The sequence below is a fragment of the Haliotis cracherodii genome, unplaced genomic scaffold, assembly GCF_022045235.1.
Source record: "Haliotis cracherodii isolate W230 unplaced genomic scaffold, xgHalCrac1.p SCAF_21, whole genome shotgun sequence".
Lineage (NCBI taxonomy): Eukaryota > Metazoa > Mollusca > Gastropoda > Lepetellida > Haliotidae > Haliotis > Haliotis cracherodii.
In genome coordinates, this window is record NW_027266277.1 from 6,370,360 (window position 1) to 6,442,448 (window position 72,089).

Below are 72,089 nucleotides of genomic sequence, written 5' to 3' on the forward strand. Positions count from 1 at the left end.
CTTGTGTTTTCTTTACTTGAACTAAAACTGATATTAAATATATTCTTTCAATTGTAATTAACAGCTCCTCTCTAAAGCAAAACTATGCATTGTTGTTTGTCGGTTATAGCATGTCGGATTCAAATGAATTCAAATAGATTCAACTTTCATTCAGTGTGTATGTTGAATGCAAAGATGGTGTAAAGGAAGACATTTGTTGTACATTTGAATGTAAATTAATGAAAGGATGGTTCGACGACATAGTTAACCTTATCATTTCAGAACCAGGCAAAACAAGAGCATGGACTTCTTGCATTAACATACAACATAGTTGTTCCTGGGGAGGTGTGTATTTATGTACAGCGCAAAAAATACAGACCACACTTCTAGATGGAAGGATTGGTGTACATGTGCAGCCTTAAGCAACACACACTATAGCTTCCTAGATGAGTACGTGTATACATATGTACAACAGTGTGTGTGTAATATTCGGCTGGTATATTCAAAGAAAGGGTCGCGTGGCAACATCTAGTTAATCCTATTTCTGTTACTCTAAACGGCATTACGTCATTGGACATTTGCCGCGTGTGACCTGCTGTGCAGTGAGCACCCCTTTAGGTAAAGTTCTAAAGAGCGGCCGTGCACATCATAAATCTCCCTTTCCAATATTTTTTTTATAAATTTATAAGCTCAAAATACAAACAGATTTAACCAGGGTTCTTTCTATGTCTTTGGTTAGAAAATATGTCTCAGCTTAACGGCACACAGTTGCTTAATTTCACATTTTAGAAATCTGGAACTCTAGTCACGAGCGTTTATTAAAGCGGATTTTCGAGATTAGCCACGCGCTAGAACAGCCGAAGGCAAGCTTGACTATTAGAATTAACCGTTGTTGAGGCTGGTGGAGCACAGAGACATGGCCAAAATATTCCAATTGACTTACATTAAGGTTTAACTCTTTAAGAAACTAAAGTTGACTTCTGTTTTAAAACAGAATATATTGAGCACAAGTCACATAGATACACCCAACATGAGACATGTATTAACAGGGTAGTGCACAGATTCATAATCCATGTCTTAGATAGACTTCCATCAGTGTTATTGGATACTGGAGTTGCTACGTTTGTTGAATAAATTAAATCATTGAAATGTATGGATGGTAATTAATTTTTTTATCATATGTCTTTTTGCAAGGAAATTCAAGGTGGGTGTGAAACTTAGGGGGTTAAATTCATTGATGTGCCAGCGGGCACTATTTCTCTCATTCTCGAGCTGTTCTAAGACCGTTCTAAGAATGTTGACTTAACAACAGCAGCATTATTCATTCACAACTCTAATAACGTAATCGCCTCAATAAACAAGCGAAAGTAAATTAGAGTACCTGGTCATCGAGCAAGCATGTCTCCGGACAAAAACACACGAAACTAGCGTCCCTATAGCCCTGTTTGTCCTGCTCGGCCAATCTGCGAAATGTTTATCCAGAGGCTGTGCGTATACACGAACCGGAACAATCCGCTGTCGTCAACTCGATACCCGTACAATCTAATATTGATGGACCTTGCCCGAGAACAAATCACTCAAACGAAATCTCCTGTTATATCCAGCCCATAATACTTTGATTCTCAGCCCCTCCCATTTTCCGCTGTGACTGGCATTCAAGTGCTAAGGAAATATATAAAAAGGCACATTGGACTTTGTTTTGTCTCTCCGACAAGCCGGTCGGTTCATTTGTAACGAGGGTGTAACGCATTAACATATATCATTGCCAAGACTACATAAATACTGAGGCTGCAAGACTAACGGAGACGATCTCTCAGACCAGTCATCATGGAGTGGGAACGATATTTTCGGGTCTCTTCTCTTTTGCTGCTTTCTTGGGCCATTGTCTCCTGTGCTCCTGTTGAAAAGAGTTCCGGCAAGGTGAGTTAATTGCTTCCAAATCAATATCCTCAACTCCTGTCGCTTACGTTCATTGCGCATCCCTGTCCTCACTGTCACTTGCTTTAATACTTCCTTTTGTCTGATACGGGGCGCTTAATGTGTTGCTTATTGTACGACCGGGGCGATTGAGGAATAATACATGACAAAAACTGTAGTTGTTATGCTTACAGTGATAATTAGTGTTACATATATCTAATGTGCAAAAACAACTGCTGGTGTGATAATGTTATACCGAATAAGACATAGCTGTATGACACAGGTATGAATAGTCATTCACGCTTTATTCTTTCTGGGTTTCGTATAACAGATGAAAACACAAGTGTCATATAATAACCGGGGGGATAGGAACAATACCACAACATTGCAGTACGTACTGTTCAAGCCATCCCGTATCTGTTCTACAGACAACCGTCCTTATTTGGTTTGACGGTGCTTTAAATAGTATCTCAGTTATATCACGGCGTATCATCTTGATGTGGGAGAAAAGCCCGAAGTATTGCTGGTTTTAGATGTGTACCACGTTGGTAAAACTCACGAGCACGGTTATGGTGCTGACAAACCTAGAAATATAATCAGGGCGAACCGAGATTCGATTTACGAACATAGTTTTCTGACACGACAAATTCTTCACAAAGAAATGCGGCACCTGAGGGGACTTGACCGTCCGTTGACCATACTCTCAAGATTGCTATTAACAACACCGTTACAAGTATGTACACGCTAATACATACGGAGATCCATGGACACTCTCATTCACTCATGTTTTTAAACACTATACGTCCCTATCATCATGACAAGTTAACCTGTGTAACAATATTTGATCATTGCCAAGTTGATTCGTTCTTTTTTCTCCGAGTATCCTCTTGAAGTCATAACGACCTTAAACATAGCCTGCACAACTTTTTAAAAGTACAATACAGTGTTCATCTCTGTGGCATTCACCTCTCCCTTGGCAGTATACAACTCAGCTTCCTGTAAACATATGTGTACGTTCAGAACCTGCACCTACATGTACAAGGTACAAACGCTTTGCGTAACTTTACCTGATTTGTAACATGTTCGCCATGAACAAGATCTCATTCAACCAAGCAGAGAGTATAATCATTTGTGAACACTTAAAGCAACTGAGCTCTACACCTCATAGATTAGCCATTATTATGTCATTCACAAGTGACAAATCGTAACAACCTCTTAACCATTTTTCCTTGTTACGGTGTAACACCACAGTACCTTCACAAACGATGTCTTATTTTTCCCATCATGAAGATATGGCTTTTCTTGTATCGAGAAACTGTTATGACTGACGAAAATGCTACACACGCAAGTTCATATACATATTTTAAACATTAAGTCCACGAGAACAACGTACCTGCACAGTGGTATCAATAGGCATGCATCTATAGCCGTGCGGACCTGATGGCACCAGGGAGAACAGATGGAACCTCACCACGATTAATACCACGACTAACGTTTAATTACGTTATCGTGGTCTGTCATGATTACCCCTGCTTCAGCAGTCCTCAATGGTGAATTAGTCAATATTTTTGAAATCATAATGGTCATAATCTTTATTTTCAATACATATTTAATACATGTATATGTGTGGTAATGTGCTGATATCGTAAGATTATTTAATTCTAAATATTCACCTAAAAATTCAACGACATTGAATGATGCGTTGTTACATTCAGAGTGCTATTAATCATAACAACACAGACCTCTCTCAGTTAGAGGAAATTTCATGCTTTAAGCTTTTTCTGAAATTGGTTTGTGTGAAACATATCATGTGCTTCACTGGTCGCTGACAGTGAGCATCAACCTGAAGTCAAAAGTCGGCAACCGTTAGCTGACAGTTATTTGAAAGCTAGTTATGTTTAATCAGCCAAACTATCATTATTAAATGAAAAATTAATCAAGACAGCAGTATTGCCTGGTTTAGAATAACATATTGAGCAATGTTACTTTTGGTGGAACAGTCATCACTGATGAACATGTTCATTAATGAAACCGTAGCCTCGACATACCTAGTTTATTCATTTTTCTTACGTACCAGATTGAAGCCCAAAAGTTGCACAAAGGATGTGTATTAAGTTCTAATCACAAAAAGGGATGTGAACATATTATGCCCTGCCAGTATACGCATGAAGGTAGTGTCATTACACAGTTGGGCCCAAACACAAGTCAAGGGAATAGTTCTCTCTCAGATGGTATGATGAATGATAAATGATACGTTTATGAAACCAACTGTCAATGTACTTATCTACACCGATCTTCAACTCACCGATTTAATATGACTTCTGAAATAAAGTTTGACGATTACAGCAAATGAAACGCACAGGAGAGTTGATCATTACGTAAATGAAATGCCCAGATGTGTTGACTGACAAATAAGTGAGTAGATCATCACTGTATCATCAACTCATAATTTTGTTGTAATTCTAATATGAAGTTAGCGATTATTGCAGTGTTTAACACAGAAAAATATAGCAAAAGAACTGCCCAGAAGCTGACAGTTGAAGCAAATAAAATATTAAGAACAGTTGATAATCACTGCAAATTAAATGCCCAGATGAGTTAATGATCACTGCAAATGCAATGCCGAGAAGTGCTAGCGATCACTGCAACTAAGCAAAAATGCATGATCATGACCGACCCCCAAGAGCAGGTGAACGAACACCAGATACTACAATTATCAGATGCTAAGACTTAATAATAAATATCATAAACTCACTTTATATTTTCACAACAAGAAACGTGTCAACGTGTTTTAGAGTGAGTGAGTGAGTTTACGCCGCTTTTAGCAATATTAAGCAATATCCAGGCGGCCAAAGTGTTTTAGAATTAAGCATGAAAGACAACAGTACATGCTCCAAAGCAACCCAGTTTTATCCTTATCCTTGCTGACTTGGTAACAGAAGTACTACGACGCAACCTGTAATGCCGATGTCATTTATTATGTCGTCCATAGTTCAGAAAGCAGTCATCACAGATGATGATGTTGATGCCAGTATTTGCCGAGGTGTTAATGTCAGGTATGAGTTTCTATTACAAACTGCAATACTACTGTATTTCCATAATGACTACCAATGTGCGTTTTATTCATGACTTGTATTTGCGTATTGTGTTTGCCAAGAAAGCAAAGGATAGCAACAAAAATACAAATCGACATTACCATTAGTGTCTCCTTGTTGCATGCTGCATACACTATTCCCGACAAACAATGCATTTGTGGGGAATATTTGACACTATGAATTATCTTCAGTGGCCATTGTCTATTAGGAGATTGATGCGGACCATGCCACGCAGTGTAAATGAGGTTTGACTTATCGTGGGGCATGATCCATTATTGGTCATGTCATCTCAAACGCTCATTTTTTCACTACCTACCTCTGTGTTCTTTTTGTTGTTGTTTACACCCTTACAATAAACCGCCAAAGTATTTTGTTGATTGTCATGTCACATATAGTCCTTCCTCTTTCTTATCAATCCATTACCATCACCCGATACCTCGTTGCTTTTCTGTAACCTCGGCTATTTTCGAATATCCGCAGCGTTAAAGAGAATAGAATGCAGTGTGACAATTTGACACTGACGAGACAGATAAAACGCACCTCCACCAAACAAGTGTTGTTTCATGTAACGAATAAGTGGACTATAATGCAGTACATGAAATACTCATGTATATTTGTAGTTTAAATATTTTACATAAACAATGTTACTCACATAACACAAAGCATCTATTTAGTGTTGTAACAGTGATCAGTTTGACCGCGTTTTACTACCAACTACACGTTTAATTGCATCGAACGCAAGGCGGTTTGTATGTTTGCGAGCATCAGGTGGAGAAATATGATATTGATGTGGCCTTAAAATAATATAAAATAAATATATTTCCCAGTAATCAATTCAGAAAAGAAGAGAAACAGAATATGATAATATTGAAACAAAGAATGTGAGAAAACTTTCGGAAAGAAGTAGGAATCCCCATAAGCGCCAATGGCTACCGCTTTCCTGTTGACAGATCTGTGAAGATTCCGGGTTAGAATTGGTCTTCAGCAACCCATGCTTGTCGTAAGAGGCGATTAACGGGATCGGGTGGTCAGGCTCGCAGACTTGGTTGATGCATCGTATCCCAATTGCGTGGATTGATGCTTATGATGTCAATCACCGGATTGTCTGGTCCAGACTCGATTATTTGCAGACCACAGTAAATAAAGCTTGACTATTGCTGAGTGCGGCGTTAAACAACAAACAAACAAATCCGTGTTGATATGTTTCTGTATGCATACGCGCGGATCGATGCTCATGATGTCAATTACTGGATTGTCTGGTCTAGACTCGATTATTTGCAGACCACCGTAAATATAGCTGGAATATTGCGGCGTTAAACAACAAACAAACAAATCCTTGTTGATATGTTTCTGTATGGATACGAATATCCTCTGGAATTAGCACAATCAAACTAAGGCAAGTTGGCCAAGACGTTTAACTTAACCGTCAAGTGTATTGATGATCTGATAGTGTTCAATGATTGTCTAATAGCTAACCCTCTACCACTAAGTTACTGAACTGAGCTAGAAATAAAAGAGACCAATGGAAGCGCATCATCGGTTTCATATTTAGATATATGCACAAAGATTCAAAGTGACACACAAATCTTCACTTTTCTGTACAACAAAAGGGGTTGACTTCACATTGCCAATATTCAGTCAACTTAATGTCGAACAATATTCCAGAGCAGCTCCAGCCTTTCACAACTTTAAAATGGATCATGCTCTTTTGACAGATTTCAAAGAGAGTCATACGACTCTTGCTCAAAACTTGTTTCATCAGGAGTACAACATTCATGGCCCCAGTAAAGCTTTCACAACGTCTTAGGGTAGGCATTTTGCGGACTTTTCTAAATTTGACATCACAGTGACTAAACTGATGTTCGATGCTATTCCTTATTTTCACTTGTACTATACGTTCCCGTACCCGCATGTTTCTTCAGGTGAATAATTGGTTTGCCTTTGCATGTGTCCGTGAAGGGTACAATTAGTAGGACTGGCTATTCCCCGTATTCCTTTACGCTAACACTTTGTAGCATCACCATATGATAACGATTTATGAACACATGACATAGTCGGAGTTGTCGCTTTTATTTCGATAATAGTTACTTCCCATGACATATTGTTGTGAATACATACAGTTAATATAATCGGCACACCATATGAATTGTATCCCTTATATAGCATACGTTTAAATATTTTTCTTGTATGTCTCCCTTCATATTTGGGTTCTGAGAATAAAACGAAAGCTTTAGTTCTGTGATTTCGAACATAAGTAAGGTCAATGTTTAGTCACTCGTGTTTCAAGCCTAGTTACACCTGCAGTTAAATGACAAGTGACAAAGCGCAAGCTAGTCTGCGGAGGATCCATCCAACGTTATAGGCCATAATCGGTATTTGATCAATGTTACGTCTCTCAGATCAAAATTATGTGCAAATGCTGGCAAATAGTTCCTTATTTTGACATTTCGTGGACAGGATGTAAATCTTTCGCTTCGTTACTTTTTACCACTGTCGCATGTCAGGTTGGACCTACTTTTTTTTACTTGTTCGTTATTTACACTTTATTATGCCAAACAAACACGTCACAAACTTCATGTTCGCCTTGCAATTTGATCTAAATAGATCTGCAACAGATATTCCCGTCGAGCTGTACCCAGGCAGGACCAATTATTTTACACTGGGTATATGACGACGATATGCATCCGCCAATCAGTATAATTTAATGTAACAAATTCAGTGTATCTGGACCTACGTAGAATAGTTTGTGGCACTGCTTCCGAAAGTGTTTTTCATGGGTGGACACGGTTGCATGATTAGACCGCTCGATCGGAACAATATTGATACCAATTCAGTGTGCATGATTTCTGATGTTTGGGCCAGAGCATCCGAGATATGAATAATAACATTCTGCATGCGAAGAAATGGTACTAATGCCCACGTTAGTGCGTATATATCAATATTATATTAGTGCGCAGCCGGATTTGCAACCGGTTTCGGTTAGATATGTATTTTACATATCCATACATATTTAATGTAGATAAAAAATAACAAAATATTCTTAGACGATTATTAGACGATGCTCGCGAACTGTCTGTGGTATATGACCGCGCTCTCTACTTGTTTCGTAGAAATGATGTCTAATGAGAACAAGTGTAGTTTTCTCTCCAGATGTTTCCATGTTACATCGATCTGACTTCACAGATGGGGATATAATACAGGAGATTATTATACGTTTCTCCCCTGTCTGATTGTAGGGCGTTCAAAAGACAACAATATTTATACTTATAATTTCGGCATCGGGTTTACGCTGGGTTGAACTAATCGCGTGTAAGTCAGTACTGATCAGAACGCAAAGTCGATGGGGAAAAAAACATAAACAAGAAAATACGTCAGTTCCTAGTCGTATATAGAAGCTTAACTGTGTGAATCATACGTCATATAAAAGGTACCCACCAGATCTGCAACTGAAGACTAGTTCCCCGGATTAGCCGTTGTGATGGGAAGTAGTCTTGGTTTTCACTTCGTTCTGGTCGATTTGCGATTGATAGGCGCCATGATATGACATTTCCATTGCCGGACCTATGAACGTGTATCGTTCATTGAAAATGTCTCCTGGCAAATCTTGTTAGTGTCTTTACAGTAATGGAATAAAGCAATGCGTCCTGTCAATTCTGGATTATGCGTCAGTAATGTGTTAACAGCGGTCTAATCCACCGGTCTAATCTCCTGCTTTGTGTCCTGGCATCTCAAAAATACCGAATAATGGCCAATAACAGCCTCAGACACCACCGACCGATTATCGTGTTAGAAAATTTGAGCTTGGCTCCTGCTAAATGACACTAATTCCAATTTAAAGCTACAACCAGTTAATGCTTCTCAACTATATGAATTGGGTTGTATATTATCGTCAGTGTCAAAAGATATTTTGGTACTCCATATAACGGATTATTCTGTATGAAGCTGACAAAAAGAAATTTGTAAACTCTCAGCTATTTTGCTAGTATTCAAACTCAAGATAGTATTTCATTTGTCACCGTGCATATAAGACACAGTTTCGTGATGAACAAAACACATGTACAATATATGTGATGATACGGTGTTCACGAGATCATGTCAAAGGTTGAAAAGCTTTCTCAAAACAATTCATAAAATGTATGTATTGTGAACCAAGCTTGATCCAATATAAATGAAGTGTTGTTCAAGGTGAGGTGCGGCGAAATGGGGTTTAACGTCGGGTCCAAGGTTATTGCACTTATATAGCGTGTGTGTGTGCGGCTGCTTCTACTGGTCCGGACAAATGCCGATTTTATAGTGCTAGCCCATGCCGCAGTTTCACGTGAATACTCAAATCAGACACAGTATACTCCGGTCTGAGCCGACCAGTCCCTGTATTAGCCCCTTAATGCCCAGCGCCAGGCAGGGTAGGAACAAGTACCATCTTTCAACATCTTTTGGTATGACGCGGCCGGGGATCGAACCCCCGACCTTCCGCTTTCCGGACGGATGCTCCACCACGAGACCACGGAGGTCGGTCACAGTGTGGTTCAAGGGATGGACGTTGTGTTGTTCAGAGTCTTTGTAGTGCAGCCAGTTATATGTTCACAAGAAAATGTTCAAGTTGCATTGTCAATTCAGTTATAATTAATTTACTGCATCTATCTCCAATGACGTGAGTCCAAGTTGTATAAATATGGATGTGTTGCCAATGTGAGACATTTACATAGTGTGATGAATGACAACCACTGGACGGCTTCTTTTGTCTGGAAAAGGCGCCTGTTCATTTCTGATGCTTTGATCATGCCAGTTTACGATTGAGGCCATCGCTGCTTTGTGTTGCTACACAAAGCGGGTAATAAAGAAGGAAGCTTTCATAGTCTTATTACTAGCCAATAAAGGGAAGAAAAGACAACCGCGTCTCACGCCTGATCTACGACATGAAAAATTCAAAATCCCTGAAGTGCTTAGACAGAATAAAACTTTGAGGAGTGTTTCCTCAAATGGTTGTGGTAATTGTGTGTTACCGTATAAACATGCGAGCCATTTTCTTCAAAGTGATGGAATATACATAGCTCCCTTGGGCTTCAGATAAAATCTGACTTGATCCCCAGGACAAGTTAGACGTAGCCACGCACATTACTGTATGGACTGGCAACGACGGTGGTGTTGATCATCAAACTAGCTGAATTTTGTTTAGTGCTTACGATACTAGTATAAAAAGTAGAAACCAATTTTTTTTCTCTAAATCGTTGCCCCTGTCAGTGACATTTAGTAATTTTTTAAAATAGAATACGGATATTCCATTCACATACACTTGATTGTGTGTCCTGAACTTACATTGGACAGGGATTCGCGAATGCTTTATGTTGTCATCTGGATTGCATTTAATGATCAGTAATTTCTTTGACATGGTTACATAACTTGGACATTACCAGACTTGGCGGGACATCAATCAAAACACAGCAAAAATAAAAAAGCTTTTAGATGATACATACCTTATCCATTACACAAGGGAATAGTTGCACCTCCAGATGGCATCTTCCATAATGCCTCATGATATATTGATTAAGAAGATCGTACATACTTTTCATATCACTGTTAATCCTGTGCTAACATTTTGTTTATGGCTGAAAGGCACGTTCATTATTGATAACACTGTAGCTATTGTGTCTTCTTGTTATTCTTAATGTGTCCGTCCAATAAACCTATTTACAATCAATCGAAAGTCTCAGATTCTTTTCAAATGAAGCTGAATTAAAAACACATGTTGTAGATGTGGTACGTGAGGAAAGATTGCGATATAGGTGTTTTTGGACAAATAACATACCCTTACATTGCAACGTAAGACAATGAAGACAAATATGATATCTTTTAAAGAGACCAATGAATAAATGCTTTTATTACTTGCCCGTGAAGAGATCACCCGTCTAATAAACATACAGGTGTATTACACATTGTCTCATACTGACTGGGGGCGGTCGGGTAGCCTAGTGGTTAAAGCGTTCGCTCGTCACGCCGAAGACCCGGGTTCGATTCCCGACATGGGTAAAATGTGTGAAGCCCATTTCTGGTGTCCCCCGCCGTGATATTGTTGGAATATTGCTAAAAGCGGCGTAAAACCATACTCACTCACTCACTCACTCATACTGACTGACTGACTGATATAGAAGATTTAACGTGCGCTTTCCGACTGTAGCGTATTTCGCACATGGGATTGTCTCATACCAAAACGCGTGCTTATGTACTGCTGGAACAAGTTTCACGAACAAATATTGAAAGTTCTCAACATCCCTTGGCTTATTCACCGACATTGTCTGTCGAGATTATAACTGTGAGGAGCTTATTCACACTCGGCGACCCCAGCAACCCTGTCACATGGGATTGTTTCGCCAGTGGATCTTGCAAAACATTCCACAAATTACGTCATGGGGTATTGCCACGTTATTGTAAACATTGTGGCACAGGGCGATCGTACTGTAGCGATAGTCGAAAGTCTATGTTAAAATATGTGAGTTACGATTACCTTAGCGCTACGATAACTTTGTGGAACAGACGCCTGAATTCTTAACGTGGGTCGTTATATGGGATTAAACTGATACGTGAATCTTTTGACATGTTTGAAGTATTTTTCTGTTAAAGTCAATTGGATTATAATGCGGATCGTGTAGGTGTCTGCCTGTTCATGATCACGCACGGCAGTGAAATTCTAAAAAGTTATAAATGGCAAGTAATAAATAAAATACTACAGGAGCTCACGAATAGTTCTGGTGTCTGACTCGCTTTTGCTCGTCAGATACCAGAACTGATCACTCGTTTAAAAAAATTGGTATTACACGGGAGCTCGTTTAGTATTCTATATATATTCAATTTGAAAGTTCCGTTACACGAATTGCCTTTTGATTTCTTTCTAAAAGGATTGTCAACATAATGTAAACACTCCCCCTTACACTTGCTCTGCCACCCATTACATACTGCACCTATAGTATTGTGTATTTTGAATACCTTATGTAGGTTTTATTGAAGGGTTGTTTCCAGCTATGAGTCCGGTGGACAGTCAATGCTGAAGATAAACCTTTCGCATTCTCCGTGAAATGATTATGTTTCTTTCTGAAGCAAGCATTGAGGTAACGTATGTATACACAACCATAAACACACGTTTTCATAAAACAATATCCATCCTATCTGCTAGTTTACACAGCACTGAGCACTGTCAAGACTAACTCTGAACGGATGTTTGGATCCTTGACAATGTTACTACGTCAAAGCTTTGCACTCAAGTAAAGATTGCCTGGCAATATTGTCTGAAGGGTTTGGCTGACTGTCCCATCAAGCTAACCAATTAAATCCAGAACCGTCCGCTGTGAGTGGAATGATGCGACAAGGGTTTCTCACGTGACACCGACGAGAGCGGATGTCCGTAGGCAATACAGGGCTTATTTTAGGCAATAGTCAAAATCTACAGATGCTGAGGCAAAGTTCCAAACGGAGTACACGCGGCATGAAATAATAGAATATGAGGCATCTACCATACTTGTTTTGTTGAGAAACTGACATTCGTTGACGGTTTTTATCAAGAATGTGTTATTAACATTTTTCAATGTGTTCCTTTTCAATGATGACAGAGCGATATGGTTGAGACATGTCTCTGTGCCGCAAATGCGACTGAAGCAACGGTTCATCAATGACTAACAGCACCACAAAACGACCTTGAATGGAAATTATTTTACCTACCTTGTTGAATTTACGTGAATTTAATAAAGTGATTAAAAATATTTAGTTTATTAACCATTGACCTTTCATATCAGATAATTAACGGATGGCAATAAACAATGAACGTTGCATGGTCCCCATTGACGGGAAAGTCATGGTTAAAATTTTCAATAATTCGAGTGTGGCCTGCCTGAAATATTGTTTTGCAATATGGTTACCATGGTGATTGTTATTGACAAGCGATGTAAATATCCTCAGAGTGGTTCTTGACATGGAGCCAGATGCTCCTCAATTAGATTAATTATGTCGACACTGAATTAACAAAGTCTGAAGGGTCATCCATTATCCTACAACATAATGCCAAAAGCAAACACGTTAAAGAAGACAGGAACGTCATAGAGCACGTTTGTTAATTCTGCATAGATAAAAGTGTGTTTCATTTGGACCTTGTCAGGTATGACTAGAAACAAACCCAGACAAACACCACAGCTAAAACGACAAGAATACATACGTGATAATAGTTTTCAAGCTTATGTTAGCTTGAACTGTGTCCTTCGTTGAAGACCTGTGTGAGTTGCTAGCCTCGCTTTGATCAAACTTCCCTCCCAAGTATGTCTGCTGACTTTGATCAATCATCTCTGCACACTTCTTGTGTGAATGAAAAGATGAGATTACATGTCGAAATTTATCTTGTATGAATATGCACCAGTCTTATTTGTTCAGAACTTTTCACAGAGGAAAGGAAAGGGCCGTCAATTTGTAACAATGAATACAGTTCTAAATAAGTTGTATTCGTAAATGTTAATACAACTTATACAGTAGGTAAAGAGTTGGTGTTTGACACGCCGAACATGGTTTAACAGAAAAAGGTATTTACGATCAATGTATTCTGATATAATTACCAGGCGACTTTCCAACATCAAGCGACCTTTGCAACAATTGTTTGGGGTATTAATCACATATGCTGACAGTGAAACGATGCGTTCCAAACTAACGCTTACTCTTACAGTTTCAAAATAAATATTAATATTTTGGGACGAATATCGATTGCATTGCGTCAGTTTATACCAGCACATTACATAACGACAGCCTGTAAATAATCGCATCTGGAATAGACAGACTAATGATTGCGTTATAGCAGGAATCTATCGCTCACTGTCTCTCAGAATGCCCGCAGGGTCATTGTGTATTGATACATTCCTGTAGCTTGTCCATCCTATTCACAATACACGTTACTAGGTGTATTCATGTGCCAATGATGTGTGTAGGAGAGACGAATAACAGAATTAGATGACTGTTCCATTTTATTGTCAGCTCGGAAACACCCACTGTTTGCCCGTGTTGCCCTGTGTGTACCATTGACAGTAGTGCTAGCACGTGGTTCCCTGTATGTACTATTGACACTAGTGCTAGCACGTGGTTCCCTGTATGTACTATTGACACTAGTGCTAGCACGTGGTTCCCTGTATGTACTATTGACACTAGTGCTAGCACGTGGTTCCCTGTATGTACTATTGACACTAGTGCTAGCACGTGGTTCCCTGTATGTACCATTGACACTAGTGCTAGCACGTGGTTCCCTGTATGTACTATTGACAGTAGTGCTAGCACGTGGTTCCCTGTATGTACTATTGACACTAGTGCTAGCACGTGGTTCCCTGTATGTACTATTGACACTAGTGCTAGCACGTGCATACTTGTCATTAGCTGTGGACGCTTTATGACGGACCCAGAGCGCTCGGAGGAAACACATTCGTTAACAAATGACATCCAACAACTGAGACGCCTTAAAACAGAGTAGTTCTCTGATAACCATTAATGTGCTAAAATCAGTATTACATGATTGGAGACTGACAGCTCACCATCTGCTATAGTTAACTGGTAAACTGTTTGTACAATGGCGCTGGTCCCCTGACCCTCTGTGTACATCATGGCGTTGAACATTCGGAAATCACGTGAATGAATGTTATATTACTTGTTAAATAATCGATATGGTTCAAGTCGTATATATTGTAAAATGTTATGTGTTATGTCGACTTTCTTTACAGTTTACTGATATCACACTGACAATTTCCCCCACAACACGCATTGTGAAATGTACACCTTACACCGCCTTTACTGCTGTGAAATGTCCGATTGCTTCTTGTTCTCGACACATAAGGAAACAATGTGGAGTGTTGGTGTAATCGACGGGAAATGTATCAGTGTCACTGACGGTAAACCCGCGGCCCACAGCGTATCTCAAAGTATTTACATTTCTGGCTATGACGCTAAAAGCATTTGTACAGTTCTGGTGTTGCATTGACCAATTCGGTTATTTTGTATGTGTTGTTCTGTGCTGTTGTAGAATCTACCAGAACTCCAGGACAATGAATCATTTATGCTATGAGTGCTGACAATTTGTGATGTCACTTCGATTTTGCTAACGTGTGGCGTGGTGTCACTTAATACAAGTGAAGCGTTAGTTATCAAGGAAATCGTATTCGTGTCTTGTACTGTCTACACCTGTGTAGTTTCAGTTGCTGAAATATTAATGCCCTAACGTCGCATAAATCTTCGCTGCAAGGTTTACACAAACACAAATCATGATCGCAATAGGTGTATGTGCACGAATGTTAACGCAATTTGTTAATTTCCTATATGTAAATGATTCATAGGGATGGGGTCATGGCACCATATCTGCATGCTGTGTGTACGAATTCTCAAATAAACAGGGTAGTAAATCCCTTTCTGCGCTGGAACTCTTTGCTACCATAACTTCGATCAGAGTTCGACACCAACGAGAGGCCCTAGAATAGGCGTCTGATCATATCTTTAACATGGGAGAGCAGGCTCAGTGTGAAAGACCGTGATAGTGGCGACACTTCCGAAATAAATCTATGGTTGCCAATTTTTATTAACAAACTGAAGATACAAACCAAGGGATAATCGAGTATATATGCACCGTTTTAAGCATTGATTTTAATTTCTTTTAGAAATGCAAAGAAATATGTATATGCGTGACATCTGTACCGACAGACCAGCATATCTACATTTACAGTCTAATAAACATCACTCGTGTTGCAATACGTGTATTTTAGTGACGGAAAGTAAGGCATTTAAGACAAAGTTTATAATAACTAAACTTATCCGAGTTTGTAATACCCCAATGCAATACCCCAATGCTGTGAGTGGATAAGTGGTTTTATCTGCAGAGCGATCTTGTGGTGGTAAAGGTATGTTCAAACACACTTCACACAGCACGCTATGTGGACATGCATCTTGAAATATAAAACTCATTCCTGTAATAAATGCCATGTGAAAATACTTGTGTTTGGATTGCAGGGAATATGCGGATTATCAAATACAAACCAAAACTGATTTCGTGTCCTTAATCGACGCGTACGTCAGTTAAACCAAGAAGTGTTTACACAACCTCAACACGTGCGGTAGGCAGGAGCGATACATGCTATTCACAAATACGAAAACACGCTACCGTTTACATTTGCATTACGCTACTCGCCACTGATTCATCATGCCCCTTGATAGCATTACAACACAGCAAGGTACACTAATTGGTAATCCACATCAATTACGGAGTGAAAATACGTTATTATACATCTGTGTACGTATAATCAAATAACGATGCCTCCGTCTCCATTTGTAAACACGAAGCATGTAACTGATGATTCTGCTTATACACATGGTATTATATCTATATGTATCAACCATATCATTAATCGGTCGGTGTTGTACACGACCAGAAGTGATAATATCGGAATAATTGTGAATTAGTCACCAGGCGGTGGATATCACGTAGTCCGTCCACCACCACGGGTCAACAGAGATGTTGCTGATTCTGGGAACCAGTGTCGTTATAGTAATGGATCCCCCAAAACGGTTGACTATGCTGTTAGTTTAAACCAAATGCATGTAACGTTAAATACCGAGGCGAGACTCTCCATGCTGGGACAAAGATAGGACCCTAACACTGGCATCCCGTGCTAGGATAAACTAGTGTTATAGTTATTTGAATCCACTTCGAGATTACTCACAGATTGATGCTGATACTGTTGGTTATGCTGCCAATATCGGACTGGATGCCAGGAAAAGTAAATTGTGCATATTGAAAAATGGAGAGGTATGCCATATGGTGTAAGTTACCTATTGCAAACTGCCTAAATGACCTTGTGTAAATCATATAATCATTATTTAACTGCATCGTAACAGCATTAAACTGACATGATTCACGACGGCGTCTCAAGAACAGTAGCATATAGTCTGCTCGTTCATCATACGGAGGCAGGGGTTGCAGCTGCCAGTTTGGCGTCCCGCTCTGATGAGGTATTACACGGATAATGTGCAACAATAAATAACATGTTATTTCTTGGTTATTTTCATATCAAGAAACTAACGAGGTGAAGAACAGATTCACTCTTTTAGGTTGCGTGATCGTTTATGTTCCGTTTTCAATTAATAGTGGTCATTTACGAGCAATCGGGCAAATTGACAGCATGCTGGTATGTCTAAATTATTAATGGAGGGAGTCGTATTCGCCGTGAAATGTTCCTGGTAAGGATGTGAGCTGTTAGGTTCCTGCGTCAGATGATTGAAGTGTAATTAACGACTTGGGGGATAAAAGACAATGTGTAATTAACCATTATGACAGAATAATCTCCCACTAAGGTTACAGCAGGATCTGCATCAAACGGAGTTATTGTCTTTCATGACTTGCCTTAGAAGGCAACGTTAGACGTATATCGGAAGTTGGCTTTGAGCGAACTCATGTCCGAATAATCTCGCATGTATCTTTCAAAAGTCTGCACTTTGAATACACCGCTACCAGCCGCCCTCTGATATAGTGAGTACAGTCATTTTGTCTATAAACAATATCACTTTTATGAAAAGAATTACAATAACAGTTTCAGGGGGAGTTAGTGAAACTGCAGTGTATAAAACTATTTATAATATAATGAGCTACATCACTCACAAATGCACGGGTTTATTTTATTGAAATGTTTCAAGATGTGGATATCTCTAGTATACTTTAGCTTGTTTTACTGACAATTCACATATTTCACTTATCCAACTGAACCGAACTTTTGTGTTTGGTATCTCAGCCTGAACCTTTCAGAGTGCCACATAGAGAGCCACATATAGTGTCATATATAGTGCCACATATAGCGCCACAGATAGTGCCATATATAACGCCACATATAGTGCCACATATAGCGCCACATATAGTGCCACATATAGCGCCACATATGGCGCCACATATAGTGCCACATATAGCGCCACATATGGCGCCACATATAGTGCCACATATAGCGCCACATATAGTGCCAAATATAGCGCCACATATAGTGCCACATATAGTGACACATATAGCGCCATATATAGTTCCACATATAGTGCCACATACAGCGCCACATATAGTGCCAAATACAGCGCCACATATAGTGCCACATATAGCGCCACATATAGCCCCCTTGTGCAGACAGCTTCATTGATTCATGTGCCTTAAAGGAAACATGTGGCATTGAATGCTCTGTCTGTTATCGTAGTCTTTATCATTGATTAACTAGTCAGTCATTTGCAGTTGACACTGACTATTGATATGAGTAACTGGTACAACTGCTGTCCATTAGAAATTGCAAATGTATACCCTTGGGCAGAACTATGACAATGGGGTTCGTACTGTGGTCTTGTGATCAGCTGAACAGATAACGTTGATTGATAAGGATTGCATACATATTCAATATTTCAAGCATGTCTTTATGTGATCAGTAAAGGTGTGCGATTAGTAGTTTTATTGAGCATCGTTTGTCCGAACTCCCTTAGTGCGGAAATCCAGCCTTATGCCGTCTTCTGTCGGAGGAAAATACCTTACTGGATGACTCGTCAATCCGGAAAAAGTGTTTAGCCAAATGATTCAAATGTAAACGGTACCGTCAGTTTATTATTCACTGTATTTACAATCAAATTTAGGCTAGGCTTGGTATTTTGTTTGAGTGCGTGTTTGTGTGTATGTGAAGCGCAGGGACTGGAATGCACGACCAAGTGCACTTGACATGAACAGCTACGTCCTGTACACTGAACACACTTGAAGGTCAATAGTACATATTCTGTTTCGGGTACATAATCACACTATTGTCGGTTTTCAATATTCTAGAGGATATATTTGGTACACATTCATTGTAATCAATGGCTATGATATGAAATATACATACGCACCGTACGTAATGTGTCATTCTGGTTGATTAATATGATACATCCGATTTGTATTCGGCCCTTTTCTCATTCCGATCAGGCGTTTACTACTCGATTTGATCATGGATGTTAACCCAACATCCACACTCTACTTGATGTCTTCCACACCAAGGTTCACACTCTACTTGATGTCCATCACCCCAACACCTCCACTCTACTTGATGTCCATCACCCCAACATCCCCACTCTACTTGATGTCCTCCATCCCAACATCCACACTCTACTTGATGACCATCACACCAACATCCCCACTCTACTTGATGCCCTCCATCCCAACATCCCCACTCTACTTGATGTCCTCCATCCCAACATCCACACTCTACTTGATGTCCTCCAACCGAGAATCTACACTCTACTTGATGTCCTCCACCCCAACATCCACACTCTACTTGATGTTCTCCATCCAAACATCCACACTCTACTTGATGTTCTCCATCCAAACATCCACACTCTACTTGATGTTCTCCATCCAAACATCCACACTCTACTTGATGTTCCCCATCCAAACATCCACACTCTACATGATGTTCTCCATCCAAACATCCCCACTCTACATGATGTTCTCCATCCAAACATCCACACTCTACTTGATGTCCATCACCCCAACATCACCACTCTACTTGATGTCCTCCATCCCAACATCCACACTCTACTTGATGTCCATCACCTCAACACCTCCACTCTACTTGATGCCCTCCATCCCAACATCCCCACTCTACTTGATGTTCTCCATCCAAACATCCACACTCTACTTGATGTTCTCCATCCAAACATCCACACTCTACTTGATGTTCTCCATCCAAACATCCACACTCTACTTGATGTTCCCCATCCAAACATCCACACTCTACTTGATGTTCTCCATCCAAACATCCCCACTCTACATGATGTTCTCCATCCAAACATCCACACTCTACTTGATGTCCATCACCCCAACATCACCACTCTACTTGATGTCCTCCATCCAAACATCCACACTCTACTTGATGTTCTCCATCCAAACATCCACACTCTACTTGATGTTCCCCATCCAAACATCCACACTCTACTTGATGTTCTCCATCCAAACATCCCCACTCTACATGATGTTCTCCATCCAAACATCCACACTCTACTTGATGTCCATCACCCCAACATCACCACTCTACTTGATGTCCTCCATCCCAACATCCACACTCTACTTGATGTCCATCACCTCAACACCTCCACTCTACTTGATGCCCTCCATCCCAACATCCCCACTCTACTTGATGTCCTCCATCCCAGCATCCACACTCTACTTGATGTCCTCCAACCGAGCATCTACACTCTACTTGATGTCCTCCACCCCAACATCCCCACTCTACTTGATGTTCTCCATCCAAACATCCACACTCTACTTGATGTTCTCCATCCAAACATCCACACTCTATTTGATGTTCTCCATCCAAACATCCACACTCTACTTGATGTACTCTACTCTTACTTTCACGCTCTACTTGATGTCCATCACCCCAACACCTGCACTCTACTTGATGTCCATCACCCCAACACCTCCAATCTACTTGATGTCCTCCATCCCAACATCCACACTCTACTTGATGTTCTCCATCCAAACATCCACAGTCTACTTGATGTCCATCACCCTAACATCCACTCTCTACTTGATGTCCTCCACCCGAACATACCCGCTCTACTTGATGTCCTCCACTCTAACATCCACACTCTACTTGATGTCCTCCACACCAACATCCACATTCTATTTGATCTTCTCCATCCCAACACCCACACACTCTTGATGTCCTCCATCCTAATATTCACATTCTAATTGATGTCCTCCACCCCAACTTACACACTCTACTTGATGTCCTTAACCCGAACTTCCACACTCTATTTGATGTCTTTCATCTCAACTTCCACACTCTACTTGATGTCCTCCATCCCAACACCCACACTCTACTTTATGTCCTCTATCCCAACACCAACACTCTACTTCATGTCCTCTATCCCAACACCCACACTCTACTTTATGTCCTCTATCCCAACACCCACACTCTACTTTATGTCCTCCATCCCAACTTCCACATTCTACTTGATGTCCTCTATCCCAACACCAACACTCTACTTTATGTCCTCTATCCCAACACCCACACTCTACTTTATGTCCTCCATCCCAACTTCCACATTCTACTTGATTTCCTCCATCCCAACTTCCACACTCTACTTTATGTCCTCCATCCCAACACCCACACTCTACTTTATGTCCTCCATCCCAACTTCCACATTCTACTTGATTTCCTCCATCCCAACTTCCACACTCTACTTGATGTCCTCCATCCCAACTTCCACACTCTACTTGATGTTCTCCATCCCAACACCCACACTCTACTTGATGTCCTCTATGCCAACACCCACACTCTACTTGATGTTCTCCATCCCAACTTCCACACTCTACTTGATGTATGTTAAACGTACACTTTAAACAAAAGGTGAGGTGAAGCGAAATGGGGGTTTAACGTCGCTTTCGTAATTATTGCACATATTGCGACGTGTGTGTGTGTGTGTGTGTGTGTGTGTGTGTGTGTGTGTGTGTGTGTGTGTGTGTGTGTGTGTGTGTGTGTGTGTGTTGGTGTCTACATGTCACAAATTCCGGGGTACAATCGAGCATTCTCTTTCTGCCAAGACTTCAAAGATCGTCATACAACTCAGAAGTTGTTTGATCAAGGTTACAACATTGAAGACTTCATTAAAGCTTTCGAAATGTTTAAGGGTAGACATGTGGAGGGCATTTCCTAATTTGTCCGATGCAATTCACCATTTTGACTTATGTTCCCGTGGGTTTTGTTAGGTGAACAATTTGCCGTAGCGTGTGTTTGTTACGGGTACCACCGGTGGGGCAGGATACAGTTACTTCGTACACATCGTACATCGGAATCGTACATCGACTCTGTTTTTTTAAGAGATTTGTTATGAACATAAAAATGGTTGCATTTCTTAATATTATCATACTGCTATCCAACTAAGACAACATGCCACAGTTTAACAAGGATGACCCACGTGTACCATGTTTAAACGTCTTTTGGTATGATGCGGCTCACCTTCCGCTCTGTATTGACACTCTATATTGTTTCATATGAGGCATTTTACATGCTCTTACAACTGGAATATGCGAGCTATGCATTAGCACTTGCATACTACTTTAAGACGCGGGTACAATAAGAGTTATCGTTCTTGTTGTGACGTAGTTGACGTGTTCATACACCAATATTGATTCTCCATTCGATGTCTCCCGGAAAAGCACGAGTTGGTAACAAATGGATCGTTTTGCATGCAGGTATCAACAGAACACTTCCATACTGCCCGGTCTACTCGTCACAATTAGATTGTGCCTATACTGGTCACATCTCCATAGCATTTTATGCCTCTAATTCAGCACATGTACCGAGGCAATATCAACGCGATGACAGATATTAACAGATATTAACATTCATTTGCCTAGCATCCATGATACCCACGTCATATGTATATGACCCACCCAGTGCAATCTTTTTCTTGAAGGAAACATACGGCTAAAACAATGAGGAGTATATAGTATCGCGTGTATGCAATAATTTTACCAAAGGGATTCGTGGTAGAAAATAGTCACTACTAAACTTATTCTTCGCAGGGGCATGGACAACCGTTTCTGCGTTACACAAATCTCAAAGGCATTGAGAAAAGACTGCGACTTAAAGTAAACCTACTGAATAAATATCGAAGAAAATTATTAAAAAGGAAACTTTACGTAGGCCATTTACGTATAACATATAGGACTTGAAGTATAAATAACTTGATTCAATGGAAATAAGCCAGCAGAAATAGCACTTTCGTATATGATGGCGCAGTCAACAGTGGTCGTGTGACTAGTATGTTAACCCCTCACCTGGCCCTTGAGAAGTTGAGACACGTGTGCTAAATACGCTACGGCATCAACTAACGTTAAATAACAACCCGAATCCCGCGTACCAAAATGGGGTTGGCAGCTTCTTAATAACTTCTATACACGGGTCATTACCAGCGTCTTTTTTTCCCCTTCAGCTATATGGATGTCGATATGCCTGGTATATCTAAATAGGTTATCTACCATAACATGCTGTTGACAAAGACTGGCAACGCGGCGGTCGAGATAATGAAGACCTAACAGAGATGAAGATATTTAAAAGAATGACATTTTAAGTCAGTGGATGTCCTCGTCCGTAGGAATCTAAATAAACGGGGATGTTTTCTCGTCAGAACGCGACATGTAATGTGAAAACAAGTACTAAATATTCACGTTGACTCCTTCTTATTCAAATAATCTAATTGTTAATTCCATCAAGTCGAAACATAAAAGTCTTGATAAATATGTGATCAATAGTACCGACATTTTAAAGGCTTTGCTCTAATTAACTATTTCTTGGTAGAGGCATTATTTATACAACATTATTTTAGAATTCTCCATTCACACCCTCACTCGCAAGCTGGAATTTCTCGCACATAATAACCAACTAATCTACGATAAAAGCAGTTGCATTAAGCAACCGGTCTTGCATTATAGATGCACAATGCGCCCGAATGTAGCTCAAGATAATCATTAATGTCGATCTTTAATTACAACGTTTCAAATGCTCTCTTATCGGAAGGAGTCGGGAGTCCTAGACAACACCAAGACCAATCCACAAAAAAACCACATTATTTTCTGTCTGTTACTGACCGAATCGACCGTAAAGCTCTTATCGCGTTTACATTGTTCTGTCATGATTAAATTAATTACGTTTCATGCGGAATTGTTTCGTCGTGAAACCAAGCAGTAACTACCCAGAAGCAGGAGAAAGTTGTCGGCTTGGATACTGCAGCTGACCAGTAACACGGGAAGATGTTATGAAATAATGTATACACCTGCACGTCAATACTGACTGGGGTTCGTTGACAGTGCGTTACCCGGTATTTTACGAAGCTTCAGCCAGTCGCTGCAGAGAGTGCGCATTGGCTTCATTTTGATCCCAGCGTGTAACCCGTTCACGTTTCAGTAATTACAGTACATGCCTTCCATGTCATGTTTCTCAAGAGAATAGGGATAACATCACCATTCCTATAAGATGATATTAAGTGTTATGTGAGAGTAACTACAGGGAATGTCGTGATTGTGTCGATACGTCTTAGACACAAGAAAAGATACAGATTCCACATGACAAATACACTCACGAATCGGTGTTCGCGAAACGGTACAGCATGCCCTTACAGGCAAACAACAACAACCTTCATAAATCCAGGAGCAACACAAACTTTACCTCTCAGTAGGGTTTATAAGATGTTTGATTTTCAGTTGGAAACATCTGAAGATATTGATATTATATCCGAAAACCTGAACTGTACTGGCCCTTAGTCAACACCAAAAGAATACTTATACATGTATTGTTAAAAACAAAAGAATACTTTTTTTTTAATTTTAAACTCATAATTATTTTTTTTTAAATCGTGACTACACAACTACTGATGAGCAACTTAGACATCATTGTTGCTGATATTACTACCGAATGAAAATAATATATCGACATTGTACAGACAGAATTTATCTTTAACCGGCACTAACAGAAATAATGATGTGCAAGTATAACTTTAGGTATATATAACTGGATGTACAAATATATAACTTCAGGTATATATAACAGGATATATAAATATATAACTTTAGCTGTATAAAACTGGATGTATAAACATAGCCTAGAGGTATGTATAACTTGAGGTATAAGTATATAACATGAGGTTGTTTTAACTTGAGGTTTAATATATAACTTAGGTATATATAAATGAAGGAATAAACATTTAACTGGAGGTATATATAATTCGAGGTATAAATGTAAACTTGAGGTATGTATTTCTTGAGGTATACATATAATAACTTGAGGTGTATATAACTTGAGATATAAATATGTAACATGGGTGTATATAACTGTAGGTATAAATATATCACTTTAGATATAAATATATCACTTTAGGTATGTTTAACTTGAAGTATAACATTATAACTTGAAGTACGAATACATATAACTTTAAGTACATGTAACTGGAGGAAAACATACATTCTTCGAAAAAGAGACGCACAGGTTGATTTTTAGTAAATTGATTGTACCTAATACTGTCGATATATTTAATTTAATATCATACATACAAATATGAAATTTTGGAGCTCGATAGTCACTTGTTGTCGTTGTACAAAGGCATTGAAAACTGTTCATTGTCATTACACATTATGCCACAAGGTGGTGCTGAGCTCAGTATCTTGTGTGACCGCCACGGGCAGCAATCACAGCTCTGCATCTCCTCGGCACTGACTGGATAAGTGTACGAATTCTGTCCTGCGGTATTCGGTGCCATTCTGCTTGTAACGCGTTGTCCAGTTGTGGGAGTGTCTGCCGCGTGCTCTGACGTCGACGTACACGTCGACTGAGTTCACCCCAGAGGTGTTCGATTGGGTTGAGATCTGGAGATCTCGACGGCCAAGGCAAGACGTTGATGTTGGCAGTATGAGGTAGTCAACCGTGACACGAACTGTGTGCGGTGGAGCGTTGTCCTTTTGAAACAGCTCCCTCTCCACGACGATAAACACGTTTATATTCCATCTCGCCGGTGAAGAAGAAATCGTAATCCATCGCTAAAACCACACTCGTCTCCAGTTTATCAAATTCCAAGGCTGTAAGGTATGGCTCCAACGCAAGCGTCACTGTCGATGGATTTGTTGCAAGACAGAGACGTTATAACTGGTCTTCTGGGTCGGATTCAAACCTCGCGAAGATGGTTCCTGACAGTCTGGTCCGATATCCTCCTCAAACCAGGGATGCGTCCTGCAGTCTCCGTAGCTGTGGCATTGCGCTGTCGCAGGTGTAGCGTAGGTGTGTCGAATGTAGCGATCCTGTGAAGGGGTGGTAACTTTTGGTCGGCCGGTTCTCGGACAGTCTGCAGTGGAACTGAACTGTGTGTATCGGTCACAAAGTCGGCAAATGTGCTGTGGTGTACGTTGAAACGGCGTGCAACAGAAGACTGCGATTCCCCTCTTTGGATACGTCCTATGGCGATGACTGGAAAAATGTTGCCAATTGAATGACACATTATTGGCTTATGCTTGCCTTTTTATAACCACTACCACGAGTTACGAATGCCATAATTTTCACGTGCTTTTTGCTTTTGTTTTCCTCCATGCCATTTTTTATCAAGTGTGAAAACAATGCCGTTCAATAAATTGCAAATCGACAATGGCTGCGTTTTGACGCACCGTATGTTCAATATCAGGCAACCAACGTTTTCCAATAACAATTAACGAGTATTATCGATCAACGCAATTGGGATACTAGTACATGCATCAACCAAGTCATCGAGCTTGTTCACTCGATCCCGTCAGTCGAATCGCACGACAAACATGGGCGATGGTCGTCACGGTTCTACCTTGAGGTATATATGTCACAGTCAATGTGAAAAATCATTTAAATTTTCACTTTAAAATATACCAAAATATTTCAGTAATTTTACAATTATTTTTCCATATATTTTATTATGACAACGAATTCAAAACATCGTTTTGCTCTATTTCAGCACCCAGTGCCTGAAAAAGATCGGATTAAACAAAACCGAAAGTCAATGTGTATTTTATACATTTTGAGGAGTTCTGATCCAAGCGTAATAAGTCTATTGTGATGTTAAAGCCCCTTTGAACTTCCTGATAACTGATCTGACAAGAACAATTGAAATATGCCGTTAAAATAATTTCGCGTTTCATAAATTACCAAAGTGAACATTTCAGACATTTGTCATATTGAATGTAACATATATGACTTGAAGTATAAATAACTTGATTCAATGAAAATAAGCCAGCAGAAAAAGCACTTTCGTATATGATGGCGCAGTCAACAGTGGTCGTGTGACTAGTATGTTAACCCCTCACCTGGCCCTTGAGAAGTTGAGACACGTGTGCTAAATACGCTACGGCATTAACTAACGTTAAATAACAACGTAAAATCATGAATTGTTCCTGTCGCTCATCTATCTTTCAAGTACATCATCCGTGTTATAAGCATTGAATTGCAGCTTTAACCAGTGCTAATGAATACGGGAAATAATTAGCATTTTTTCTTCAACGAGAATGAAAGTGTTTTCTGCAAAATACATGTTTAAAACATTGTCTGTACTATCAAGTGATAAAAAAACAAGAAAATTGCATGTTTATATTGCGCCGTTCCGAGGCCTAACGCAGGCTATCTGTGGGCATTTACAATCAATAACAACTCAAAGGCAGTCGTGGGTCAACACAGGCAAGAGTTGGAGGAAAGTCTTGAGACCCAGGAGACACCAAATGTTTCGTTATCCAGGTCGAGATTTAGGCTGCGCCTGGACATTCGAGGAACCCTGTTTTCTGGGTTACCTGACGACACATCTCTCCGATCACTGTTTTCTATAAATAATGATAAATACTGCTGTCAAAGCAAATGGAGTGGGTCCAATGAAAATTAATTTTGATTTCTTTAAACAAGTTGTAAAATATGAAATAGTTCAATATTCTTGCGTCAATCCACAATCACACGTTTGTTGTCAATGATTAAGTCAAGTCTCCTTCCCCTCATTCATGAAGAAGAGGAAGCACTGCTTATCCTTCTGTATGTGCGTGTTACATAAGTACTTCCACTCAGGAAAGTCCTTACAAAGTCTAAGTGTGGATTAAATATCAATTTACTGTTTCTGTGGCGACGTACTTTCTCAATGTACCATCGATAGTATAGAGGAACGTTAAGTGACATAGGAACTATTACTCTGACAGTGTACCTCGACACCAAGCATGACACAACACGTCTAGGATCTCAATCCGGCCAACCACTTACAATTACACCCACCATGACACAACACGTCTAGGATCTCTATCGGGACAACCAGTTACATTTACACTCAGCATGACAAAACACGTCTAGGATCTCTATCGGGACAACCAGATACACTTAGACCCAGCACAACACAACACCTCTAGCATCTCTAACGGGTCAACCAGTTACACTTACACCCAGCATGACACAACATCCTCGGATCTCTATCGGGACAACAAGTTACACTTACACCCAGCATGACATAGCACGTCTAGGATCTCTATCGGGACAACCGGATACACTTACACCAATCATGACACAACATGTCTAGGATCTTCATCGAAACTAGCACTTCCACTTACACCCAGCATGACAAAACACGTCTAGGATCTCTATCAGGACAGCCAGTTACACTTACACCCGGCATGACACAACACGTCTAGAATCTCTATCGGGAGAACCAGTTACACTAACGCCCAGCATGACACAACACGTCTAGGATCTCTATCGAGAGAACGAGTTAAACTTACACCCAGCATGACACAACACCTCTAGGATCTCTATCGGGACAACCAGTTACACTTACACCCAGCATGACACAGCACGTCTAGGATCTCTATCGGGACAACCAGATACATTTACACCAAGCATGAGTATGATCTATATTAGTACAATCACTTACACTTACACTCAGCATGACACAGTTCGACTAAGATCGCTATCGGGAAAACCAGTTACACTTACACTCAGCATGACACAGCACGACTAGAATCTCTATCCGGCCAACCAGTTACACTTACACCCAGCATGACACAACATGTCTAGGATCTTTATCGGGACAAACAGTTTCACTTACACTCAACATGACACAACACGTCTAGGATCTCTATTGGGACAACCAGTTACATTTACACCAATCATGACACAACTCGTCTAGGAACTCTATCGGGGCAACCAGTTACAATTACACCCAGCATGACACAACACGTCTAGGATCTCTATCGGGACAACCAGTTACACTTACACCAAGCGTGACTATGATTTATATTGGTACAATCAGTTAAACTTACACCCAGCATGACACAGTACGACTAGGAGCACTATCGAGAAAATCAGTTACACTTACACCCTGCATGACACAACACGCCTAGGATCACTATCGGGACAACCAGTTACACCTACACCCAGCATGACACAACACGTGTAGGATCTCTATCGGGCTAACTAGTAACACTTACACCAAACATGACACAACACCTCTAGGATCTCTATCGGGACAACCAGTTACATTTACACCCAGCATGACACAACACGTCTAGGATCTCTATCGGGACAAACAGTTACACTTACACCCAGCATGACACACCACGTCTAGGTTCTCTATTGGGACAACCATTTACACTTACTCCCAGCATGACACAACACGTCTAGGATCTCTATCGGGACAACCAATTACACTTACACCCAGCATGACAGAAGACGTCTAGGTTCTCTATCGGGACAACAAGTTTCACTTACACTAAAAATGACACAACACGTCTAGGATCTCTGTCAGGCCAACCAGATACGCTTACACCCAGCATGACACACCACGTCTTGGATCTCTTTTGGAAGAACCAGTTACACTTATCCCCAGCATGACACAACACGTCTAGGGTCTCTATTGGGACAACCACTTACACTTACGCCCAGCATGACACAGGTCGTCTAGAATCGCTATCGGGACAACCAGTTACACTTACACCCAGCATGACACAAGACGTCTAGGTTCTCTATCGGGGCAATCAGTTACACTTACACTAAGCATGACACAACACGTCTAGGATCTCTGTCTGGCCAACCAGATACACTTACACCCAGCATGACACAACACGTCTACGATCTCTTTCGGGAGAACCAGTTACACTTACACCCAGCATGAAACAACACGTCTAGGATCTCTATCGGTCTAACTAATTACACTTACACCCAGCATGACACAACTCACCTAGGTTCTCTATCGGGCAAACCAGTAACACTTACACCAATGATGACACAGCACATCTAGGATCTCTATCGGGCCAACCAGGTACACTTACACCCAGCATGACACAACGCATCTAGGATCTCTATCGGGACAACCAGTTACATTTACACCCAATATAACACAACACGTCTAGGATCTCTATCGGGACAACCATTTACACTTACGTCCAGCATGACACAACACGAATAGGATCTCTATCGGGACAACCAGTTACACTTACACATTAGCATGACACACCACGTCAAGGTTCCCTTTTGGGACAACCATTTGCACTTACACCCAGCATGACACAGCACGTCTAGGATTTCTATCGGGACAACCAGTTACACTTACACCTAGCATGACAGAAGACGTCTAGGTTCTCTATCGGGACAACCAGTTACACTTACACTAAGCATGACACAACACGTCGAGGATCTCTGTCAGGCCAACCAGATACACTTACATCCAGCATGACAAACCACGTCTAGGATCTCTTTCGGGAGAACCAGTTACACTTCTCCCCAGCATGACACAACACCTCTAGGATCTTTATTGGGCCAAGCAGTTACACTTACACCAAGCAGGACTATGATCTATGTTGGTACAATCAGTTACACTTACACCCAGCATGACACAGCACGACTAGGATCTCTATCGGGCCAACCAGTTACACTTACACCCAGCATGACACAACATGTCTAGGATCTTTATCGGGACAAACAGTTCCACTTACACTCAGCATGACACAACACGTCTAGGATCTCTATTTGGCCAACCAGTTACATTTACACCAATCATGACACAACTCGTCTAGGAACTCTATCGGGGCAACCAGTTACAATTACACCCAGCATGACACAACACGTCTAGGATCTCTATCGGGCCAAGCAGTTACACTTACACCAAGCATGACTATGACCTCTATCGGGACAACCAGTTACACTTACACTCAGCATGACATAGCACGACTAGGATCTTTATCGGGACAACCTGTTACACCTACATTTAGCATGACACAGCACGACTAGGATCTCTATCGGGACAACCAGTTACACTTACACTTAGCATGATACAGCACGTCTAGGATCTCTATCGGGCCAACCAGTTACACTTTCACTCAGCATGACACAGCATGACTAGGATCTCTATTGGTACAACCAGTTACACTTACACTTAGCATGTTACAGCACGTCTAGGATCTCTATCGGGACAACCAGTTACACTTACACCCAGCATTACACAGCACGACTAGGATCTCTATCGGGACAACCAGTTACACTTACACCAAGTACGACTAGGATATCTATCGGGACAACCAGTAACACTTACATCTAGTATGACACAGCACGACTAGGACCTCTATCGGGACAACCAGTTACACTTACACCCAGCATGACACAGCACGACTAGGATCTCTATCGGGAAAACCAGTTACACTTACACTTAGCATGACACAGCATGAGTATGATCTTTATCGGAACAACCAGTTTCACTTAGCTGCCATCCCAGCAAGATAACTAGTGAGCGAAGTGTCGTAAAATATATATACGCCTTTTGGCGTGTCATCAGAAGTAACGCGTCAGAGCTGAAGGTGAGACCGACTGACACATGAGGAATGACGGGGAAAGGAGGCAGCCAGTAAGGTCTCCTCAACTTATATATGTTTTCAGAAAATATAGGTCTATTGTATGTCTTAGGTGCTCGTCCATGACACCCGTGAATCACCTGTCTGACAGGAGAAACTACACGTGTCCAGATATTCATGTCCTGTGCGGGTCAGTGTACAGTTGTACATACACTCGGGTTTTCATTCAACTTGAACCTCGGGGTCTCGATTTGTAACAATTATCTTCCCAACATCGTCAAGCCATGTTGCATCTGAGACTTATACTTTTTTTCAGAAATGTATTATGTATAGGCACCATATCTTTTGTGTATAAAATTAGAGTCTTGTCCCAGTTTTGTATAGTTTAATCAATATAGTGACTCGAGGGGATAAACCTAAGAATACACATCTAATGCACACCATAGGGTATGCTCAGGTAAACCTGTTATATGTTAGATAATGTACATGACGGCTCATAACGAGAACAAAGCCCAAAGTGGTACAAGCTGATCTGTGACGTGCATTCTCCACTAAGTAAGATGCCTCACCTCCTGTGACGTGCATTCTCCAATAAATAAGAGGCCTTACCTCCAGTGACGTGTATTCTCCACTAAGTAAGAGGCCTCACCTCCTGTGACGTGTATTCTCTACTACGTAAGAGGCCTCACCTCCTGTGACGTGTATTTTCTACTAAGTAAGGTGCCTTTCCTCCTGTGACGTGCAATCTCTACTAAGTAAGAAGCCTCACCTCCTGTGACGTGCATTTTCTACTTAGTAATTTATAAGAGACCTCACTTCCTGTGACGTGTCTTCTCCACTAAGTAAAAGGTCTCACCTCCTGTGACGTGTATTCTCCACTAAGTAAGAGGCCTCACCTCCTGTGACGTGCATTCTCCACTAAGTAAGAGGCCTCACCTCCAGTGACCTGTATTCGCCACTAAGTAAGAGGCCTCACTTCCAGTGAAGTGTATTCTCCACTAAGTAAAATGCCTCACCTCCAGTGACGTGTATTCTCCACTACGTAAGAGGCCTAACCTCTTGTGACGTGTATTCTCCACTAAGTTAGTGACCTCACCTCCAGTGACGTTTATTATCTACTAAGTAAGAGGTCTCACTTCCAGTGACATGTATTTTCCACTACGTAAGAGGCCTGACCTCTTGTGACGTGTATTCTCCACTAAGTAAGTGACCTCACCTCCAGTGACGTTTATTATCTACTAAGTAAGAGGGTCAGCTCCAGTCACATGCATTCTCCATTAAGTTAAAAGCCTCACCTCCTGTGATGTGCATTCTCTACTAAGTAAGAGGCTTCACTTACTGAGATCATACTAAACCTTTTCACATGTAGAATATTTCCAGGTGATCGGATGTACTGGATCTAAATGTAATCTTACACATTAGCTTTCTTGTTTGAGTGTGTGTTTTCAAAAATGTATACGACTTCCTAACACAATTGTCAAATCAAAAAAAGAACTTTCCATAAAGCTGTAGACATTTTTCTTGTGATTGTGAAACCATGTTGCTATTTTAGTGTTTGTTCATCAAATGTATTCATGGCAATTACTACTATTTAAATTATGTCGCTTGAGTTAACCGTATCACATGTAAAACCTGTGCAAAATTGATAAAACGAAATATGTAGCAAACCCTCTGTTCCATCAGCTGCATGTTTATGGGTACCACTTGTACCACATTGGTCTTGTGTTTGCTGCCACAGGACCATGTTAGCATTTGGTCGGGACAAAACGAAAGAGATAAAGAGCGTTGCTTGATGGCAACACTGCATTTTATACTTGCTTTGATAGCTCTCTTGAATGTCCAAACTATCAGCGACTTTGCAGCGCTGATATTATGTCCCATTGTTAAATTTCCAAAAGGGCGCAATCAAATCTAGCACACATAGCCGTATTGCAGCGTGACAGATTGCGGCCCACTCATTACCCTATCGTGCTATTGACAGACCTTCGCGAAAGCTAATGGTTAAAATAGATCTTTTCCGATGGGATTCTTTTATTCAGTAATTCCAGCTGCCCATCCCCCAGTTGAGAGGAAAGATGTAGTTTTGTGCAATATCATTCAAACAAAGAGAGCCCTTTCTAAGCCGTGGTACACGCCATAGCCGCTCTACAGACATAAATAATAAGTAAATACATCATTGTCGCGAGTGTGTCAATAAAGGTCCATTTTCTGGATTATTGGGTGCTGCTTTTATAGTTATCTCTGGTTTACCCGATAAAGCAAATGAATATATTGTGGGAATGGTTTGCCGTGAGAAGTCAATTTATCACTTGAGGTCCAGGAGCACCGGGCAGCACTTAACGTAGTCTGCAGTAGCATGTAGGGGTTTGTGCACTGTACTTCCTTCTCCGGCTAGTACGCTCACAGTTTGTATTGACGAAACAACGGATTGAAGTTTATGCCCTTCAAGACAAACATTAAAATCAAAGAGGTATTTCAATCATCAATGAACTTTTTTCCTGTCTGATGCTACTTTGAAGGCACATTTTTAACACCTTTCCCAGACCAATACGCGCTTACGAATAAAGGCTGTCCCTCGTCGCACAATCCAATGCTTTAATAGTAATATTATAGTGAATAGAGATATAAATTGTCCTCACGATGAGCTCGCTGAAAGCATACCACTGATGATGATCATATCTGACCTTTTTCCGATCATTGTTTGTCCTATGTTAAGGTAAAGACGCTTCACTTATCATTAAAAACAAATTCCTCAAAGATCATCCACGAATGTTCCGATATTAAGTTTTACAGAATTTGAAATGAGATTGGTTTCGAAACTCCTTTTAATCTGGTAAAAACGGTACTGATCTGTATACTCATCAACATTTTTCTCAGAATTTGAATAAGATTTACTTCACCATCCGCCAATTCATCCAGTGTATCAATCATTGCTGTAAGATGAAGTAATGACTATTTAATGACACTAATATCGTCAGCATTTATGCGTTGACACACTGGAAAGGTCTCATTCTTTCTTAGGATGCGCCTATGAGGTACGATTCAATCCCCGCTAGACCGCATCTGAGGCACTAATTTACACATAATGTCTTGGCATTAGACGCTTCTGATTGAATTATATCGACGCTATACTGTCCTGTATCCAACTCCTGGGCGCCGGGAGCGGTAATAAGGATTACCGAGAGTACATGGATGTGTACGATTTTGTAGCAAGTTGACTGAAAGATTTTGATATTCTCAATTGCTTGAGCCAGTCAGTCCGTTTTGTTTTACGCCCCGTTTAGCATACATAAAGTGAACGCAGAGCTTCCTCATAATGGACATATACCTTTGATAGTCGTTGAGCAGGAAAACCGTGCAAGTATCCAACTGATAAATTAAATTTCAATAAGGAATATTCATGCAGCATAAATATTTTACTTTCTTTCCGCCACTTTGTGGCAACCAATCATATTGAATTATGTCAAATATACTTGTGTCTATCTTTTTGTCTATCCAAGTTGTTTTGTGTTACACTTTAGTTAACTTGACGAATACAAGTAGTCTAATGTGATTCTGTCATTTCAGGATCTGAAGAAAAGGGAAGTTAATGGACACAACATGGAACACGCCATGCGGCTGAAAATGACCAAAAGAAGCACAAGTAGGATGGCATATGACGACAGTGAACTTGTTGATGACTTGACAGAAATGGGGAAGCGATACCTTGACTCTCTAGGCGGAGCTCAAATCCATGGCTACAAGCGTTTTTTTGATCCACTTGCTGACATAGATGTGCAAACAAAACGTTACCTTGACCCCATTGGTGGATTTGAGGTGCATGGATATAAGAAGCGATCAGCTAGCACAGCCGGAAGGTCAGCCCACAGCCGCACAAAAAGAGCCCTGGATACCCATGGAGACTCCAAAATCCATGACGGATTAACGAGACACACGAACAAGGTGGATGCGGATAAAACCCATGATGGGTTCAAGCGAGGTTTTGACACACTTGGTGGTGCCCAAATCCATGATGGATTCAAGCGAGGTTTTGACACACTTGGTGGTGCCCAAATCCATGATGGGTTCAAGAGAGGTTTTGATACACTTGGTGGTGCCCAAATCCATGATGGATTCAAAAGAGGTTTTGACACACTTGGTGGTGCCCAAATCCATGATGGGTTCAAGAGAGGTTTTGACACACTTGGTGGTGCCCAAATCCACGATGGATTCAAGCGAGGCTTTGATACTCTGGGTGGTGCCCAAATCCACGATGGGTTCAAGCGAGGCTTTGATACTCTGGGTGGTGCCCAAATCCACGATGGGTTCAAGAGAGGTTTTGACACACTTGGTGGTGCCCAAATCCACGATGGATTCAAGCGAGGCTTTGATACTCTGGGTGGTGCCCAAATCCATGATGGGTTCAAGAGAGGTTTTGACACACTTGGTGGTGCCCAAATCCATGATGGATTCAAGAGAGGCTTTGATACTCTGGGCGGTGCCCAAATCCACGATGGGTTCAAGCGAGGGTTTGACACACTTGGAGGTGCCCAAATCCACGATGGGTTCAAGAGAGGTTTTGACACACTTGGTGGTGCCCAAATCCACGATGGATTCAAGCGAGGCTTTGATACTCTGGGTGGTGCCCAAATCCACGATGGGTTCAAGAGAGGTTTTGATACTTTGGGTGGTGCCCAAATCCACGATGGCTTCAAGCGAGGCTTTGATACTCTGGGTGGTGCCCAAATCCATGATGGATTCAAAAGAGGTTTCGATACACTTGGAGGTGCCCAAATCCACGACGGGTTCAAGCGAGGCTTCGACACACTTGGGGGTGCCCAAATCCATGATGGGTTCAAGCGAGGTTTCGACACACTTGGGGGTGCCCAAATCCATGATGGGTTCAAGCGAGGCTTCGACACACTTGGGGGTGCCCAAATCCATGATGGGTTCAAGCGAGGCTTCGACACACTTGGTGGTGCCCAAATCCATGATGGATTCAAGCGAGGTTTCGACACACTTGGAGGTGCCCAAATCCACGACGGGTTCAAGCGAGGCTTCGACACACTTGGGGGAGCCCAAATCCATGATGGATTCAAAAGAGGTTTTGACACACTTGGAGGTGCCCAAATCCACGACGGGTTCAAGCGAGGCTTCGACACACTTGGGGGTGCCCAAATCCATGATGGGTTCAAGCGCGGGCTCGATACATTAGGTGGGGGGCATATTCACGATGGATTCAAGAGAGGTTTCGATACTCTTGGTGGCTTCAATGTGCACAGTTTTAAAAGAGGACTAGACACTTTGGGAGGCTTCAATGTGCATGGGTTCAAGAGACGTGCTGACAAGAAAGGAAAAAATGAAAACGAGGAATGAACAATGCTGTTGCAATAAATAGCGTAATGCCCTATATTGGAAACAACTGTGACGATTGAAAAGCCTAAACAAACACATGCAAAAAGCCTATCATCACATTATAGCATGCAATACGAAGTTCGGTCTCTTCGCCTCATAGAACAAGGAAGTCTATGCAAGAGGCATCTTCTGACAGTGAGGTGATCACAGGAGTGTTTTCTGAAATACAGTGTACAGTGACTGTGATACTTGTTTTTGTTTAAAAATAATATAATATATATTTTCCTCGCAATGATACATGCATTTGTAAATTTCATAAAATAGTCCTACACATACATGTTTATGGGACTAGAATCCGGTTAACCCATTCACGAACAGCAGTTTCAAATGACTGTAGGCGTCATTATGTGTTCATCACTTTCACACGAACCATAAACGTTAACTGATATTTATTAATAATGTGAAAATGCAGTATGTCGATGTTTTGTTACTTCTTATGCGTGACGGCAGAATAAAATGCGAATTTCTGGAAGATTTTATTTTTAATATCATGCATAATTCATGCAGTCAGTCCCTTGTAAGACACGCGTCGCTTATTCCCAGGCATGTGATTGTACACGAAAGTGTTTATACACTGTTGCATGGACGACATGTACATCCACACGCAGAATGCGTATACCGATAAAAACTGGAGTGAAAGCAAAACCTAGGCTTTGTATTTATATAACGACGTGCAAGTCCGCAAGTGTGTGGATGCTTGTACAAGCTAAATGAGAAACCTAACTCAGACACAATACACTGTTTCCGTCCTGTCATTGTGTAACCCAAAATATTAATGCCGAGCGCAAGGCAGGTTAACAACAACTACCTGGGATCGAACCAACCTTCCACTGTCTGGCAGATGCTCTATTCGGTAGACCAAGGAGAATTTAGCAAAAGGATATTTATTTATGAGAGAGGTTATACATACATTTACAACGGGAATAAGTGAGAGCTGATGTAGCGCCTATGTATAACTTTAAGACGCGGGTAGAATACGAGATATCGCCCTCCGGTCAGACGCACTATCCACCAAACCACGGAGTCTGTCAAACCGGTTAGTGGCAGCTAGTGCCCGTGGGGAAACTAACATTAATTATTAATGAACATTTAGGAAACCGCCTTTTCTGCTGGATATACACATCCTGGAACGTCCTTTGACGCCATGGATATTCCAAACCCTTGAACTCCAAGTAACTGTTCATGGGATCCCATCAGTTTACTCCCTACACGGATGCGCACTGACCTCTTTATTCCCAAGCTCATTAAAATTAGATCTTAGTTTTCGCTAACGCTGAACAAGGATCTGAGACATCCCATTACGGGTCACGTCAGAACGACCTTTCGCGAATTTTGACCGACCAATGAAATGACTGACAAGAAATCCACATTAGCCAATCAGAAGGCAGCTTCTCGAGCTTTACGACACTAGTTTCAAACTGACGACTACGCTTCGAAACATATTTTGACGTATTCTCGATTAAAAAAATTAAAACTGATAAGAAGAACATTCTGGAATGGCTTATAGATGGCCTAGGTTGCATGGCTATACTCATAAAACCCGTAACTGTCGTTCGGAATACCCCGTGTTAAATATTTCGTGGTTGCATGATTAGAAAACACATTCCGAAAGTCACTTTCATGATCTGGTAAGCGACACTCGGATTGGTTGGATGAAAGGTCGTTCTGACGTGACCCTTGATAGGATGTCCTCAGATCTTTGTTTAGTGATAGCGAGAACTAAGATCTGATTTTAATGAGATTGCTTTATTCCGCGAACTTTGTTAAAATACGTTTAGAGACGACTTGCTTCCTCTTCGCGACGGTAGTAGATGGGAAAAATAGGTTTTGTTGCAAATATCTGATAGCACAGCACATGTCGGGAATTGATTCCTGTTTTACCCGCGGAGGTGATCAAAGATAGTGGATCAAAAAGATGTAGAAACGTGGAAAGGAATACAAAGGCAATGGAATGTAGAGATGGTGGGACAAGAAGGGTGTGGAAATGTTGGGAGGGATGCGGAGGTGATGGAATGTAGAGATGGTGGGACAAGGAAGGTGTGGAAATGTGGGGAGGGATGCGGAAGTGATGAAATGTAGAGATAGTGGGACAAGGAGGGTGTGGAAATGTGGGGAGGGATGCGGAGGTGATGGAATGTAGAGATCGTGGGACAAGGAGGGTGTGGAAATGCGGGGAGGGATGTGGAAGTGATGGAATGTAGAGATAGTGGGACAAGGAGGGTGTGGAAATGTGGGGAGGGATGCGGAGGTGATGGAAAGTAGAGATAGTGGGACAAGGAGGGTGTGGAAATGTGGGGAGGGATGCGGAGGCGATGGAATGTTGTGATAGTGGGACAAGGAGGGTGTGGAAATGTGGGGAAGGATATGGAGGTGATGGAATGTAGAGATCGTTGGACAAGGAGGGTGTGGAAATGCGGGGAGGGATGCGGAAGTGATGGAATGTTGAGATAGTGAGACAAGGAGGGTGTGGAAATTCGGGGAGGAAACGGTGAGGAAACATGGAGAGGGGTGTTGACGTGGTTGGTGTAGAGGTGGCGTGTCACCAAGGTGTGTAAACTTGGAGAGGGGTGTTGATGTGTTTGGGTGTACAGGTGGTGGGTTGTGAACGGTGTGGAAACGTGGAGAGCATGTTGACGTTGTTAGGAGTACAGGTGGTAGGTCCTGAAGGTGTGAAAACGTGGAGAGGGTTGTTAACATGATTGAGTGTAGAGGTGGTTGGTTATGAACGGTGTGGAAACGTGGAGAGGGGTGTTGACGTGGTTGGGTGAAGAGGTCGTGTGTCTCGAAAGAGTGAAAACGCTGAGAGGGTTGTTAACATGATTGAGTGTAGAGGTGTAGGGTTATGAAGGGTGTGGAAACGTGGAGATGGGTGTTGACGTGGTAGGGTGTAGAGGTGGTGTGTGACGAAGGTGTGGAAACGTTGAGAGGTGTGTTGATGTGATTGGGTGTAGAGGTGGTGTGTTGTGAACGGTGTGGAAACGTGGAGAGCATTGTTGACTTTGTTAGGAGTAGAGGTGGTGGGTCCGGAAGGTGTGGAAACGTGGAGAGGTGTGTTGATGTGATTGGGTGTAGAGGTGGTGGGTTATGAACGGTGTGGAAACGTGGAGAGTGGTGTTGACGTGATTGGGTGTAGAGGTGGTGGGTCCCGAAGGTGTGAAAACGTGGATAGGGTTGTCAACATGATTGAGTGTAGAGGTGGTTGGTCACAAATGTGTGGAAACGTGGAGAGGGGTGTTGGCGGTTTTGGGTATGGAGGGGGTTGTGAACGCTGTGGAAAAGTGGTGAGCGTTGTAGACGTGGTTGGGTGATGACATGGTGGGTTATGAACGGTGTGAAAACTTGGAGTGTGGTGTTGACGTGATTGGGTGTAGAGGTAGTGGGTTATGAACGGTGTGGTAACGTGGAGAGGGGTGTTGACGTCAATGGGTGTAGAGGTGGTGGGTTTTGAACGGAATGGAAACGTGGAAAAGGATGTTGACGTGATTGGTTTTTATAGGTGGAGGGTCACGAAGATGTGGAAACTAGGAGAAGGATGTTAACGTGATTGGGTGTAGAGGTGGTGGGTTATAGACGGTGTGGAAACATGGAGAGGGGTGTTGATGTGATTGGGTGTAGAGGTGGTGGGTTATGAACGGTGTGGAAACGTGGAGAGTGGTGTTGACGTGATTGGGTGTAGAGGTGGTGGGTCCCGAAGGTGTGAAAACGTGGATAGGGTTGTCAACATGATTGAGTGTAGAGGTGGTTGGTCACAAATGTGTGGAAACGTGGAGAGGGGTGTTGGCGGTTTTGGGTATGGAGGGGGTTGTGAACGCTGTGGAAAAGTGGTGAGCGTTGTAGACGTGGTTGGGTGATGACATGGTGGGTTATGAACGGTGTGAAAACTTGGAGTGTGGTGTTGACGTGATTGGGTGTAGAGGTAGTGGGTTATGAACGGTGTGGTAACGTGGAGAGGGATGTTGACGTCAATGGGTGTAGAGGTGGTGGGTTTTGAACGGAATGGAAACGTGGAAAAGGATGTTGACGTGATTGGTTTTTATAGGTGGAGGGTCACGAAGATGTGGAAACTAGGAGAAGGATGTTAACGTGATTGGGTGTAGAGGTGGTGGGTTATAGACGGTGTGGAAACATGGAGAGGGGTGTTGACGTGGTTGGGTGTAGAGGTGGCGTGACACGAAGGTGTGGAAATGTGGAGAGGGATGTTGACGTGATTGGTTTTAAAGTAAGTGCGTCACGAAGGAGTGGAAACGTGGAAAGGTGTGTCAATGTGAATGGGTGTAGAGGTGGTGGGTTATGAACGGGGTAGAGACGTGGAGAGGGGTGTTGACGTTATTGGATGTAGGTTTTGTGCGTCACAAAGGTGTGGAAACGTGGAGAGGGATGTTGACGTTATTGGATGTAGGTTTTGTGCGTCACAAAGGTGTGAAAACGTGGAGTGTGGTGTTGACGTGATTTGGTGTAGAGCTGGTGGGCTATGAACGGTATGAAAGCGTGGAGAGGGATGTTGACGTGATTGCGTGTAGAGGTGGTGGGTTATGAACGGAATGGAAACGTGGAGAATGATGTTGACGTGGTTGGTTTTATAGGTTGAGGGTCACGAAGATGTGAAAACGTGGACAGGGATGTTGACAAGACTGGTTGTAAAGGTGTAAGGTTATGAACGGTGTGGAAACGTTGAGAGGGGTGTTGACGTGGGTGGGTATAGAGGTAGTGTAACACGAAGGTGTGGAAAGGTTGAGAGGGGTGTTGACGTGATTGGGTGTAGAGGTGGTGTAACACGAAGGTGGGGAAAGGTGGAGAGGGTTGTGAACATGATTGAGTGTAGAGGTGGTGGGTTTTCAACGGAATGGAAACGTGGAGAAGGATGTTGACTTGGTTGGTTTTAGAGGTGGAGGGTCACGAAGACGTGGAAACGTGGAGAGGGATGTTGACGTGACTGCGTGTAGAGGTGGTGGGTTAAGAACGGTGTGGAAACGTGGAGCGGGGTGTTGACGTGATTGAGTGTAGAGGTGGTGGGTTATGAAGGCTGTCGAAACTGACTTGTTTGGGTTTAGTAGAGGTGGTGGGTCAGGAAAGTGTGGAAACGTAGAGAGTGTTATCTACATGATTGCGTGTTGAGATGGTGGGTTATCAACGGTGTTAAAACCTGGAGAAGGGTGTTGACGTGGCTGGGTATAGAGTTTGTGGATGCCGAAGGTGTGAAAACGTGGAGAGGGTTTTCAACATTATTGGGTGTAGAGGTAGTGGGTTATGAACTACGAGGAAACGTGGGGAGGGGTGTTGACGTGATTGGGTGTAGATGTGGTGTGTCACCAAGGTGTGGACACGTGGAGAGGGATGTTGATGACCTGATTTGGTGTAGAGCTGGTGGGCTATGAACGGTGTGGAAACACGGAGAGGGGTGTTGACGTGGTTGGGGGAAGAGGTGGAAGGTTGTGAACGGTGTTGTAACGTGGAGAGGGGTGTTTACGTGATTGGGTGTAGAGGTGGTGTGTCAACGAAGGTCTGGAAACGTGGAGAGGGATGTTGACGTGAATAGTTGTAAGGGTGGTTGGTTATAAACGGTGAGGAAACGTGGGGAGGGGTGTTGACGTGATTGGGTGTACAGGGGGTGTGTCACTAAGGTGTGGAAACCTGGAGAGGGATGTTGATGTGAATAGGTGTAGAGGTGGTTGGTTATGATCGGTTTGGAAACGTGGAGATGGGTGTCGACGTGATTGGGTGAAGAGGTGTTGGGTTGTGAATGGTGTGAAAGCGTGGAGAGGGGTGTTGGCGTGATTGGGTGTAGAGGGGGTGCGTCATGAAGGTGTGTTAACGTGGAGAGGGGTGTTGAAGTGATTTGGTGTATAGGTAGAGGGTTTATGAACGGCGTGGTAACGTTGAAAGGGGTGTTGAAGTGATTTGGTGTAGATTTGGTTGGTTGTGAAAGGTGTGTTAACGTGGAGAGGGGTGTTTACGTGATTGGGTGAAGAGGTGTTTGGTTATGGACGGTGTGAAAGCGTGGAGAGGGATGTCGACGTGAATAGGTGTAGAGGTGGTAGGTTATGAACGGTGTGGAAACGTGGAGAGAGGTGTTGACGTGATTTGGTGTAGATTTGGTTGCTTGTGAATGGTGTGGTAACGTGGAGAGGGGTGTTGACGTTATTGGGTGAAGAGGTGGTGAGTCACTAAGGCGTGAAAATGTGGTGAAGGGTGTCGACGTGATTGGGTGTAGAGGTTGTGGGTGACGAAGGTGTGGAGACGTGGAGAGGGGTTTTGACGTGATTTGCTGAAGAGGTGTTAGGTTATGAACGGTGTGGTAACGTGCAGAAGGGTGTTGACTTTTTGGGGTTTTGATTTGCGTGGTTGTGAACGGTGTGGTACCGTGTAGAGGGTTGTTGACGTGATTGGGTGTAGAAGTAGTGGGTTATGAACGGTGTGGTAACGTAGAGAGGGGTGTTGAAATCATTGGGTGTAGATTCAGTTGGTTCTGAACGGTGTGGTTACGTGGAGAGGGGTGTTGACGTGATTGGGTGTAGAGGTGGTGTGTCACGAAGGTGTGGAAACGTGGAGGGGGATGTTGACGTGAATAGGTGTAAAGGTGGTTGGTTATGAACGGTGTGGAAACATGAAGGGGGGTGTTGTGATTGGGTTTAGAGGGGGTGCGTCACGAAGGAATGGAAATGTGGAGAGGGAGGTTGACGTGATTGCGTGTAGAGGTGGTGTGTCACGAAGGTGTGAAAATGGGGGGAGGCAGGTTGACGTGATTGCGTGTAGAGGTGGTGGGTTGTGAACGGTGTTGAAACGTGGATTGGGTTGTTAATATGATTGTGTGTAAAGGTGGTGGGTTTTGAACTTTGTGAAAGCGGTGGGGAGGGGTGTTGACGTGATTGGTGAAGAGGTGGTGGGTTATGAACGGTGTGAAAGTGTGGAGAGGGATGTTGACGTGATTGCGTGTAGATGTGGTGGGCTATGAACGGTGAAGAAACAAGGAGAGGGATGTTGACGTGATTGGGTGTAGAGGTGGTGGGCTATGAACGGTGTGGAAACGCGGAGAGGGGTGTTGACGTGGTTGGGGGAAGAGGTGGAAGGTTATGAACGATGTGAAAACGTGGAGAGGGATGTTGACGTGATTCGGTGTAGAAGTGGTGTTTGAGAGAGGAATGGAAATGTAGAGAGGGAAGTTGACGTGGTTGGGTGTAGAGATTGTGGGTTATGAACGGTGTGGTAACGTGGAGAGGGGTGTTGACGTGATTGGGTGTAGAGGGTGTGTGTCACGAATGTATGGAAACGTGGAGAGGGATGACGTGAATGGTTTTAGAGGTGATGTGTCACGAAGGTGTGGAAACGTGGAGAGGTGTGTTCACGTGATTGGGTATAGAGGTGCTGGTTTGTGAACGCTGTGGAAATATGGAGAGCGTTGTTGACGTGGTTGGGTGATGAAGTGGTGGGTTATGAACGGTTTGAAGACGAGAGGGGTGTTGACGTAATTAAGTGAAGAGGTGGAAGGTAATGAACGGTGTGAAAGCGTGGAGAGGGGTGCTGACGTGATTAGGTGTAGAGGTGGCGTGTCACCAAGGTGTGTAAACTTGGAGAGGGGTGTTGATGTGTTTGGGTGTACAGTTGGTGGGTTGTGAACGGTGTGGAAACGTGGAGAGCATGTTGACGTTGTTAGGAGTACAGGTGGTAGGTCTTGAAGGTGTGAAAACGTGGAGAGGGTTGTTAACATGATTGAGTGTAGAGGTGGTTGGTTATGAACGGTGTGGAAACATGGAGAGGGAGGTTGACGTGATTGCGTGTAGAGGGGTGATGGGTTGTGAACGGTGTTGAATCGTGGGGTGGGGTGTTGACGTGATTAGGCATAGCGTTAGTGGATCCCGAAGGTGTGAAACGTGGAGAGGGTTGTTAATATGATTGGGTGTAGAGGTGGTGGGCTACGAACGGTTTGGAAACGTGGAGAGGGGTGTTGTCGTGGTTGGGTGTAGAGATTATGGGTTATGAACGTTGTGGGTAGGTGGAGAGGGATGTTGACGTGATTGGGTGTAGAGGTGTAGGGTTATGAACGCTGTGGAAACTTGGAGAGGGGTGTTGACGTAGTCGGGTGTAGAGGTGTGTGTCACGAAGGTGTGGAAACATGGAGAGGGGTGTTGACGTGAATGGTTTTAGAGGTGATGTGTCACGAAGGTGTGGAAACGTGGAGAGGTGTGTTCACGTGATTGGGTATAGAGGTGCTGGTTTGTGAACGCTGTGGAAATATGGAGAGCGTTGTTGACGTGGTTGGGTGATGGTGGGTTATGAACGGTTTGAAGACGAGAGGGGTGTTGACGTAATTAAGTGAAGAGGTGGAAGGTAATGAACGGTGTGAAAGCGTGGAGAGGGGTGCTGACGTGATTAGGTGTAGAGGTGGCGTGTCACGAAGGTGGGGAAACGTGGAGAGGGGTGTTGACGTGATTTGGTGTAGCGGTGGTGGGTCACGAACGTGTGGATATGTGGAGAGGGATGCTGACTTGATTGGATGTAGAGGTGGTGTTTGAGAAAGGTGTTGAAATGAAGAGAGGGTTGTTGACGGGGTTGGGTGTAGAGATTGTGGTTTATGAACGGTGTTGAAAGGTGGAGAGGGGTGTTGACGTGGTTGGACGTAGAGGTAGTGGGTTATGAACGGTGAGGAAACGTGGATACGGGTATTGACGTGATTTGGTGTAGAGGTGGCTGGTTGTGAACGTTGTGATAACGTGGAGAGGAGTGTTGAGGTGATTGGGTGTAAAGGTGGTGGGTCCCAAAAGTGTGAAAACATGATTCGGTGTAGAAGTGGTGGGTTTTGAACGGAGTGGAAACGTGGAAAAGGATGTTGACGTGGTTGGTTCTAGAGGTAGAGGGTCACGAAGGTGTGGAAACGTGGAGAGGGGTGTTGTCCTGATTGGTTTTAGAGGTGGTGTGTCACGAAGGTGTGAAATCGTGGAGAGGCTTGTTAACATGATTGGGTGTAGAGTTGGTAGGTTATAAACGGTGTGGAAACGTGGAGACGGGGGTTGCTGTGTTTGTGTGTTGAGGTGGTGGGTTGTGAACGTTGTGGAAACGTGGGGAGGGGTGTTGACATGATTGGGTGTAGAGGTGGTTGGTTATTAACGGTGTTGAAACGTGGAGAGGGATGTTGACGTGATTGGGTGAAGAGTTAGTAGGTTATGAACGGTTTGAAAGCGTGGAGAGGGGTGTTGACGTGATTGGGTGTAGAAGTGGTGGGTTTTGAACGGTGTGGTAACGTGGAGAGGTGTTTTGACGTGATTGGGTTTGGAGGTGGTGTGTCACGAAGGTGTGGAAACGTAGAGAGGGTTGTTGATGTGGTTGGGTGTAGAGGTGGTGGGTTATGAACGGTGTTGAAATGTGGAGAGGTTTGTTTGCCGTGGTTGGATGTAGTGGTGGTGGGTTTTAAACGGTGTCGAAACGTGGAGAGGGGTGTTAACGTAGAGGGGTGTAGAGGTAAAGGGTTATGAACGGTGTGGAAACATGGAGAGGGTTGTTTACATGACTTGGTGCAGAGGAGCTGACGTGATTGGATGTAGAGGTGTAGGATTCTGAACGGCGTGGAAACGTCGAGAGGGATTTTGACGTGATTGGGTGAAGAGGCGGAAGGTTATGAACGTTGTGGTAACGTGGAGATGGGTGTTGAGGTCATTGGGTGTAGAGGTGGTGGGTTTTGAACGGAGTGGAAACGTGGAAAAGGATGTTGACGTGGTTGGTTTTAGAGGTGGAGGGTCACGAAGATGCGGAAACGTGGAGAGGGATGTTGACCTGATTGGGTGTAGAGGTGTAGGGTTATGAACGGTGTGGAAACGTCGAGAGGTGTTTTGACGTGATTGGGTGAAGAGGTGGAAGGTTATGAACGGTGTGGAAACGTCGAGAGGGGTTTTGATGTGATTGGGTGAAGAGGTGGAAGGTTATGAACGGTGTGGAAACGTGGAATGGGATGTTGACATGATTGGGTGTAGATGTGGTTAGTGAGAAAGGTGTGGAAATGTAGAGAGGGTTGTTGACGTGGTTGGGCGTAGAGGTAGTGGGTTATGAACGGTGAGGAAACGTGGATACGGGTGTTGATGTGATTCGGTTTTGAGACGGGTGGTTGTGAACGTTGTGGTAACGTGGAGATGGGTGTTGAGGTCATTGGGTGTAGAGGTGGTGGGTTTTGAACGGAGTGGAAACGTGGAAAAGGATGTTGACGTGGTTGGTTTTAGAGGTGAGGGTCACGAAGATGCGGAAACGTGGCGAGGTTTGTTTGCCGTGATTTGGTGTAGTGGTGGTAGGTTATAAACGGTGTCGAAACGTGAGAGGGGTGTTACCGTAGTTGGGTGTAGAGGTAGTGAGTTATGAACGGTGTGGAAACATGGAGAGGGTTGTTAACATGACTGGGTGGAGAGGAGCTGACGTGATTGGATGTAGTTGTGTAGGATTATGAACGGCGTGGAAACGTGGCGAGGGGTGTTGACGTGGTTGGGTGTAGAGATGGTCGGTTTTGAATAGTGCGGAAACGTGGAGAAGGATGTTGACGTGGTTGCTTTTAGAGGTGGTGGGTACCGAAGGTGTGGAAACATGGAGAAGGGTTTCGACGTGATTGGGTGTATATGTGGTGGATCACGAAGCTGTGGAAACGTCGAGAGGGGTGTTGATGTGATTGGCTATAGAGGTGGTGGGTTGTGAACGCTGTGGAAAAGTGGAGATTGTTGTTTGATGGTTGGATGATGAGGTGGCGGGTTGTGAACGGTGTGGTAACCTGGAGAGTGCAGTTGACGTGATTGGGTGTAGAGGTTTGTGGGTTTTGAACGCCCTGGGAACGTGGAGAGGGATGTTGATCATGACGTGATTGGGTGTAGAGGTGGTGGGTTATGAACAGTGTGGAAACGTGGAGAGGGGTGTTGACGGGGTTGGGTGAAGAGATGGTGGGTTATGAACGGTGTGAAAACGTGGAGAGAGGTGTTGACGTGATTGAGTGTAGAAGTGGTGGGTCACGAAATTTTGGGAACGTGAAGATGAGTTAGGATAAGATGGTGTGTAGAGATAGTGAGACACGAAGAATGTGGGAACAGGAACACAGAGATGGGTGGTTAGGGGATGGAGTGTTGGGTAAGTGTTGCATGAAGGATGTAGAGGCGTGGAGAGTAATGACAAGGCGATCGTGTGTCGAAATAGTGGTGGGTGAATGGCGTGGGAGGTTGAAGAGTAGTGAAGAGGGGATGGAGTGTTGAGATAGCGGGGATCAAGGGTATGGGGACGCGGAAGGGAATAGACGAAGGGATGCAGTGAAGAGATAGTTGAGGACGAAGGATTTGGGGACGTGGCGACGGATACGGAGGTAATGGAGCAGGATATAAATGACGCACGAAGGGTGTGGGAACATGGTTAGGCTTTCTAGGGGTATGGAGCGTAGAGGGTACCACTTCACTTCACCACCACCTTCAGACATCACTCAGTCTACACACTCACATTTGCATGTTAACGTCACCTTCAGATACCAATATCTCTACACAAAACCCTCTGTTCTCTCACCCCTCCACTTCTACACCACCTTCAGACACGATTTTCTCCATACACATCCCATTGTTCTCTCATCCCTTCACTTCTTCACCACCATAAGACACGACTATCTCCACACACATCCCTCTGTTCTCTCATCCCTTTACTTCTTCACCACCACCAGACACGACTTTCTCCACACACATCCCTCTGTTCTCTCACCCCTTCACTTCTTCACCACCATAAGACACGACTTGCTCCACACACATCCCTCTGTTCTCTCATCCCTTTACTTCATCACCACCATCAGACACGACTATCTCCACACACATCCCTCTGTTCTCTCACCCCTTTACTTCTTCACCACCATAAGACACGACTTGCTCCACACACATCCCTGTGTTCTCACATCCCTTCACTTCTTCACCACCATAAGACACGACTTGCTCCACACACAACCCACTGTTCTCTCACCCCTTCACTTCTTCACCACCTTCAGACACGACTATCTCCACACACATCCCTCTGTTCTCTCATCCCTTCAAATATTCACCACCTTCAGACACGACTTTCTCCACACACAGCCTACTGTTCACTCACATATCCATGTGTCCGCCACTTTCAGACACCAATGTTTGTAAACATAACTCCACTGCCCACCAATACTAATGTAATCAGAGATAGTAGAGTTGCATTTAAGTCATGATTTTACTGCCATCGACTTAATTATGGGCCAGGTTTGTCTTCGGATTTCATGTCGAAACAACTTGATTCGCATCCCATTTCTGTATACACTGTAAAAGCTTTCATAAGATAAAAAAAAGAACAATACAGTTATCATTGATCAATAATATACTTGTTTATCATACAATGGGTAGGTATCTCGGCAGGATAAAGCCAACGGATAAAAACGATATCCGTTGGGGTCATATGCGGATAGAGATGCAAATATCAAAGGTCAAGTAGGGACTACTTTCACTGTTTATAAACACTGTATTAGGAATAAACACTATGTATTTAGCTCGCCAAGGCTCGCTAAATTCAATGTTTATTCCTAATGCAGGATATTTACCATCCCCAAACACACTCGCGTGATAACCTCTATTGATGATAGTGTGTTGCATACAGATTGCATCAGTGGTTAAATTACCTTTTCCCAAATCACACTGAACATCCGCGACTGATCTGTAACTGTGTGCCCAGCAGGAAAGCCTGTTTTCTTAACACTGCAGCAAAGAGTTTGGAAAAGCAGCTGTTCATTGTCACAGCTTGGTTATTGTTAACATCCTCTGTTGCACATTTTTGTATGTACTGAAATAATACCTCCTTTCGTCCGGCATATCGGAAAAAATCCATATAAAAATAGTTTGTTAAATGATATAATTATAATATCTACTTAAACATCAATGGCACATGAAATCACTTCGTTTAAGATGCCATCAAGTCCCACAGATGTATTGTTCTTCAGTTTCTAGCTACCGTCGCTTCCTCTTCAGTTATATCCATATCCAGTTCATTTACCATTACTTTATTATTCAGATTAAGGTTGAACATTCCTCCTCTACTTACGGTCTGCTGAATCGAAACACATTCCCCAAATACTCATAGAATTCATTAACCCCTGAATTCCTCCCCCTAGTCAAATGTCAGTTTTTCCTACAGTGTTTTCAGAACTCTTGCGGGCTTTTATTGTCTCAGGTTTTCCATTTTTCTGCACTTCTTTGCATTATGTTGTCTACATTTCTTCTCTATTAAATTCATATAACGCTTTTTCATTCTGCACAGGGATTGCCTATTTCTGTCATGTGTCGTTATATTAAACGTTTCCAAGGCTACCAAATACTCTCCCTTGCTCTTCCTTCATTCCATTTCAAACCACTTCCCATCCTTTCGGTGACTATCTACAAATCGTGTAATACTCTCTGTGTCCTCCGCTTCCTCTCAGTATGAGGCTTGGAGGCATTAAATAGAATAGACCCTACAGTCTCAGCCGCTTCATGAATATTTTCCATCAGACAGCTGAACACAGTTTCATTGATACTTTCCAGTCGATCCCGCAGATCCTTTCTGAAACGTTGTGTTTATTATTATCACACTACCTTAGTAAGTGAACTCTTTCTTCTCGCCGTTGATTGCTTTAGTTGGATCCTGACACTTAATTGATACAGGTAAATATGCATGTATCTGGTCATTATACATATTGAAATCCAATAAGAAAAACTAAGATATTACCATCTCTTTTCCATCTTCGTAGAGCAAATAGTCTATCGCTACATGCCAGGGGCATTCGAGAACGAACATTTCTTGACATTAGACAGAACTGTTGTCAAAACTGTTATGATAAAATCAATAGGGAGGTATAGTTTCTTTTCTCCTTCAGTTTATATATACCACGCACATGTATAAATCATCATCTGGAGCAAAAAGTACTTTATTAGGCAGCCATTGGTGTTAATTAAGAGAAATTTTGTTGAAGGTTTGGCGGTGCACCGTCCACAGTGCAATGTATTCATTTGATATTTTGGAATATTGATCAAACAACTGCTTGCAAAAGAATGATAAAGGTACCTGTACAGTTGGTAATGAAACACGTAGACAGATCGTTTGACGAATGCCAACAATCGTCGTGCAATCCAATGACTGTCAAAACCATGTCCTTGTCCTGTGAGGCATATCGAACAAGCGCTTGTCACAAAGGCGTGAGTATTGCCTGACACACTGCAGGACTGAATTCAATAAGAATAAGTTTCCTTCCTTGCAGTTGTATTTGAAATGGCAAATAAGTTCATGTTTTCATGTTGTCAGATAGTGGAGGTCTCCTGCTTGCAGTGCATACTGAATTCATCAACAAATGTAATGGATTTAGTATGATCGAAAGACGAGAACGGTTCAGTTCCGTGCAAGGTGACGTGTTTGCACTAATCCAGTCCCATATTGTTGATTTACAAACAAAGATACAGAAATGCCTTCTTTACGTACAGCGACACATAACTTGGACACATGCCAATCAAACAATACGTTATTCAGTATATACATATTAATTTCGTATGGCAGTTTTAACATAGATCATTTTACACATTGTTCAACAACTACTTTTTAATGATTTGATTTATTGATCATTTATTGCAAATATATGTTTATATATATATGCATATCTACATTCGTGACACATGTCTTTGGTAGATATCTAACATTCCAATAACGTCAACAGCAGCCCACACAAGTTACAAATGAACTGATCCTCTATGCCTCGACCATACATTTATCGAACGTGAGCCACCTACCTTCATTATTTCTCAACCGTAATAGTCCCCCTATAAACTTCACTAAAAATTTTAAAAGTTTTAATTCACTAGTTGCATAAAGATCCTGTTCTGGTTCCAACAATCTTTAAATTCTCTACAAAGGTTATATTAACCGTCGTTAATAGTATACTGAACAACAAAAGTTCCTCTGACGTTGAATAAGATTTAATGCAAAGTTATATTTTTACCAAAATCTGAAACAATTTCGGTTTGCAACAGATAAAAGACTCCTGTAAGTGTTCAAATGGTTTAATTTGCCATGCTGACTTTAGAAAATGCGTGATTTCATAAACAAACATGAACATGCCAAAATGTCATTTTACAAATCAATAGCGTGTGTGTCCAGCTCTGGTTGCGACGCAAGCAGCACATCTTCGTCGCATGGAATGGACCATGCGTCGAACAAAGTCCTGTGGGATATCTCTCCATATCTGCTGGAGCATGTTTCCAAGTTCCTGGAGTGTCTGTTGTAACACGTGAGTGACGTCGGAGGCGCCGATCTATCTCATCCCACATGTGCTCAATTGGTGAGAGATCAGGGGAGCGAGCCGGCCAGGGGATGACATTCACGTTGTTTTGTTGAAGAGAATCTTGAACAAGTCGAGCAATATGAGGCCGGGCGTTGTCATGTTGAACGGTAATGCCTGGGCCTTGACGACGCAAAAACGGTAAAACAACAGGGCCGATAATCTCGTCGCGGTAGCGCTGTCCATTGAGATTTCCCTCTACCACTATCAAACGGGTCCTCTGTCTTGCTGTAATCTCACCCCATATCATAACTCTGCCGCCCCCGAACTGATCTTCTTCCATGACACAATGATTGACGTACGTTCACCTCGACGTCGGTGCACTCAAATCCGTCCATCGTTGTGGCTGAGGTGAAAACGGGACTCGTCAGTGAATAGAACTTGTCCTCACTGCATGGCCGCCCAGCGTAGACGCTGTCTGCACCACTGTAGGCGTGCTTGACGGTGGTTTCCTGTCAAAATGGGACGTCTGGCGGGTCTTCTGGCGACAATCCCTTCTCATCTGAGGCGACGACGTACGGTTTGTGAAGATATTTGTCGAAGGCCAGGGATGCTTCTTGCAGTCATTGTTGCTGGCTGGAATCGATTTCGTGGGTATGTTGTTCGAATCCAGTTGTCTTGTCGATTATTGGTTACGCGTGGCCTGCCACTCCGAGGACGGTCTCTGACTGCATTCGTCTGTTGCCAACGTTGCCATAAACACCAAATGGGCGTTAAATTGTCTTGCAACATCACGTTGACTCGATCCTGCTTCAAGCATACCAATGGCTCGCAGACGCTCATTTTCGGACAGGCGTGGCATTTCGTAATGTTGAATAATTGCGTAATATTACTGGGTTTTTTGAGTGGATGTTGTCAGCACGATGCTAAACAATGCATATGGAATCCCGTAATCCCGTTTTTATACCCATTCTTGGGTAGTGAAATGCATGGGGCTTGCATAAAAGTCAACGTTTGCATGGAATGCACGCTATTTCTGTGGCAGTTGCGTTTTTGTGACTTGATTCCATACATGTACTACAATATTGAAAACCAAACTTTACTTGTTTGAAAAATACACTAAAATATTGGTGTCACGTGAACTTTTGTTGTTGAGTATAGACATCCAATATCGTTGGACATACATGTATTAATAGCACAATCCTTCAATGTATTTACTAAACTGTTTGTTACAGTCAAACAAATTCAAACCATGAGAAAATAGTAGCTATATAATATTTGAAGCCCACTTTGTATACCCTACATAGTCTCAGTAAAGTAAGATGTAAGCTTAAATATGGTTGGGTTCGGTTTTCATGCATTGATGATGTCAAGTGTGTTGATATAAATGGCCATATTCCCCACAAGCCAATTAGATGAATCTGACAATCACATAACTTAAGAAAATACAACGCTTCTTTCACTCAGCAAAGGGGACACTTTCGTCTGAGACGGCACAATTCATTATGTAGGCGTGCCAGAAACCTATGATCGCGGGTTGACCCTAATCCTGTATCTTGGTGACAGTACGATACAATCATTTGAGATCTTCACCACTTCCGACTTTGTTACCAAGCTGGAGCCCTGATTTAACTGAGAGACGTTGAATAAACTCACTCATGGATCACACACTCCACTCAGTCAGGATGCAGATTGTATACGCTGCCTGACATTTTTTGTCATAACTATATAAGTTATACTTTAACCGTTTAACTATGCATCTACCAAAAACATGTAAGACATTGATTTTATTGTAATTTGTCTGCCACGGTGAAGCAGAGGAGAAAGCAACATACTATTAGCTTCATTTTTACTTGTGGTATGTATGATCACGCCCGTTACATGCAATGCATCAGTGTACATACATGTTGTAGGAAGGGTGGATACTGCGACAACGAACGAAATTATCCGATATGCACAGCAAAAAAAGTGTAGGTTTCCGTCTTCCGGAAACCTTCCGGAAACCTTCCGGATACCTTCCCATTTTGGATCCGGCCCGGATACCTTCCGGAAACCTTCCGGAAACCTTCCAAAAAAAATGTCAAAATTTGGGGGGTGCATTTTGTTCACTTAAGTGTGAAACACATAAAAAAATTAACTTGAAAATACCAAGCAATTTGAAGGTTGTTGAAGGCATCTGGAAGGTTTCCGGAAGGTTTCCGGAAGGTTTCCGGAAGGTATCCGGATGCAAATTTTCTTCATGACTTACTTCTGGTAAATAATGTTAGCCTGTGCATTACAGATACCTGTTGTAATATTCTGTGTTATTTTAATGGTAAATATCCTCCTAAAACATTTTTGAAGAAGAAAATTGTTCAATTTCATATTTTGTCCTTTTTGGATGTTAATGGTATTTAATGAACAAACATCAGTTCTTGTATAATGATATCCTTAAATTTCATGTCCAGACTTCCAGTTTGTACTGAGAAAAAGAAAAAGTCATTGACAATGTGCTCACTTGGGCCTTTGGTCCTAGTGAGATGATAATAAGACTATTTGTAACGGTACATGTACCAAAATACTAACTTCATTGACATTTGCCTCACCCTAGTTTTATGGTACTACAGTAAGCTCTTCCTCAGTTACTGTGAATTATTTTATTAAAAAGGATTGACAGTTAATTTGACACTGGAGTTGTAACCACTGCACATATATGTGTATTCAAATAATATAACAACGATGTGCTTAATACTTCACAAATATCTCCAGAAATAGGCATTTTAGTTATAATTGCAGAAATACTTTATGAATGACCCCTTCACTGTTGCCTTGATCTTACACTTCAACCACACATGAGTTATCACTTTTGAGTGTGAATTTGACCTTCAATATCAGTGATAAATATTTCAAAAACATTTCAAAGAGCTATCCAGCACATAAACCAAATATGCAGTCCTTTGGTAGAATTCAACATATCATTGACCAAAATATGGAAGTAATGTAACCAGTATATGTATAAGAGTTACTAAGACTTCTGTAGAAAAGGCAATTTAAGGGAAAATGAAGTATATATAGATCACACACGACCTTTTTCCAACTTTGACCCCTGCCCAAAGGAAGAGTTAGACCACAAACAAACTTTTGTCTGGTTGTGACTTTAACCTTTGACATAACAGATCAATGTGTCATCAGACGTTTTCAGAGCAAAGGAAACATGTGTTATCTATCTTGAGATGCCCAAGCAATGCATGGTTTCATAAGATAAGTGTGGCTATTAAACTGAGGCAAAATCATGAAACATCCCCAATTACACAGCTGGTAAATGAAACATAAGCAACAATCAAATTATCAATTTCTTTTATTCATATGCCTATAGTATATCGCACATTGAACAGTGTTCACATGATGGTTCCTGATGCAGTATGCAATTTCATCCTATTCTTCAATACTCATAACAGAGTGTGATAACTGTTCGCTTGACAGTACCTACGGATTATGTTCACCAGTTCAGATAACTTACTTTCCCTCAATCCTCCTTTTCTTTCTATATTGCCATGGATGAACAGGAACCAGGATGAGGGGATAACAGTTAGACTCTATCTCTGCTGCATTGTGTTAGTAGAATTGTGAACTTTCCATTTGGTGTTTGGGTCCACATTTAAAGACAATAAGTCCCATTTATCATTCCTTTCAAGTGTTTACAAGAATTTCCTGAATGTCCTGGAAGAATTACACTCCAGCTTGGCATTGGTTGGTCTTCTCACATTAGCCAGACCAGCCTTTTTGTGTCCCAGTACCATTTGGAATACAATTTCTCGGTCGGCCTCCATTGAAATAACAGGACCCTCATCATCGCTGTCTGCAAATCACCTCTGATATCTGAAGGGGTGCAGCCTCTGTTTAGGACTCCCTTGTCTGGTCCTTCCAGACTGTCAACCTGGAGTACTCATCCATGGATCTCAAGCAGGACTTCAGTTTCTGCAGCATTATGTAAAAAGATTTTAGCAATCAAAAAGAATTGTTGCCACATGTACTTACAGATAGAAGGCAGCAAAATCACTTAAGTTGTCATATGTGAGTCTTGTTATATGCTAAACATTTAAGATAATCACATCTCAAATCTCAACCAGGTAAACCAGTGACTAATGTTATGAACTCGGTCCAGACAAACCGATGATAACTATTATGGACAATATCCCACATCAGTGTGGTATGATTACATGTGATCAATGAGCCTACTCAATCACAACCTTATCTATTAATTAGGCTTGGAATGCTGGGAATCTTTTTAAGAGATGTCATTTAGTGATTGTTTCAACTCATCAACATGGAAAAATATATATTCACAATCCTTGTCATATAGCCAAACTATTGCTGGATGCAGTGTTAAATAAATGATTTGGCTTTAACACTGCTTTGAACAGTATTCCAGATATATCACTGCATGTTAGTTTGATGTGGGAAGAAAGTGATGCAGGTCTTTGATGAATCCCACAAGTATGTGTATAATGCTGACAAACCTAGCAACATAATTGGGGAGAACCAGGATTTGAACCCATGACTATAGGTTTCTGCTAAGCCCAAGAGATGCAACTCTGCACAGATAATTGTAGTGCCTTAGATAATAGGACATCCGTGCCTACAGCGATAAGGAAAAACAAACTGAAGACATATTTGCAAAATAACCATATGAACCAAACAGAATAATTTCAAAATATTTACCACTCACTGTTGCTCTTCTATGGTCCTTCTTTGCATTGATGCTGCACGGATGACTGTCTCTTTTATTCATCCGGACATTCTACAAACATAAGTAGCATTCACATCACAGAAATGTCCAAACTGTACATGTTGTACATTTGATTCAAATGAAAAGACCCTGGTTGTGATTCCGACTTAGAACTACCCTAATCATAATAATTCATGTCAAACATTCAGAGATGACATTTATCCCCATATTTAACAAATGTTAAAACAATATTTTGACAACAAAGTCAGGGTCATTCAACACATACATTACATAGGAAATAACTTGTTCAACAATGCAGAGAGATCCTCACCGAGGTGAATATCATTCCATGAATTATTGCCACATTTTCTTGAAATGCAGATTAATGCAATGCAGTATTTACTTTTATTTCTAGGCTATTTGTTTGGCTTTTCCATGGCACTGTTTTGACAGAGATCTAACCTTCATATGACACTTTGTTCAGAAATGATATAAATAAGAGAATACTTTATTATTCCAGAGAAAATTTGGGTTACATAGTAAAAGCACAGAGAAACAAGTATAAGATTCATGATTTAAGTTAAATACACTCGACCCGTGAAGATTCCGGGGTAGACTAGGTCTTCAGCAACCCATGCTTGCCGTAAAAGGCCATTATGCTTGTCGTAAAAGGCGACTAACGGGATCGGGTGGTCAGACTCTCTGACTTGGTTGATGCATGCCATTGATCTAAATTCCGTGGCTCGATGCTCATGATATGAATCACTGGGTTGTCTGGTCCAGACTCGATTATTTACAGACCGCCGTCATATAGCTGAGTGCGGCGTTAAACAACAAACCAACCTAAATACACTCATATATACACACACAAACACAACATCCAAACACCAGGGTTAGAAATTGGCACTAGTCATTTTGACATTTTAAAGGTTTTGCTATATGCTATCATTTTAGGACTAGTGGACTGAAAGTGTTAGTTTCTACTGCTGCAAACACTAATCAACTAATGAATTGTGTGGTCAGACTAGGTTGTCATCATACTCTGAGGGCATGGATCTTTGCTGAAAATAACAATCACTAGATTGCCTGGTCCATGTTCAATTATTTACAGGCTGCCATCACAGAGCTGGACTATTGTGAGTATGATGTTTCACATTACATTGAAATATACCATGATGAATACATGTAGTTTGTATTTATCACAAACAAAAATACTCACTCAATACTTGGTATCCTCCCTGAGGATGTCTGTGAACCTCCCCACAAACCCTGAACATGCTGAAACAGAAAACAACTAACTTGTCTTTATCCTTTCAATGTTTCAGTGTGAATTTGTTAAAGATTGATAAGCTGTCATTATTCATTGTAATCCATATCTCACTTTCAGGTGGTTCAGGTGGCAACACATGATTGGAATTGAATGCCACGTTTTGTTTGACATGCACTTTGCAAGATTTATACCCTTGGTAACTAACCCTCATCATCAAATCCCAGCGTTATGTTGAGAATAAGGACACGACCCTTAAAAGTCCTGCACCTGTAGCTCTTATGCAATCCCAAATAGAAATACCATGTCACAACAAACACTTGATCATAATAATAACAAAGGGTTTCCGAAAACAACAAAACTAAAAGGGCCCTTGACGTTTACAGTAGTAACATGGAGATCAGGAAAATATCTAAATCAATCCATTCCATAAGATCTCTGTATAGAAATCATGGAACATTATGTCTCGAAGCCCTGCTACGTACCTGGCATCTGCAAGCTGCTCTTCCTTCCTTCGGCTGTCAATCGAGTTTTCGAAATACTTGACGTCCTCGTTGTGAATGGATCAGGTGGATTTCGACCGGGATTTCCGAGTTAGAGGTGATTGAGAACAATGTATCGATACACGAGGTAAGCATATCGCAATCAAGCATCACGGTGTACATCGACTACACGAGGTTTGAGTGTTTGTTTACATTTGTGTTCCAAAATGGCGCCCTCGGCCATACAGGGAATTATGGGTAGACTTGCTTGTCCCGGAATAACACGAGTTGGTCACGAATGACGAGCGGTCATTTCTGCAGCAGTTACGGAAAGAGACGAGGTCGGCCGATTGCAGTTCATACAGGCCATATTGGGAGCCGCGGGGATTTCGACAGTGTGTATTAGGAAGTATACCTATGTGGTGTATGGAATATGCGTTTGCCTACCATGCCAGGCAGTGTGACAAGGGATATCCCAGCGGATGTAATATTCCTACAGCAGAAATGTTTCACAACCTCGATTGCAGGGAGCTGAAGATGTGACATATTCAGACAGAGACCATAATACATAGACTGTTATATGGTCTCTGATTCAGGTAAGGAATATGTTAATAATATTGATCACGTATTAAAGTTATTTATATTCTGTTTTATATATGTTAGTAAATGTGTGATTTAATTTTTGTAGGATAAGCAATCTACCTAACTTATGTTAATCCTTGCTAATGTATATGATGTAGAAATATGTTTGCTTTTTTTATATTCCTTTATCTAGATACTCTATAGTGACTCATTTTTTTAGTTCATACCGTACCGACTAAACTTACTTTTGCAGGTGTGAATAATCAAGAACAAATTAAATGACAGGAGTTTTGCAACAGTGAACATTGTGAAGTGGAAGATAAGACATTTGAAAGGTATGGATATTTTCACTTGAACTTGTTGAAGAATACCGTGATGACAACTTTATCATGTTGGGAATTTTGGCGGTGGGGTAGCCTAGTGGTTGAAGTGCTGAAGACCAAGGTTCGATTCTTGTCATGGGTACAATGTGTGAAGTCTATGTCAGGTGTCCCTTGCTGTGGTATTGCTAAAAACAGCGTAAAACCATACCCACTCATTTGGGGATTCCGGGTTGGAATTGGTCCCCATCAACCTATGCTAGTTGTAAGAGAGGGTTATACTATAAAGGGAAATAGTACCTCGCCTACTATTGCCTGGTGAAAACAGCACCTTGTTATTTTTTTTACCTTGGGTTTGAATATGCCCGAATACATGAAATTAAACTTGCATGGTCACTTGTAAACACAAATAACTGAGAAATGTTCAAAAAGGTTTACATTAAAAACTAGCATCTACTTTCCGACTCTGATTTGGAGATGCAACTAAACTTATTGTGAAAATATAATATGCTTTGATTTCTTTGAAGTAAAATAAATGCAATTAAACTTGCAAACACAAATAATTGTTAAATGTTAGTCACCTAAAAATAGTTTACATTAGAAATTAGCCTCTGCTCAAATTTACTCATGATTCTGATTGGGAGGTGCAACTAAACTTATCATTGAAAGATCACATGCTTTGAAGTTTTAAGTAGCTTTACTCAGATTAGCTCAATGTCAAGCTGAACCTGAGTCTGGCGAAAATGTCAAGAAACTGGACAACAGGTATACTATATATGTCATATTTATTTTAGTAAGTAGGAAATAAATAGTAATTTTATAGAAAATTCATTTATATATTTCGGCCAGGAATCAACATGTCTCTCCAGATAACAGACAACAATTAGTAGCCTGTTTTGCCAAAACAAGGTGCTGTTTTCGTTGGAGAAATCAGTGACATTTTGCTGAGGTGCCGTTTTAGCCTCACCCATAAGAGATAACCTAATAGATCAGGTGATCAGGCTCAGTGACCTGGTTCATGGCATCTGACAGTGACCATCTAACAGTGTGGATTGATGTTCACAATATCAATCACTGGATTGTCTAGAATTTTGGACCTACCTTTAGAATACAGTACCTAACTTTTCAAACAGGTCACAGTATCCTGTGATGTAATTCGTAGTATTCTGTTGCCTGGCACACTGGCAAAACAATGCATTGTGATGTCAGGGGTCATTGGATGTGCATATATATGCTCTTTTCAGTGGTCTATCGTCTCCACACACTATGTTGTTGCATGAGTTTAAATTATTTGTTTACTAAATATTGTTTTAAACATTTATATGTGAACTGGATGGGTAAACAAGCAAAAACTTATTTGAATACCGCTCCAGAATTAGAATACAATATGATATGACAAAAGTACAGTCAAGGAATACAATTATATACATGTTCTTATTATAGAAACTACGTTGTCGGCGCTGTCAGGTCGCATTTTTAGTAGTAATAGTGTACTGCAATATACGGCAAGGAATAGTATTATAAATTTAAGAGGCTATGTACAATCACAAAACCTATTGGATAGCTGAATGTAGTCTTCTACTGATTTAAGAATTTCTAAGTTTATTTTTGACGTCCTTTCAGGATTACCTAATAGAATTGAATTTAGATCATATCCCTTAACATAATAGTACATATTCTGTCTTAAATCATTGTAATTTGGACATATGAGAAAGAAGTGAAGTGCATCTTCAGTGTGATGGCCACAGCTACATGCAGGATTATCTTATAAATATTGCACATTTTATAACAAGTGCTTGTTTATTTTCTATATACTTTTATTTCATTTTTTACTTATTACAGTGGTTAAAATGATTATAAATATAAATTGAAACTAATAATGTGCAATAAGCGGGTTATAGCTGAAACGACACCTTAGCAAAACAGCACTGACTGGCGAAATACTCGCCGAAAGCGAAAACGGCGATTATTACTTGACGAAAATGACACCTTATTTTTTTTTTTACCTTGGTAAAATAAATGAAATTAAACTAGGATTGATAACTTGCAAAGACCAATGATTGTGAAATGTTAAAACAAGTTTACAATAGAAATTAGCCTCTACTCCAACTTATCCTATACCCGACTCAATTTATTGTGATAACATGCTTTGAAGTAAAATATATGGAATTAAACACACATCGTCTTGTACAAACACCAATGCATGTAGTTGTTAAACGTTGAAACAAGTTTACCTTCGAAATTAGTCCCCTACTCCAATTTACTCACCGACTCTGATTGGCAGACACAGTCACTTGTTGTGAATGTATTTTTCACTTTAAAGTTTAAAGTACTCAATGTCAAGCTGAAACTGTATTTAAGAATCCTAACATGGTGCAATTCTTCACAATGGCCTTTCGATGTGTCATTTGAACATGTTGAAAGGTTTAACAAGGGATATTTGTAACCCAATACTTCCGTAACGGGCGACAATGCTCGTCTAAAGAGTTGACTAACGCCATCAGGTGGCGATCAGGCTCGGTGACTTGGTTGATGCATGTCATTGATCCCAATTGTGTGGGTCGATGCTCATGATGTCAATCACTGGACTGTCTGGTCCAGACTCGATTATTTACATATAGCCGGAATATTGCTTGAGTGCAGCATAAAACAGCAAACCAAATCATAAGTGTGGGATGAATGATTTGAAATTAGCAAGTTTAATGTGACCTTCAATCACTACAACCTGATCTGAGTCTTGAAAAGATATGACTTTGATTCAGTGAAAATTTGCATCATGATAGTTTCAACTGTAGATACAGTTAATCTGTTTTTTTGTACAGTTTCTGTTTATTCAATATATATTTTGTTCAAATAAGCTTTGCCTCTTCACCAACCCTATTCCTCTTTTGGAATAAATAGTGTTTAATAATTCAAACACCATCACCATCATCCTAGTGAACACAACAAAGAAATGCACATCAAAAACGTCATTATTATTATTTCTGATCTCTGATAAATTAGAAAAAAACTGTTATCCAGCAAGATACATTTTTTTGGTCCTAAGAAGCATGTTACATAGTAAACTGACTCGATAAGTTGAATAGCAGTTGTAAAGGCACAACTGACTAAGCCGTCACTACTCAATTAAGTAATTAACAGACAATTGCAAGTACTAATACCCACCCGACACTAATTGCCCTGTTAATCCCTAGTCCACAATGAGTTGACATTGAGTTCATTTTGCTAATTAGCTGTTTTTAGAGTAGCAAGGTAATAAACATCAAAGGTGGGGCAGGCTTTGATCATGTGTTCTGTAGAAGAGATGATGTCACTTGTTTTATGTTTATTTAGGATTAGCTACATCCCTTGATGCTACCAAGGCAGCCCTTGAGATTATCAGACAGTTTGGCTAGACACAAACTGATGTCTCCCTTGTAGCACACTATGTGTCAGACACAGACTTTGACCACTCTGTGCAGATGCATATCAATGCATAAAGAACATTGGGTAGATGATTCAACAATGCCACACAAGTCAAAGTTGGGTTTCACTGTATTTAGAAACAGACGATGGATCCAAAACTTTATAACAGTAATTATGATTAATTTAAACTTTGCCAGGCCAATATTTTGGCAGATTTGCATGTTATTGTTAATCTTCATTTAGTTAATTTTCAAAAAAGATAGGATGAATGATAAAATATGATAATGAGTCATGAATATTTGAATTCAGATCAGAACAAACAGGGAGGGTCACCCCAAAATGTGAGAGTCTCTAGGGGAGACTTTTGACAAAATGGACAATAAAATATAAAGTGCTTTGCATTTTCTTTCAGTGAGGGTTGTGTCAAAAATGAATGAGAACATACCGGTAATACATGACCGGCCCCTTTAATGTAATATACATAGTTTTTAGTTGATGGTTTAGGTTGTACTTTTCAGTTGAATTTCTTATCACTGTCTATGATGGACTACCAATTAACGGTAGATATTTAATATCCATAATAACTTAGATAAATGCTTCTACAGTCTCATCCTAATTTGTCAAAATTTGAATTTCAATATAGCTTCCATTAATGAATTAATGAATTCGGTGAGAATATCTATTGTCTGAATTCCTAATATACTTTCTTTTGTATTTGGTGTGCAAGGGTAGCCTAGTGAGTGAAACAGTCTCTGAAACCCGGGTTCAATTCACCACATGGGTACAATGTGGGAAGCCCATAGCTGGAATATTGCTAACAAGCTGCATGAAACTATACCAACTCACTCGCTCATTATGTTGTATTTTGAGATCACTTACATGACATGTGTTTTGATAATTATGAATAGTTGCATTTATGTATTTATGTATAAGAACCTATGTAACTTAGTTTTGCATAGTCTTGTTTACCCTTCCTTACATTTTGATGTAATGCAAACACTCAAGCAAAATTCAGGTGAACCTTGTGGTACTGTTTTCGAAGACCGCATACATTTTTGTATTTTCTGAACACTTTTCTGTTTGCAATGGCTTATTTACATGTTCAAAGATTGGTTAAATATCAGTTGCAAGATAAATTGTCAATACCTCACTGTTGAGAAAACAACTTTAAACATTTGTAAATATGTGTGTGTTTCATAACTTTTGACTAACAAGTTTCTAAAGATGTTATGAAATGTTTCAGGTACCTGGATTTCACAATCTGACACCAGCTACATTTAAGAAGATCTTGCTCACACAATTCAGACAAGGGACTCGCCGGAAGATGAACAGTACTCCTGATAACAACCAACAGATTCACCTCAGAAAGTGATGATTCTGAACGAATAATGCCACATCAGTGTGACTGTAGGTGGTTTTATTATGACACTAATGAAGTCTGAATGAATTTATGCCAAAGCACTGTGACTATGTCCAGGTTGTGTGCACCGATGCTGACCATACAAATCTGAATGACTTTTGTGGTTTACTGCAGAAACATAATTGACTTTAGATATTCTTCTTCAATAAAATTCTTCTGAGATTTGAATAATTTGTTTATTTAGAAAATGGCATTGAAGCGTCTGTTCTGTAAGGCCTTGCAAACACCACTGGTTACTCAATGCTAGTTCCTCTTCTTGCTTGATCAAATTTCAATTTGTGATATGTACCAATGAAATGCCATATAATCAATAAATAAGATTTTTTTCCAAAAACATGATTTGTTTTGCTTCATTAGCATAAAGATATATAATACTGATCAGCCATAACATAGGTGCTGAACAAATATGAAATGTACTAATGCCCTGAATGTTTTCCTACTATAAATACTTAACAAAAGTTGTAGTTCCACCATAGTAGACAAATGACATTGATATTGTTTCTGTACTTTATTTAGGTGTTTTCTATGGATGCCATTAGTCTTATGCACCAATTTGGGACAATTGTATTCTGTTTTATATTCCCATGAAACTACACTGTCCCGATATAACAAGTACTGATACCGTTCCAAACTAATCTGTTAATCTCACCAGGGCCAAATGCCAAAGCACATAGCCAATGACTTTCCATTTTTTTCTGAGTGAGAATGCTGTTTTGCCACTTTTAGCAATATTGCAACAATATCATGGTGGCGGACACCAGCAATAAGCTTCACACATTGGACCCATGTCGCAAAACAACTTGTGAACAATGCATGCCCTCATATCTCAGTTTGAGGAGGATATTTACCATTAAAATAACACAGAATATTACAACAGGTACCTGTAACTTTTTCTTTTTCTCAGTACAAACTGGAAGTCTGGACATGAAATTTAAGGATATCATTATACAAGAACTGATGTTTGTTCATTAAATACCATTAACATCCAAAAAGGACAAAATATGAAATTGAACAATTTTCTTCTTCAAAAATGTTTTAGGAGGATATTTACCATTAAAATAACACAGAATATTACAACAGGTATCTGTAATGCACAGGCTAACATTATTTACCAGAAGTAAGTCATGAAGAAAATTTGCATCCGGATACCTTCCGGAAACCTTCCGGAAACCTTCCAGATGCCTTCAACAACCTTCAAATTGCTTGGTATTTTCAAGTTAATTTTTTTATGTGTTTCACACTTAAGTGAACAAAATGCACCCCCCAAATTTTGACATTTTTTTTGGAAGGTTTCCGGAAGGTTTCCGGAAGGTATCCGGGCCGGATCCAAAATGGGAAGGTATCCGGAAGGTTTCCGGAAGGTTTCCGGAAGACGGAAACCTACACTTTTTTTGCTGTGATGTAATGAGGGGTGCTGGGAATATCCGCTGAATATAACATAACACGTCCCTTTTTAATTCTGGAAACCCATTTGTCCAGACACTATGCATGCTGTGGCCAGTCTCTATCGGTAATTATCTCGAAAATAATAGGTTGTTATCAGAATCATAAGGAGGTTTTCGACACGGATATTCTACTGTTGGTAACACGTTCGTATTGCACTCCCTAATTGAATACCTCAGAACACACAAAATGAAACTATACTGCACATTTATAAATTTCGCGAAGGCCTTCGATAACGTTTGGCGCTTTGGACTCGGGCACAAAATATTAAAAACAAATATAGAAGGTAAATGTTTTCAGATCATATTTAACATGTATCAAGGCATAAAGTCGTGTATTGCTTCTAATGGTGAAAATTAATCGTTTTTCTCTAGTGATATCGGATTTGGACAGGGGAACAACTTATCGCCAATTCTCTTATCCTTATACCTAAATGACCTTAAAGAATATCTACAACAGAAAACATATTGATGTTATATCGGAAGATGAAGAAGTTAGAAGCCTGTAAAAATATTATTGTTTTGCAATATGCAGATGATACTTTTAGACATGCAGATAACGCCTATGACCTTCAAAATGATATTAATGGTTTTTTTTGAATGAATACAGTTAACAATAGAAGTTGAATATCAATATTGATAAAACCAAGGTGGTTGTATTTGGGTCAAGAAAGAACAATAATGTGCACGTGTTTAGAATAGGCGATAATATTGTTGAGGTAGTAGATCAATATATTAGGTATTTGGGTCTGGTTTTCATACGAACTGGAAATTTCATAACAGCCAAGATGTCGTTTGCACCATAAGCTAGAAAAGCTGTGCATTTATTATATAGTAGACCACGTAATCTTGACTTAACACTGTTGGTTCCAGGACCACCACCACTGGGACAAGTGGCACTCTTAGCTGAAAAAGTTTGATCCTAACCACTCCAACATCTACAGGTTTGTACGTTTGTAGACATCATTAAGAAGAAGCTAACAGCGCCATATACTGAGACCTTTCACCAACTGTAGGCAGTGAGTAGAAAATATCGCAACCCCGACCCAAGTATAGTCAGTTTAAATGCCCAGCAACTCCAATTGAGTATGCCAATGTATCCCATCCTTGTTGGCCTCTAAACGTGTTTGGTGATGTATGTAGACCATAATAATTAAATATGATAATCAAATCCATAATCATATTCATATAATTAGTTTTTAGATATAATCCGTATCTTAATTTGTTTCTTGCACTGTATCTTATCGTATATTTCATCTGCATATGTATAATGTGTATATGTACATATGTATAAATGAATGCACTTTATTATACCTCATATTCTGCAACAGACCAAAATGTATCACCTTATTGTCGCCATTATGACTGACTACACTTGTACCCAAAACAACAGATGGGGGACTCCATTCATGTAGGCTCTTTGTTCGAGAAGGAATATGCAGGAAATTATATATAACAATTCTCTGTGTACTAATGACATGTTTGAATGTTATCAGTTCTGCGTTCTGAGATACAGTGATGTAAGTATCTACTACATTCAACAAGACATGTTTGTAATAAAATACAACATAAACTCTCTGTCGGAATGTGTCGTGACATCCATTCGATCAAGTTGATCGTCTGTATGACCAGACGAATCAATTATTCATACCCGATAAATAAACTGCGAGATTTAAGTGACGGTGCTATTACATGACAATTGAAACTTCAAATTAGCAGATAAATTAGAGAAAGTGACAATATGTACTTAATCCCTATCAAGCAAAGCTGTCAATAAACTGTAAATCACATCTATCGGAGACACACCAAGTAACTTTGAGTTACCAAGTTTTATTCATTACAATATTTAATATTTTGATTCATTACTATATTTTCAACAACTTAAATACTTTGTTCAGAGGAAAGGGCACACACACAAGAATTATACATAAAATAGACTTGTCAAACATTGGCGAGGTCGGTTTCTATTGAGGGAGTCATCTTTTTTTAAACTTTGCTCGCTCATGGGCGAAATAACCTTATTGCGCTATAAATTAGTTGAATTTAGCTCAAATAAGATGAAATATGTGTCATGATAAACCTTTATGCATTTGCAAAACTAAATGGTGCTGACAAACCTAGAAACATAATCGGAGAGAACTGGAATTCGGACCCACAACCATAGGTTTCTGGCGTGCCCAAGGGACGCAACTCTGCACAGCGAATCGCGACGCCTTTGACGACTGGGCTACCGTGCCCCCTATTATGTCTTATTTTGGATGAAACTTTCCTAGTAAGGTGCAAACTCTAGTACATTTTTCGAACCCTAATCCGACAACAGTTACTGGTAATCCGGATCACGTGTTTTGTGTACCCCTCTGACACACCGTTAAAATATTTCGCCAATGGGCGAGAAAAAGGTTTGGCCCATGGGCGAGAATATTTTCCTTGCTCATAACTCATGTTTTTGTTTCGCAAATACATAAATGTATTTCTTTCAAGAATCATGACACAAAATTTAACTCATTTTAACTTAATTCAAGGATTTTATAGCGATATTGAAATATTTCGCACATGGGCGAGAAAAAGGTTTGGCTCATGGGCGAGAATATTTTCCTTTGCTCATAACTCATGTTTTTGTTTCGCAAATACATAAATGTATTTCTTTCGAGTATCATGAAACAAAATTTAACTCATTTCAACTTAATTCAACGATTTCAGAGCCATATTGAAATATTTCGCCCATGTATGTCTTTCAAGTATCATGACGCAAAATTTAATTCATTTTAAACATAGTCAACGATTTTATAGCGAGAAAAATTGTTAGGCCCATGGCGAGAATATTTTCCTTTGCTTAACAGTTTTAGTTTCGCAATTACATAAAGGTATTGTAAGCATGACACATGATTCAACTCATTTTACGCGTTATTATAATATTTCGCCCATGTTTTCGTCAGTCCCTTTAAAGCATTCACAAATTGTGTACAATGTATATTGTATCATGTGAAATATACTTTATATTATATCATTACATTTCTATTTAAAAAGGGCCTTTGGTTGGATGTTTCCTTTATAGAAATTTTACAGATATCACCTGTTTTACATATTGTAACGATCTTTAATGAACCCGGCCTTACCTCTCGAAACGTTTTGACAGTTATCATACGTATTCATGCGCTTGTACACCAATTCATTGGCGTTATTTTCCACAACATTAAAGTTTAGTTAGTTTCTTTTTCATTTCCAATTTTATGTCTCGTTCATACTTCACACTGGGCAATTACGTGACACTAGGTATGCAATATACAGGTACGCGTGCGCGTATTTCAATGGAATTAAACGATTTGTCTTTTATTGCATAACATCTGGCTGAATATCTCACATTCTTGTGATTTTTTGCTTGTTTACACTTTTAATTTCTGGTTTTGAGATGGGTAAGTTTAAGCTTATTTCTGGAATTTTGAGGGATAGTTTAGCTGCTTTATCGGCGTTTTCATTACCGTATATTCCTACGTGGGCGGGTATCCACAAGAAGGTTATTTGTTTGCCTGCCTTAGTTAGGTCGTTGGAGCTTTTAAGTATTTCATTGATTAATTTAGGTCGGTTTTTGGTATTTTTGTTTTGGAGGGCTTGCAGTCCACTTAGGGAGTCGGTAAGTATTAGGAAATTTTTTGTGTTTTTTGGATTCTTGATCATGGAGGGCTGAGGCCATGCCCATTAGTTCTGCCGTGAATATTGATTGGTTGTTTGGGAGTCGGAAGGATTGTGTGGTTTTATTTGGTTGTGTGGTATGGACTCCGAAACCTGTGTGTTTGGAGGTCGGATCTGAGGATCCCTCCGTGTAAATGTGACACCAATTTGGCCAATTTTCGTGTATGTATGCTAGTGTGGTAGTTTTAGCTATGTTTAGGTCGGTTTGTTTATTTATTTGGCTAGGTAGTGTTGTGTCTATTTTGGGTATTTTAAGTTTAGGGGTGAAGATATTTGATTGTTTGCAGTTTTGTTTAAGATTTTTTATTTGGTGTTCATTTAGGTAGTTATTCTTTGGGATATTGGGGTAGGTAAGGGGTGTTTACGAGCTAGAGCTTTGTTTTTGGGGCTGATGTTTTGGTTTAGTAAGTTTTGGATGAGAGGGTTTGATTGGGACGCGGCCCAGAAATTTAAGCTTAGCTGTTCCCTGCGTAGACTTAGTGGCATTTCTCCTGTTAAGGCCTGAAGTGAGGTGTAGGAGGTACCATGTTGGGTGCGTGTAATTAGTTTGAGAGCTTGATATTGTATTGAGTCAAATTTTTTAGATAGAGAGTTGTTTAGGGTGTTGTATATGGCGCAGCCGCAGTCTAGTTTTGATCTAATTAGTGATATGTAGAGAGAGAGGAGGGTATCTTTGGAGGCTCCCCAGTTCAAGCCAGTTAGGCATCTTAGGGTGTTTAGGTCTTTACTGCATTTAGTTGTTAGGTTTTGGATGTGAGCATCCCAGGTGAGATGTTCATCGAAAATAAGTCCTAAGAATTTGGTTTGTTTTTGAAATTTGATTGTTTGATTGTTTAGCTGGAGGGTTGGGGAGGCGGGTTTCATGTTTTTATGTTTGAATACTATTCCTGTTGTTTTTTCTGAGTTAAGGGAGAAGCCCCATTTGTCAGCCCATTGTTGTATTTTATTAAGAGATTTTTGGAGTAATTTTTGGACCATTTTCATGCTTTTAAATGGCCTGGTCTTACCTACTAATAACTGAGCTGCCAAATGCTGTCATACTGTGGGCAGAGTAAGCTACTCCAATTCGTTGAGTGATTCAGATTAACCAGATTATGATTGTGTTTGTAAGTTGCGTTTAATCTGTGTCGGGTTGCAGGTGTTTTATTAGGCAAGACCAGGGGTAGTTTTTTCAATAAAACCTTTTAACCGTTGAGTTTGTTTTGCATTCATTTCATTAAATACATTGTTAGGTAGAATTATAACACGTTATATAGATTAAACATCTCACTAACCTGAGTATAATCTCACATTACTCTAAGTACCGTACTATATTACTTTGAGGAGACATTGGGTATAATTATGAGTTGGCATTGTATGCTGTCGAAATGACTTTACACAAATTTCTGCGTCAATGGACCCGTGAAGATCCGGGGTAAAACAGATCTTCAGCAACCCATTCTTGGCGTAAAAGGGCGACAGCGCTTGTCGTAAGAGGCGACTACCGGGATCGGGTGGTCAATCACTGGATTGTCTGGTCCAGACTCGATTATTTACAGACCACCGTCATATAGCTGAAATATTGATGAGTGCGGCGTTAAACTAACAAACAAACAAAACTTTGAGGAATTCACAACAATCACTATGACGAGGTATGCCTATCTTGCAATCAACCTGAATCCAGTTACTGGAACGTCAAACCCGGTCTTGGTTAAAACAAGAATTTGCTTTTAGATCCGCTATATGTTGTAGATCTCCTGTAGTCAAGAGATGCAATAGCGAGGCAGAACTATATCAATTTATGAGGGACAGACAGCTACACGAACAAATGTAAACAGAGCAGCCAAAGATAAAAATGAAATCATATCATGTACGAAAATAGAAATCATATCAACACGAAAAGAGAAAGTGTATGCGTACTAAAACTTGCAATAGATATGTGTACCCTACGCACACACATGAGTCCCATTCGACAGTCTACAACACACGAGAAACTGTCAAACAAGTTTGGGTACCCCTTGTGTATTAAAATCCTTTTCAATTTGTTTTCACCATTTTCCCCATTCCATGCATGTCTGTGTTGCTACATCCTATTGCTCATGTTCCCAAGTATTATAAAACACTTTAATGTTTCTCCTTCCTAATCTAACGTTTCAGGTCATTACCATCATCTAATACACAAAAGACATTTTTTTTCGGTTTTATGGTACATGTATATGCGGTCTTACAATTGATTTTATTAGTCTTTAAATCTTATGTCTAGTACATATTTTCACAAACAGGGCCGTTAGCTAATATAAGGAATGTAACATCCAGTTGAGGACTGAATACGACATACGTTAGTCTCTTAATGAACTTTTTTAATTAAGATTTTGAATAAGCCGTTAATACGCCAGTTGTGACAGGAATGATGATATGGTAGCTGTAGCAGACAGATTGACAGTCGTTGTTACGTGAGTCACTGGGTTATTAGTACGGCATTGTCCTTATTGATTGTTGTTATACTTTGAGGATTTCTGTGGCCTGTAGCGGAGGTAATTCAAACTCCTTCCACACCGACACCGCATCAAATATATTTGTGTACCGATTACATAACTCTTACGGACAGGGTGGGGTTGTAGTTCACGCGAAACGGACGACACTGTGTAAACTGGGCAGCTCCTTTGACATCGCCTCATAACATACTTTGAATGAATGACCCATTAAACGATGATAAACATCAGGATCGCGGAGAAAATACAAGATTCGTTCTCGTTGAATATATCAAGCCACCAATTCA

The 72,089-nt window shown here is 41.0% G+C and overlaps 1 protein-coding gene and 1 long non-coding RNA gene across 2 annotated transcripts; one reads left to right on the forward strand and one right to left on the reverse strand.

Moving 5' to 3' along the window:
• Positions 1-1,682: 1,682 nt before the first annotated feature.
• On the forward strand, positions 1,683-37,234 carry LOC139470911 (feeding circuit activating peptides-like). Its single transcript, XM_071253238.1, has 2 exons — positions 1,683-1,899; positions 34,936-37,234. Exons 1-2 carry the CDS (start codon positions 1,807-1,809, stop codon positions 36,721-36,723), a joined length of 1,881 nt encoding a protein of 626 aa, XP_071109339.1. The 5' UTR covers positions 1,683-1,806; the 3' UTR covers positions 36,724-37,234.
• A 19,483-nt stretch (positions 37,235-56,717) lies between these two features.
• Positions 56,718-58,648, reverse strand: LOC139470934 (uncharacterized). Its single transcript, XR_011653805.1, has 3 exons — positions 58,476-58,648; positions 57,943-58,001; positions 56,718-56,795 (listed from the first exon to the last, which is right to left on the reverse strand). It is a non-coding gene; the product is annotated as an uncharacterized lncRNA (long non-coding RNA).
• Between the last annotated feature and the right edge of the window lie 13,441 nt (positions 58,649-72,089).

Bases quoted from the DNA above. Each gene is read 5' to 3' on its own strand.
- LOC139470911 (XM_071253238.1), top strand. From the start codon at position 1,807: ATGGAGTGGGAACGATATTTTCGGGTCTCTTCTCTTTTGCTGCTTTCT. The intron at 1,900-34,935 runs GTGAGTTAATTG...CTGTCATTTCAG, and splicing joins TTGAAAAGAGTTCCGGCAAG to GATCTGAAGAAAAGGGAAGT.